This window comes from Ipomoea nil, unplaced genomic scaffold (genome assembly GCF_001879475.1).
Source record: "Ipomoea nil cultivar Tokyo-kokei standard unplaced genomic scaffold, Asagao_1.1 scaffold1936, whole genome shotgun sequence".
In the NCBI taxonomy this organism is placed as follows: Eukaryota; Viridiplantae; Streptophyta; class Magnoliopsida; order Solanales; family Convolvulaceae; genus Ipomoea; species Ipomoea nil.
In genome coordinates this window covers 1,200,300-1,272,177 of record NW_017618364.1, presented here as the reverse complement: position 1 = coordinate 1,272,177, position 71,878 = coordinate 1,200,300, and the positions used below count along the sequence as shown (strand labels likewise).

General features: G+C 36.1%; 5 protein-coding genes and 1 long non-coding RNA gene across 11 annotated transcripts; 2 read left to right on the top strand and 4 right to left on the bottom strand.

The window, feature by feature from the left end:
* The first annotated feature begins 10,630 nt into the window (after positions 1–10,630).
* On the top strand, positions 10,631–17,858 carry LOC109146677. Its single transcript, XM_019294328.1, has 5 exons — positions 10,631–10,943; positions 11,036–11,481; positions 11,583–12,482; positions 17,427–17,638; positions 17,756–17,858. The coding sequence occupies exons 1-5, from the start codon at positions 10,631–10,633 to the stop codon at positions 17,856–17,858; spliced, it is 1,974 nt and encodes a 657-aa protein (XP_019149873.1).
* Positions 17,859–33,152: 15,294 nt separating this feature from the next.
* Positions 33,153–33,750, bottom strand: LOC109146676 (uncharacterized mitochondrial protein AtMg00240-like). Its single transcript, XM_019294327.1, has 2 exons — positions 33,438–33,750; positions 33,153–33,292 (listed from the first exon to the last, which is right to left on the bottom strand). The coding sequence occupies exons 1-2, from the start codon at positions 33,748–33,750 to the stop codon at positions 33,153–33,155; spliced, it is 453 nt and encodes a 150-aa protein (XP_019149872.1).
* An 831-nt stretch (positions 33,751–34,581) lies between these two features.
* LOC109146731 lies at positions 34,582–37,651 on the bottom strand. Of its 4 annotated transcripts, none has more exons than XR_002048491.1 (8): positions 37,328–37,651; positions 36,379–36,421; positions 36,088–36,169; positions 35,845–35,908; positions 35,558–35,755; positions 35,406–35,473; positions 34,879–34,917; positions 34,582–34,761 (listed from the first exon to the last, which is right to left on the bottom strand). It is a non-coding gene; the product is annotated as an uncharacterized LOC109146731 (long non-coding RNA). The 4 variants fall into 4 exon arrangements; XR_002048492.1 differs by having other exon boundaries at positions 36,088–36,148; positions 37,328–37,612; XR_002048494.1 differs by lacking the exon at positions 36,088–36,169 and having other exon boundaries at positions 37,328–37,612.
* A 10,516-nt stretch (positions 37,652–48,167) lies between these two features.
* Positions 48,168–58,077, bottom strand: LOC109146767. Of its 3 annotated transcripts, none has more exons than XM_019294415.1 (3): positions 57,485–58,077; positions 49,046–49,098; positions 48,168–48,384 (listed from the first exon to the last, which is right to left on the bottom strand). In XM_019294415.1, the coding sequence occupies exons 1-2, from the start codon at positions 58,017–58,019 to the stop codon at positions 49,082–49,084; spliced, it is 552 nt and encodes a 183-aa protein (XP_019149960.1). In that variant the 5' UTR covers positions 58,020–58,077; the 3' UTR covers positions 48,168–48,384; positions 49,046–49,081. The 3 variants fall into 3 exon arrangements, with proteins under 3 accessions (XP_019149960.1, XP_019149959.1, XP_019149961.1); XM_019294414.1 differs by having other exon boundaries at positions 48,168–48,379; XM_019294416.1 differs by lacking the exon at positions 49,046–49,098 and having other exon boundaries at positions 48,168–48,379.
* Positions 58,078–62,553: 4,476 nt separating this feature from the next.
* LOC109146769 lies at positions 62,554–63,341 on the top strand. Its single transcript, XM_019294417.1, has 3 exons — positions 62,554–62,589; positions 62,693–62,857; positions 62,968–63,341. Exons 2-3 carry the CDS (start codon positions 62,801–62,803, stop codon positions 63,310–63,312), a joined length of 402 nt encoding a protein of 133 aa, XP_019149962.1. The 5' UTR covers positions 62,554–62,589; positions 62,693–62,800; the 3' UTR covers positions 63,313–63,341.
* Positions 63,342–68,639: 5,298 nt separating this feature from the next.
* On the bottom strand, positions 68,640–70,199 carry LOC109146675 (F-box/FBD/LRR-repeat protein At1g13570-like). The gene is made up of 3 exons (XM_019294326.1): positions 69,369–70,199; positions 69,100–69,270; positions 68,640–68,952 (listed from the first exon to the last, which is right to left on the bottom strand). Exons 1-3 carry the CDS (start codon positions 70,197–70,199, stop codon positions 68,662–68,664), a joined length of 1,293 nt encoding a protein of 430 aa, XP_019149871.1. The 3' UTR covers positions 68,640–68,661.
* Positions 70,200–71,878: the final 1,679 nt, after the last annotated feature.

The window sequence follows — 71,878 nt, the reverse complement described above, 5'->3', positions numbered from 1 at the left end:
CTTTTGTCTTCATAAAGTCTAAGAACCTCTTGAAATCATCTTGTGTGAAAGGCGTGCTTCTATCATTGGCAGGCTGTTGGTCAAATGTTACTTGGACTTGATTTGCAGAGGCTTGATTTCTTGGTCTTGGCATCCAACCAGGTGGATAGTTATGTTGTTTGTAGAACTTGTCTTGGGTGTGCCCTGTATAGCCACAGTAGGTGTACACAGGCTTTTTATTATTGAAAGTGCCCTTCTTGTTCCCTGACTGGAAACTTCCTTCTGATCTAGCCATTAGAGCAGTTGTTGAACTGGTTTCTCCTGCTTGATATAACTGGCTTTCAAAGCCTCCATTTACCATCCGAAACTGCCTTTCTTGATGTGCAACCATGGAATATGCTTCATTGACCTCAGGTAATTGTGACACCCCGAAATCCAAATTCAACTTAGGGATTAATTGAGTAATTAATCCTATTTCAATTTGTAATTTAATTCCTTAAATTCCTAAAATTTAATAGTTGGGGACTAGTAATTGACTAGTCAACCCCAAAGTCAAAGTTGTACATTGAGCTTTGTAAGGAGTTCGCTTGTTCCTTACACTTCCTTATGTTAGTAAGGGTATTCTTGACCTTTCACTTGTTGTTGGTATTGTAAACTAACCTAGTAGACCACCTTCATTCTCTCCTTACACTTTTCTAAAAATCTAGCTCCACCTTCTCTCTAAAAGGTGAGTATCTTTTCTTCCAAGCCAAGTTGGAACCTTGCCAAGACTTCAAGAGTTGCTTCCAAGATTCAACCTTTCTTATATTTGGGCATCTAGGAGGGTAAGATCTAAGTTTATCTTGTGTTTTTGGTTTTATCTAAGGTGTCTTTTCTTAAAGATAGGATCTTTATGATCTTTTGGTATGTTCTTGAAGTGGGTTTGGAAGGTGAGCCTAGTGAGGAGCTTGTTGAGGTGTAAAGTGAAGTCTTTAGTCTACAAGAGGTAACCCATGCTCTACAAAACCTATTTTGCTTACCTATGTGAATATTTCTTGGGTTCTACATGTGTTTTGCTATGAAATGTGAGTGTTGATGCATGATCTTGTGAAAATGCATATCTAGAGCTTGTGTTTAGGGTTCTTGTGTGCCATTGCTTGGCATTTCCTTTGATTCAAGTCATTTTGTTGTGTTTGGTGAGATTTGGCATGTTTTGGACTTGAATTTGAGTTGGAGATGAAAAATCCGCGAAGTTGGTGTTGTGGTACAGGACATGTACCCGCGGGCGGAACGGCGGGCGGGGCACCACCCGTCGCCCCACCCGCGGGGTACAAGCCTTGTGGGAATGTGTTCCCGCGGGCGGAACCACGGGCGGGGCACCACCCGTGGGTCCACCCGCGGGTACACAAGTGGTGTTGTTTGGGGGATTTGTTCCCCGTGATTCTTTTGACTCGGTATTTGGTCTTTTGACTTCCCGATGTTCTTTGGTGGAACTATTTGAGTGTCTTCTTGATGATTCGTATGTCTAGAACTATATGGTAGGATTCCATGTAGGTTTTGGTGTCTTGAATCGTGCTAAGTGTTCAACATTGTGTTTCGTTGAACCGTGATGTGTCTTGTGTGTTCTTCGGAACTACCTTTGGTTTACCCGTTTGATAAGCATGCTAGTTTGGTGTTTAAATGCTAGCATGTGTGTTGTTTGTACCTTCTTATTGGTTGATGATAACTTGTGTTATTCATCGTTGTTGTTGTTGGGTTGTGGCCCATTCCTTGATTGAGTATGGTTTCATATCTTCGTTGTGATCCGTTGATTGATTCCTGTTGTGGTGTGATGTGTGCGTGGCTTTACCTGGATTGCACGATTAGTGGTATGGGACACTAGTCACCAAGGTATTGCAGCGGTCCTCGTGGTGGCCGTGACGTGATTATGGAGTTGTGGCCTTTGTGTAAGGTTCACGTGATTCTTGGGTGGCATGTGTTGCCGTGTGTGTGTACGGTACTGATAAGCACAATTTATATGTTAAATTTAGATTAGTTTTTATAATATATTAATTCTATTTATTTAATAATATATTTGATTTAAACTTTATTTTATATTTTGAACTAATATAGTAATTAGTTGAATAATTAGGCTTAATATTCATATTAATAAGGGCTCAGTTAATGACTTGGGCTAAGTATTTTCTTTTTATTGTTTTAACTAGTGGCCTAAATAAAATAATTTAATTGTTTTAGTAGCCCAAAATCCTATCTAACTTATTTCCCTTTTCTTTTGATTTCAAGCTCTATACGTAATATGTACGTACAGTTCAGAGCAGCGCGCAGAAAGCGAAGAAGACTCCGTCCGCGACCTCTGCGATTAATTTCGTCCGCAATTTGATTCGATGAAGGAGTCCACGGTTGATCAATTTCTGCGGCAGCTGTAGACCACTTCATTGAGCTAAATCCACGAACCAGTTAATTGAATTAGAGGTTGGAGCAACAATAGCCTACCTTGCTAATTTTCTATGGTTAGAAAAAATAAAGTTTATTTATTTTTTAGGTTTTATGTGGTTCAAGAAATTGATTTAGTTTGTGGATGTTAGAGAAATTAGGGTTATGTTGGGTTGATTAGGGAGCCTGAACTAGTATAAATAAGGATGGATTTTTCAGTAGAGGGAATCAGTTTTCTTAGAATAATTTTATTTTACTGTAAACACTCCCTGCAATGTACTGCTGAGTTTTAATTTTCCAATTCAAGGATTATTGAAGTTTGATTCTACAAGACCATTGAGATTTATTTAGCTTAATTTTATTCTCTGCACTTTATTATTTATATATCTCCTGTTATATGAGTTTTAGTTATTGCTTGATTAATTGTTGCGAAAGGGCCCTTTGTTCAATTGTCAAGGTATTAAATTGCTATTTAGAACTTTGAATCCGTAATTGTTTAAGTGTTCTAAAGCTAGTAGCAAATAACATAGTTGACATGTGTAGTCACAAAGGCATGTGTTGCCTTGGCATGTGTTGCCGTTGGGTGAATCTTATTCCTTTGCGTTGTGCTTGTCGGGTTTTGATCTATTGAGTGATGATAGATCATGCATTGACTATTCTTGTGAGTCATGTTGTTCCTTGTGGTCTTGGGATGTGTTCCCGTGTTGTTGTGAGAGTGTTGAGTCTTGTGTTGACTATTAATCTTGGTTTTGTACTTATATACTTATGTATTCCGTTTCGAAAATGGCTTTAAAACTTATATCTTACTTATGTGTGTTATTTCACAAGTATTGGTGGGTTACCAGCATTATTCGCTGACCGGGCGTCGTCCCATGTTTTATTGTGTTCTTTCAGGTGATGTCTAGGCGAGTGCGCAGTCTAGTGCCTGTTTGCATAGCTTCTCCCGTTGGTTTTATAGCCCGTGTGCCGTTTTAGTTATAGACTTTGGTGACTTTTGGATTGTTGTAAACAATGCAGATTCTGCCGCAGCGTTCATCTTTGTTGGTGAACGTGGCATAACACCCCATGACTTGGATTTTTATTTATCCAGTTATCTTTTATTCTTCCGCTGTGTTTGTTGTTTAGTTGTGTTATCTGCATGTTTTAAGGTTTTAATTAGCATGTTTTAGGGGGTGTTACAGTTGGTATCAGAGCCTAGGTTTGAGCCTAGGAAGGAGTAAGTCTAGACTTTCTAAGTGGCTAAGTGTGGTTTGAGACCTTAAAGCGAACTTATGAATCTAAGTGTTAGGCTTAGGACTTTAGGACGCGCGGTGAGGTTGTGAGTTCTTGTGTCACTTTCTGTTGTGATTTTTGTGCTTTGTTTTCCTTTCGGCTTTGGTTCTCTTTAGTTAAGGCACCAGGTAAGGGTGCGGGCCCTAAGTTTCCTCCCGATATCGTGTTGTTGCTGTAGAAGTCGAGGATGGCACCATCGAGACGTCGTACAAGGTCTTCAGAAGCAGTCACCAGTGAACAGTTAGCTCAAAGCCTTCATCAACTGACGCAGATCACCCAGACGCTGAGCAAAGCCCTCCTCAACAACCACCCTCTTCAGAATGGGAATCGCGACGTAGTACGCCTAGTTGCAAGTCTCCATCCCCCGACCTTCGCCGGTGAAAAAGATCCCGCGGTGCTGGACGAGTGGATCCGGATGTTTGACAAAGATCCTCGAAGTTTTAGTATGCCTGGAGAATCGCAAGGTGGAGTTGGCTACGTTCTACCTTCGACAAGAAGCGGACTCGTGGTGGATGCTTGAAAGGCCAGCTTGTAGACAAGATCTGGAGTTCAGTTGGGAGGACTTGAAGGTTAAGCTACGTGAACGGTTCTATCCTGCTCGTGTCAAGGAGGCCTACCTTTGTGCAGCCGACCCCTACCGAGTTCAGCGAGTTCAAAAAGGAATCCGGAAGATAAAGGCTAAGTGAAGGCGCTCCGTTTGCAAGAAGTGTGGAAGTGACCACCCCGGCGTTGGCTGTCATGGTAAGCCGATAGAGTGCTTTGCTTGTGGCAAGAAAGGTCACCGGTCCTTTGAGTGCAGGGCTAAGAGGAAGGCTTCAACGGACTAAACAACAACCTCGGCAAGGCAAGATCAATAGTTGTGAGACAGATGCAAGTGAGAACCGTGGAAGTAAGTTTTGTACCCTTTTGTTGCACCTCCCTTCGTCTTGTGCCCTTCCTTGCGTGTTAGCTTCGAGCGTTAGCTTGTTTGAGAGTTATCCTTGACCCTCGTTAATCTTTTCTTTCCTTTAGACAAACCCTATCACCCTTTTTGCCAAGTAATCCTTTTCTTTCGAACCTTGTTCTTTACCAAACCATCTTGTGCAAGGCGGCGGTGTCATCAGCTTATGAAGAAATCTGACAAGGTCTAAGAGTAAGCCGTGTCTGAGTCGTGGTAGAGAGCCTTCAGTTCGACAAGCTTAGTGTTCAACGTTAAGCCGAAGTTTCGCCAGAAGTCGTGAACCCTTTTACCTCTTGAAACCGATCTTCATCCCTTGCCCCTTTCCGAGAAATCTTTCTTACCTCTTCGAGCGTCGTTCTCGTTTCCTTCTTAATTTGATTCTATACAAGATGACAACCTCGTTTTCCTAAGTTGTAATCTTGAAAATCTTGATTTCCTCCTTAACCTGCGTTATTCTTTAGCCTAAATCTAGTACCCTTCATTGGGAAATCCTTTCAATTCTTTCAAACCTCGTTCTTGTTCCTCTCTTGATTTGACTCTGTCCAAGGTTACGACCTCATCTTTCCTAAGGTGTGACTTTGAGAATCTTAATTCCCTTCCTAGTTATCACTATCCTAGAGTTTAAATCGGATATCCTCCGTGAGGAAATTCTTTTCAACTCCCTAAAACCCCATTTTGATTCCTTACTTCTTAAGTTGTAGTCTTGTTTACCTTTCTTCTCTTCTTAATCAACTTGGTCCTCGAATTGTTGAACCTAAACTCTCACCTTGATCTTCCCCTTTGAATCGAACCTCGTTCTTGTATTCCCCGCGACCCCGCTTCTAACGATTCTGTGCAAGGTGGCAACCTTATTTCCTAAGTTGCAACTTTGATGACTTTGATCCTACTCCTAAGTAACGTGGTCATTGTGTTTCTGAACCCAAACCTTTCACTCTAATCCTTTCCGTTGAACCGCATCTCTTCTTGTGAGCCTTCTTTCCCCTGAGTTACCTTTCTCCTTTGCTACCGTTCCTGATTTGGACCTTTCATCCGAGCTGAAGCTTTGAAGTTGTCAAGTGTTTCCTTGCCGCGAGTTGTGGGTTGTGTGCTAATGCAAGTGTTAAGTTGGCAGCCTGCATCAAGTTAGCCCAAGAACTGGAGAGAAGGACATCCTGCTCGTGTTTTGGATCTTGCCGTTGTAGCCTTCGTCGGAAGTGACGGATCAAGTTCAAGCAGATGCCGAGCTCAAGTTAAGTAGTGGGAGTACCTTGTTTCCTTGGGTTGAAGAAGTCAGCAGAGATCAGTTGAAGATGCAACCCTAGTTCCGTGATCCGAGTGATCTAGTTTAGAGATCTTGCGGTGTCAGTTTCTGTTTGTGGCTTGTTCCTTAGCTGAGACATCCCGTTTTGAGAAGATCGTTGGCTAGTTTTGAACAGGAGTTAGGCTCGGTGTGAAGTTAGCTTTCCTTTCCGGTAAATCTTTTATCTATCACCTTATCTTTCTTTCTTGTCTTACCTTTGTGAACCCTCAACCTATCTCTAAGTCTTGTCTCTCGTTTTGTTAACCAACAGTTTTGGTGTTGAACTTCGTTATAACCAAACCTATCTATCTCACCACTTTAATTTGAACCCTTGTTTCCTCTAACTTTGGTTAGTGGTGAACATCTTTGTTGCTTAAAACCCCGTTTGCAACCCATCTCTTAAGCTTTGTCATCCGTTTCGCAAGCCGACCGTTTCGTTGTGGAACCTTGTTGCGTCCCTTGCTTGTTTTGTTAGTAGGTTCGTTAGTAGTTGTTTGCTCAGTTGTGCGTTTAGTCGTTCTCTCTTGTTTGCCGTGGTTGTTAGCTTGTAGTTTGAGTAGTTGGTTTAGTTGCCTCGCTTTTATGAAGACGCCGTCCGTCGCAGTTAACCAGAGGTTGGACCAGCTTGAGGCCAGTTCTAGCCGAGGGAGAGCCGACGAAGAGATGATGAAGAATCCGAGGAGTCGGAGAGCGAGTCCTTCTAGTGTGAAGCTGTGGCTATCTTGTTCGCTTTTCCTTAGTAGTTATATCTTCTTAGCTATTGTTGCCGTTTGTTGGTTGTTTGTGGTTTGCTTTTATGCTTGTTTTGCTTGTTGCCTTGTTGTTTAGTTAGCTTTGCAGTGGTGTTTTGTGTTAGTCGTCTAGTTCCTAGTTGTTGGCTAGAAGTCGGTGTTTGGGTGGAGGCTAGAGTTCGTGGTGCTCAAAATATCCGTTTATTAAACTCTTGCCAATCCTTGAGTTGGAATTGCCTTCTCTCTTGCTTTGAAATTCTTGTGAATCCTTTTTGAGTTTTGACCAAAAGAGTTTGTTCTTGAACCTCTTGTCACAATGTTGTTTCCTTTCACCGTTTGCTTTTAATTCGTTGTACCCAAGCTTCGGGAACGAAGCTTCTTGGAAGGGGGAGAGGATGTGACACCCCGAAATCCAAATTCAACTTAGGGATTAATTGAGTAATTAATCCTATTTCAATTTGTAATTTAATTCCTTAAATTCCTGAAATTTAATAGTTGGGGACTAGTAATTGACTAGTCAACCCCAAAGTCAAAGTTGTACATTGAGCTTTGTAAGGAGTTCCCTTGTTCCTTACACTTCCTTATGTTAGTAAGGGTATTCTTGACCTTTCACTTGTTGTTGGTATTGTAACCTAACCTAGTAGACCACCTTCATTCTCTCCTTACACTTTTCTAAAAATCTAGCTCCACCTTCTCTCTAAAAGGTGAGTATCTTTTCTTCCAAGCCAAGTTGGAACCTTGCCAAGACTTCAAGAGTTGCTTCCAAGATTCAACCTTTCTTATATTTGGGCATCTAGGAGGGTAAGATCTAAGTTTATCTTGTTTTTTTGGTTTTATCTAAGGTGTCTTTTCTTAAAGATAGGATCTTTATGATCTTTTGGTATGTTCTTGAAGTGGGTTTGGAATGTGAGCCTAGTGAGGAGCTTGTTGAGGTGTAAAGTGAAGTCTTTAGTCTACAAAAGGTAACCCATGCTCTACAAAACCTATTTTGCTTACCTATGTGAATATTTCTTGGGTTCTACATGTGTTTTGCTATGAAATGTGAGTGTTGATGCATGATCTTGTGAAAATGCATATCTAGAGCTTGTGTTTAGGGTTCTTGTGTGCCATTGCTTGGCATTTCCTTTGATTCAAGTCATTTTGTTGTGTTTGGTGAGATTTGGCATGTTTTGGACTTGAATTTGAGTTGGAGATGAAAAATCCGCGAAGTTGGTGTTGTGGTACAGGACATGTACCCGCGGGCGGAACGGCGGGCGGGGCACCACCCGTCGCCCCACCCGCGGGGTACAAGCCTTGTGGGAATGTGTTCCCGCGGGCGGAACCACGGGCGGGGCACCACCCGTGGGTCCACCCGCGGGTACACAAGTGGTGTTGTTTGGGGGATTTGTTCCCCGTGATTCTTTTGACTCGGTATTTGGTCTTTTGACTTCCCGATGTTCTTTGGTGGAACTATTTGAGTGTCTTCTTGATGTTTCGTATGTCTAGAACTATATGGTAGGATTCCATGTAGGTTTTGGTGTCTTGAATCGTGCTAAGTGTTCAACATTGTGTTTCGTTGAACCGTGATGTGTCTTGTGTGTTCTTCGGAACTACCTTTGGTTTACCCGTTGATAAGCATGCTAGTTTGGTGTTTAAATGCTAGCATGTGTGTTGTTTGTACCTTCTTATTGGTTGATGATAACTTGTGTTATTCATCGTTGTTGTTGTTGGGCTGTGACCCATGCCTTGATTGAGTATGGTTTCATATCTTCGTTGTGATCCGTTGATTGATTCCTGTTGTGGTGTGATGTGTGCGTGGCTTTACCTGGATTGCACGATTAGTGGTATGGGACACTAGTCACCAAGGTATTGCAACGGTCCTCGTGGTGGCCGTGACGTGATTATGGAGTTGTGGCCTTTGTGTAAGGTTCACGTGATTCTTGGGTGGCATGTGTTGCCGTGTGTGTGTACGGTACTGATAAGCACAATTTATATGTTAAATTTAGATTAGTTTTTATAATATATTAATTCTATTTATTTAATAATATATTTGATTTAAACTTTATTTTATATTTTGAACTAATATAGTAATTAGTTGAATAATTAGGCTTAATATTCATATTAATAAGAATTGGGCTCAGTTAATGATTTGGGCTAAGTATTTTCTTTTTATTGTTTTAACTAGTGGCCTAAATAAAATAATTTAATTGTTTTAGTAGCCCAAAATCCTATCTAACTTATTTCCCTTTTCTTTTGATTTCAAGCTCTATACGTAATATGTACGTACAGTTCAGAGCAGCGCGCAGAAAGCGAAGAAGACTCCGTCCGCGACCTCTGCGACCTCTGCGATTAATTTCGTCCGCAATTTGATTCGATGAAGGAGTCCACGGTTGATCAATTTTTTGCAGCAGCTGCAGACCGCTTCATTGAGCTACATCCACGAACCAGTTAATTGAATTAGAGGTTGGAGCAACAATAGCCTACCTTGCTAATTTTCTATGGTTAGAAAAAATAAAGTTTATTTATTTTTTAGGTTTTATGTGGTTCAAGAAATTGATTTAGTTTGTGGATGTTAGATAAATTAGGGTTATGTTGGGTTGATTAGGGAGCCTGAACTAGTATAAATAAGGATGGATTTTTCAGTAGAGGGAATCAGTTTTCTTAGAATAATTTTATTTTACTGTAAACACTCCCTGCAATGTACTGCTGAGTTTTAATTTTCCAATTCAAGGATTATTGAAGTTTGATTCTACAAGACCAGTGAGATTTATTTAGCTTAATTTTATTCTCTGCACTTTATTATTTATATATCTCCTGTTATATGAGTTTTAATTATTGCTTGATTAATTGTTGCAAAAGGGCCCTTTGTTCAATTGTCAAGGTATTAAATTGCTATTTAGAACTTTGAATCCGTAATTGTTTAAGTGTTCTAAAGCTAGTAGCAAATAACATAGTTGACTATAAATTAGATTTTCAATCTTATGTTATGAAGATATATAGTCTAGCTTAAATGAACCATGCTTTTGAGTTTGTTGGCTAGAATTGGTAATCTTTCTAATTCTTTTAATGCTGTTAGTAAATTAAATCCTAAGAGCCTGTTTAGGATTGTTTATTAACTAGGGAAGTAATCAAAGAGCTTGTTTTGATTATCGACAAAGTAAGGAAAGATAGGTTATTAGAGCTTGTTAATAACCATAACCAATTTGGTAAAGAGTAAAGTAATTATTTCTTGGAAATCAATGATCTGTCTTGTTAGAATTCAATTGATATTATTCCTTGAGTTGGATACTAGTTGCTATTGATTATTTGATATTTGATATTGTTTGCATTTTTATTGTCGCTATTTAATTTTCAATTCTCGTCTCATTCTTTGTTAAGTCTTTTGGTATAAAATTTAATCGAACCAATCTCTGTGGATACGACCTTACTCATCACTATTGCAATTAATAAGAGTAAGTAATTTATTATTTGTTGGATTCGACACCCACCAAATTTTTGGCGCCGTTGCCGGGGATTGGTGTCAAATAGATTATTTTTATGCCACGTTCTTCTCGTACAGGTCAATTGCAATACGATCCTGAGATCGAGAAGACTGCTAAAAGGTTGAGAAAAGAAACTAAATTGCGCAAAAATCAAGCCTTGTCATCAACATCCCTTCAATCAAATACCACAACTGAATCAATTTCCTCTTGTTTCAATCCCGAAGTAGAGCAAGCAATGGCTTAAGAACAAAGGACCTTAGGAGAGCTTTCTGCACCAAATGTGAATCAACAACCGCTTTGTATTCAACATCCTGCATTAGAGGTTGGTTTTGAATTAAGGTCAGGTTTGATTCAATTACTTCCAACTTTTCGTGGACTTGAAAATGAAGATCCACATAAGCACCTAAAGGAGTTCCACGTGGTGTGTTCGAGCTTCAAACCACAAGGAGTGACGGAAGATCAAATCAAACTGCGTGCCTTCCCATTTTCATTAACCGAGAAAGCAAAGGATTGGTTATTTAACCTCCCTCCTAGCACAATAACCACATGGGCGGATATGGTAAGACTATTTCTTGAAAAGTTTTTTCCAGCTTCACGAGCAGCTAGCATTAGAAGAGAAATATGTGGCATTAAGCAAAGAGACGTAGAGACCCTCCACGAATACTGGGAACGCTTCAAGCAACTGTGTGCAAGTTGCCCCCAACATGGAGTTTCTGAACAACTCCTTATTCAATACTTCTATGAAGGATTGCTGCCCATGGAAAGAAATATGATGGATGCAGCTAGTGGGGGTGCTATAGTGAACAAAACTCCTCGTGATGCTAGAGATTTGATATCCATCATGGCTGCTAATTCACAACAATTTGGATGTAGACAAGACGCATCTCCAAGAAGAGTGAATGAGGTAAATATTTCTTCCCTTGACAATAAATTATCTCAATTAACTACTCTTGTGCAACAGTTAGTTGTAAGAATGTGCAACAAGTAAAAGCTTGTGGGATTTGTGCTGTTACTGGCCATCCAACTGACATGTGCCCGACGCTTCAATACAACTCTTGTGAGGATGTCAATGCAGTTGGAGGATTTCCGGGACAACCACAAAGAAATTATGATCCCTACTCAAATACATACAACCCCGGATGGAGGGATCATCCTAATTTTAGTTATAAAGCACGCCCACAATTTCAACAATTTCAACCTATTCCACAACAGTCATCTTCTAATTTAGGTACGTCATTGGAAGATATTGTTAAGTCACTTGCTACTAACACACAACAATTTCAGCAAGAAACAAGAACAAGTATTCAACATTTGGAAAGTCAGGTGAGCCAACTAGCATCTACCGTGAGTAGATTGGAGTCTCAAGGTAAATTGCCGTCACAAACTATTGTGAACCCAAAGCAAAATGTAAGTGCAATTACATTGAGAAGTGGAAAAGAGTTGAAAGAACATACTCAAGTAAGAAAAACACCCAACCAAGATGAGGAACTGAAAAAGAGGTCTCTCAGGCTCAAAATGATCCAAATCTTATTGGGGAGCTCCCGAAGTCTTTGGTAATTCCTCAACCTTTTCCTAGTAGATTGGCTAAATCCAAAAAGAATGAAGAAGAGAAAGAAATTCTTGAAACCTTCCGGAAAGTTGAGGTAAATATTCATTTACTTGATGCTATTAAACAAATTCCTCGGTATGCTAAATTTCTCAAAGAGTTGTGCACAAATAAAAGAAAGTTGAAAGGTAATGAAATGGTCAGCATGGGGGAAAATGTTTCAGCTATCCTTCAGAAAAAATTACCTCCCAAGTGTAAAGACCCAGGTATGTTTGCTATCCCTTGCAAGATTGGTAATATTAATATTGAAAGAGCAATGTTAGATCTTGAAGCTTCAATTAATGTCATGCCCTTGTCTGTTTATTCATCTTTGAATGTTGGTCCATTAAAAGAAAAGGGTATAATTCTTCAACTTGCTGATAGATCTAATGTGTATCCTAGAGGTGTTTTGGAAGATATTTTAGTACAAGTGCAAGGTTTAGTTTTTTCTGCTGATTTTTATGTAGTTGATATGGAAGAAGATAATAACTCTTATGATTCAAAACTAATATTGTTGGGGAGGCCATTTCTGAAAACAACTAAGTCAAAAATTGATGTGCATGATGGTACATTGACAATGGAGTTTGATGGTGAAATTGTTAAATTTGATATATTTAATACTTCTATGAAACATTTGAATGGCATATCATCTGTGTTTGTTGTGGATATTTTATTGCAGGAGGATAATTCTCATTTGATTGGTGATGAGGAAATGAATGTCGTGCTGAGCAGAAATTCCAACGATGAGGATTTGTTAGGAAGGCGACAGTGTCTAGCCAAAGACGTTAAAGAAAGGCGCTGCTTGGGAGGCAACCCAATGGGAGTTTATTCAATTCTTTCCTTTATTTGTTTTGCATTTTTATTAATTTTCCTCTTATCTTTACATTCTATTTAACATTTGGGACAATGTTAAGAATAAGTGTGGGGAGGGGATTTAACTATTATTCATTATTTGATTCTTATTCTTCCCTTTAAAAAATTCCTAATAATTTTTTCAAAAAATATAATATTTTTACTAAAATTCATAACATAATTGAATAATTGGTCTTGCATATTATGATTATTTAGTTTAGTGTTTTGTTTGATAGGGTAGTGGCTAAACTAAACAAGCATGAACCTGTGAGATTTTTGAGCCTTTGACTGACACTTCAGTCTAATTAATTTGTTCTTGTGTGATATCTTTCATAGATATGTATCTCTAGAACTTGTCTTGATTCTCTTTAAAGCTAATTTGATGCATGCATGATTTTAATATGATTAAGGCCATCTTTGATTTTTAGCCTCACTAGCCAAATAGCCTATTCATACCATGATTGATTTATCCTTTGTAGCCATTTTGAGCCTTTTTAACGGTATTTTATTTTTATGAAACCACATTATAAGCCTCATACCTGAAATTGATTTCCTTAACCTTGCCTAAAGGACTAGGGGAGCTTTGATTGGGTAAATTTATAAAGATTTGAGTGTGGGGAAAAATGTTGACAAAGTGTTTGAGTGAGAATAATGAATTTGTCATTGGAATTCTATGAGCTTTTTGGTTGGTATTTTCAAAAAGAAAAAATAGTATAAGAAAGAAATTGAGGAGTGGATGATGAAGAAATTGTTAGTTGGTGAAGCAGAAATCAAGAAGAAAGTATATATAATGATTCTTCAAAAATGAAAAAAGAATCAAAAGAAAATGAAAAGGAAAAAAAAAAGAAAAAAAAATACGAAAAGAAAGATGACAGAAAAAGAATACAAAACAAAACAGAAGAAAGGAAAAAGAATTATTATTATTTTTGTTATTATTATTATTATTTTTACTAAACTATGAATAGTTTCTTATGGGATGTGATAGTTAATTTGGTTGGAGTTAAACTGTCAAAATAAGAGAGATTTGGTTCACTTGGTCTTTATTTTATATTATTAGTTCATTCAATCATGCTCGTCTAAGTTTTTAAGGCTTTTTGAACTACTTTCCAAAATAATTCCTACCCTTTACCCTAGCCTCATTACAACCATGAAAAAGTCCTTATGATTTGATCATGCATGTTATCTTGTAGTAGAGAATGAGAAGATATGCAAGCCTATGGTAGAGCATTTCTATAGGAATTGATTTGAGTGAAATACACACACCCTTCAAACACTTGTGCGTTATGAGTGATATTCCCGTGAGAGCTTGGTTACTTAGTTCACTCTATTTTCAAATAAATTGCTAGCTAGTTATTTATAGTGTGTTGAGACCAATGTTCATGAAGTGAGTTTTTATATTTATATTTTTCTTAATAATGTCTTTGTTTGAGGACAAACAAATGATTAGTGTGAGGAATTTTGATAAGCACAATTTATATGTTAAATTTAGATTAGTTTTTATAATAAATTAATTCTATTTATTTAATAATATATTTGATTTAAACTTTATTTTATATTTTGAACTAATATAGTAATTAGTTGAATAATTAGGCTTAATATTCATATTAATAAGAATTGGGCTCAGTTAATTATTTGGGCTAAGTATTTTCTTTTTATTGTTTTAACTAGTGGCCCAAATAAAATAATTTAATTGTTTTAGTAGCCCAAAATCCTATCTAACTTATTTCCCTTTTCTTTTGATTTCAAGATACGTAATATGTACGTACAGTAGGGGTGTAAATGAGCCGAGCAGCTCGCGAGCCGCTTGCGAGCGGCTTGGTCAAAGCTCGGCTCGAGCTCGGTCAATATCGAGCTCGAGTCGAGCTCGAGCGGCTCGTTTAGTAATCGAGTTCGAGCCGAGCCTAGATATTCTAGGCTCGTGGCTCGTCGAGCCGCTCGCGAGCCATATAATATATAATATATATAATAATGATATAATATAATATAATAATAATAATAATAATAATAATAATAATAATATATGTAAATAACAATTAGAAATTAGAATTTTAAACTCAAAATCTCTAAAAGATTTCTATTATTTATGTAAGGATAAAACAAAGTAGTTTGAATTTTAAACCAAAAGTATTAAATATGTCAAAATCGAACTCGAACTCGAACAATCGAGCTGGCTCGAGCAGTCCGAAAATTACCGAGCTCGAGCTCGAGCATCAGTTCTCGAACTTGATCGAGCTCGAGCTCGAACTCGAGCCAAGCCTCCATTAACGAGCACGAGCTCAAGCCTACCCAGGCTCGAGCTCAGCTCGGCTCGTTTACACCCCCAACGTACAGTTCAGAGCAGCGCGCAGAAAGCGAAGAAGACTCCGTCCGCGACCTCTGCGATTAATTTCGTCCGCAATTTGATTCGATGAAGGAGTCCACGGTTGATCAATTTTTTGCAGCAGCTGCAGACCGCTTCATTGAGCTACATCCACGAACCAGTTAATTGAATTAGAGGTTGGAGCAACAATAGCCTACCTTGCTAATTTTCTATGGTTAGAAAAAATAAAGTTTATTTATTTTTTAGGTTTTATGTGGTTCAAGAAATTGATTTAGTTTGTGGATGTTAGATAAATTAGGGTTATGTTGGGTTGATTAGGGAGCCTGAACTAGTATAAATAAGGATGGATTTTTCAGTAGAGGGAATCAGTTTTCTTAGAATAATTTTATTTTACTGTAAACACTCCCTGCAATGTACTGCTGAGTTTTAATTTTCCAATTCAAGGATTATTGAAGTTTGATTCTACAAGACCAGTGAGATTTATTTAGCTTAATTTTATTCTCTGCACTTTATTATTTATATATCTCCTGTTATATGAGTTTTAATTATTGCTTGATTAATTGTTGCAAAAGGACCCTTTGTTCAATTGTCAAGGTATTAAATTGCTATTTAGAACTTTGAATCCGTAATTGTTTAAGTGTTCTAAAGCTAGTAGCAAATAACATAGTTGACTATAAATTAGATTTTCAATCTTATGTTATGAAGATATATAGTCTAGCTTAAATGAACCATGCTTTTGAGTTTGTTGGCTAGAATTGGTAATCTTTCTAATTCTTTTAATGCTGTTAGGAAATTAAATCCTAAGAGCCTGTTTAGGATTGTTTATTAACTAGGGAAGTAATCAAATAGCATGTTTTGATTATCGACAGAGTAAGGAAAGATAGGTTATTAGAGCTTGTTAATAACCATAACCAATTTGGTAAAAAGTAAAGTAATTATTTCTTGGAAATCAATGATCTGTCTTGTTAGAATTCAATTGATATTATTCCTTGAGTTGGATACTAGTTGCTATTGATTATTTGATATTTGATAGCTATTTAATTTTCAATTCTCGTCTCATTCTTTGTTAAGTCTTTTGGTATAAAATTTAATCGAACCAATCTCTGTGGATACGACATTACTCATCACTATTGCAATTAATAAGAGTAAGTAATTTATTATTTGTTGGATTCGACACCCACCAGGTACCCTCGTGTACTATGAAATTGGTGGTCTCGTTGGTGGTCGTTGGTGGGGGACGACGGTCCCAAGAGGGAAAATTTTGGACTAAGAAGTACATGGGTCCTGGAGGTAATGGTTGGGAAGAAGATACAAGGTTGGGGGTAGCCATAAGGTTGGAACCGGGCATAAGGAAGGCATATCAACTCGTGATGGGTGATGTCACGAGGGCTTGTGTAGCCATTGTGGTGAGTTCTTCTCTTGTGACGTGTGTAGTCACAAAGGCATGTGTTGCTTGTCTAAGCCGGCTGGATGGGGTACCTGGTGATAGAGTGCATGTGTTGCCGTTGGGTGAGTCTTATTCCTTTGCGTTGTGCTTGTCGGGTTTTGATCTATTGAGTGATGATAGATCATGCCTTGACTCTTCTTGTGAGTCATGTTGTTCCTTGTGGTCTTGGGATGTGTTCCCGTATTGTTGTGAGAGTGTTGAGTCTTGTGTTGACTATTAATCTTGGTTTTGTACTTATATACTTATGTATTCCGTTTCGAAAATGGCTTTACAACTTATATCTTACTTATGTTTGTTATTTCACAAGTATTGGTGGGTTACCAGCATTATTCGCTGACCGGGCGTCGTCCCATGTTTTATTGTGTTCTTTCAGGTGATGTCTAGGCGAGTGCGCAGTCTAGTGCCTGTTAGCATAGCTTCTCCCGTTGGTTTTATGGTCTGTGTGCCGTTTTAGTTATAGACTTTGGTGACTTTTGGATAGTTGTAAACAATGCAGATTCTGCCGTAGCGTTCATCTTTGTTGATGAACGTGGCATAACACCCCATGACTTGGATGTTTATTTATCCAGTTATCTTTTAGTCTTCCGCTGTGTTTGTTGTTTAGTTGTGTTATCTGCATGTTTTAAGGTTTTAATTAGCCTGTTTTAGGGGGTGTTACAGTAATGGCCTCATGAGCATTATCTGATTTCTAGCTCCTGTGTACCTTTCATGTAGGCCAATCAAGAAAATAGATAGCTTATCCAGTTCAGATTGTTCATTTAGACTATCAATTTTCTTCCCACACTCACATTTATCAACACAATCACAGTACAACTGGGGTCTTAGAATTGCAAGCTCATCCCACAATAATTTTTGTCTAGTAAAATATCCATTCAACATATTATCACCTTACTTGGTCTGATAAATCTCACAATTGATTTCAGCAATTCTAAATAGATCTTGTTTACTGACTCTTCTCTTTAAATCAGTCCATATACCATAAGCTGTATCGATCCACAATACGCTTCGACCAATTGCAGGGGTTAGGGTTCTAACAATCCAAGAAACAACCATATTGTTGCATTTTTCCCAAGCCATGAACCTTTCTATATTGTCTGCTGAAGGTTTCTTTATACTGCAGTTGATAAAGGCGATCTTGTTTTTGCAAGATAGAGCCATTGTCATGGCTCGAGCCCATGGATGGTAATTCGAACCATCCAAGGGAATGGACACCAGCTCTAGGGCTGGGTTTTCGTTCATATGCAGGAAATAATGATTCGATTGATTTTGGGGATCGAATCTTACCTCGGAGGAATTCCCTCTGGTTGCCGTTGTGGAAGAGGTCGGCGCTGTGTTTCCATTCACCGGTGCTTCGACTGAGGTATTAACCGGTGGTGGTGGGATGTTGAGCGGTGCCAAGCAGCCATGGACGCCATGAGAGCTCGATCGAAAAAGATTGGAACTCCTCTATTCTACTCGCCCTGATACCATGTTGCAGAGTGGAAAGAGAATCAAGAAAAGTGAAGAAGAGAATTGAAACTGAATTGAATTGCAAAGAGCTCAAGTCTAGATGTTTTGTACAGAGAGAATACTTTCACTAACTGCTTCTAACTACCATTGCATCTATTAACAAGAGACAGAACTAACAGAGGGGTAGGATTGTGCCACGTTTAAGCCACGTGTGAGCCATCCATACTCCTAAAACTTCCTGCAACCAATTTATACGAGCCTTCTGCTTCCAAAAAACTTGCTCTTGACGAAGAGCCTGAAGAAGCAAGGCATGTTCTTTACTAAGCAATTCCCAATTCGCCACTGTTGGATCGTCATCAAATTTGCGTTCAGCCTCGACAACTGAAAGCTCAAGGTCTTTCGCACATCAAAAATATTTCCAAAAACATCCTTATTCCAAACACGGAGAGATTGCTTTAGCCATTTAAGCTTGAATGCCATGACTCTCATGCCTCCCCCATCAATAGGCTGCAGCCAACTAGAAGAAACCAAATCTCTAAACTCATCCAGGGTGAGATAACCACGTATTTTGGAAACGGAAAAATCAGCCCTGTCTACCGTCAGAAGCACAGGCGAGTGGTCCGAAGTAGGTCTACTCCTTAACTCGGCTCTAACATCTGGGAAAAAATCCCAACACTTGTCACTCCCGACCAAGTATAGAAGCCTCCTATTGTTGCTATATCAAGAAGCAATTGATCAGCAATAAAAGCCGAGAAGTATGAGATTCCTCCCAAATCTGGAACTGCATTACCACGGTATTCCGCAATAGTGGAGATGGTGTTGAAATCACCCCCAATCAACAGCGGCCTCGGGTTGGAAATGAAATTGCTGAGTTGTGACCATAAGGCATATCGTTCGGCTCGGGTGTGTTTAGCATAAACGACCGCAATGAAGTCAAAATCAAAATTCCAAGGAATGTAAGAGACTTTACAAAGAATAAATTGATCAGCATCCGTCACAATGTTAACACTAAAAACGCCACACCTTACAAGTAGTAGAAGCAAAGAAGAATTGAAGATTTAATCTCCGTGCAAAATCCTCAATCTGATTAGGAGAAAGGAAAGGTTCAATCACTGCAACCAAACCGATACCCTCGCGTCTGATCATTCGTTTGAGCCTGTGCGGCACGAGGAGAGCAGACCCCGAATGTTCCAACTGAGCATTCCCCTTTCTGGGCCTTCGCTTTTTATGAGTGACGTGACTGCTACAAAATTGTTATGGCCTGAAGTACACATCTTTTCTGCAAATTTTCGACTAGCCTCTTTCCAAGATTCAAGAAGAGGTCGGGAAAACACTAACCCTTGAATCTCCTCACCATCTGAAAAATGCCCAGGCACTGTATCTTTACTACTTTCAACCTGAGCCCCTTGATCATCTATAAGCGCTAATCCAAGGTTGGAGTTACTGTCTGGTATCATAACTTCATGTACTGAAGAGTCAATGGTCTCGCGAGGAACGATCTTATGATTACTGAAATTTTCCTACTCCACGCGCGGTTGTTCTTCCTGTTCCACACACGGTTGTTCAGTTGCAACCTCTTCAACTGGACGCCATCTTTTCCTTGGCGGGACAAGTTGCGTATGTGTTGGCTGCATAGCAGGTTCTGCTGCCACCTGGGGTGGAGAGGGCAGAGAGTGGCCAAATTTATGACAACTCTTACAATATGGAGGAATATATTAGTATTCTATAATATTATTTTGCTCTCTATAAAAGTGAAACAAACGATACCTAGCCTTACAAGCAATTAGCAAATTCGCTACTAGCTAGACCCAATTGGCGATGGAAAGGAATGGCATTTTGTTACTATGTTATACTAATAATTTGAGTATATTTGCTTATTATAATCTATAAGCCTATGTTTCTTATCATACTAGACTTAAATAGTTTTTATATCACGTACGTATAAAGAAGGGATTTGAAGCAATACGATGTTACTAAAACTTTTCATGTACATATCTTTGCATTTTATTCTATTGCATTCTACACAATTCATGTAGGAGGAATGATGCCATTATGTCGATCATTATTGAAAATAAAAATTCTTATATTTTTATAAAGCACAACATTATAGCTTCATTCCCTTTGGCATATTTGTAGATAACTAGCTAGCAACCATAACATTAATTCAAAACCAAAAAAAAGGTCGTGTGCTAGAAGATTCAACTAGTAAGGATACTAGAGCCAACAATTAGTACATTACATAATATTTAACTTGTGAATTAAGGAGATGCATAAATTCAATTCAATAAAAATATAATAAGATAGCTTATATGTAAACTATTTTTGCTTTCTTTGATGCACGATGAAAATTTAAAAGATTTTGCATAATTTTAAACTCATTATTGGAGTCAAACTTTACTGAGCGAATAATGACAACCTTCTTAAGTGCCGAAAAGCAAGAAAGTAGCATCATGATGAATTCCAATTCAGGTCTCGACCCATTGAATGATTTAAGCTTGAAAGTGTGAAGCATTTTAACCATTTTAGCCGCATATTGAAGTCTCTCCCAAAGTATAGATTTAGAGATTTCTGCATAAAACTTCAAAAAAAAAAAAAAAAAAAAAAAGACTCAATCAATTCAACTTTTACACTAGTATAACCTTGTATTAAGTAATGCGAAACAATAATAGAACAACTAGCTAGAATTTCATTAGAAAATTTATGAATGAAAATGAAGCTAAGATTACCAATAAATTCTTTATATCGAGCATGTGTAATTTTGGGCATATCCGTAATGAATGAATAAATGAAGAAAAGTCATCATCATCGTGAAAGCCGACATATGATAACTCCAGGCATTGCAGATTTAGTTTAGGTCCCCGTCTAGTAAGTTGGCAGACAAAATTCTTGGAAATAAAAAGATATAAAAATGGATTAGTTCCTAAAATATATGTCAAAATAAATAATAGTCATAAAAAATGAAGAAGTGTTGGTGCTAATATACCTAGATATTAAAATCCAAGCTTTGGGACTCATTCTTGCAAAGGGAAGACAAAAAGGGCAAATTGGAAAGAACCATAGGCGAACTAACAATGTCATAATCCAAACAGGCAAAAGAAGTGACTGTTTAGCATACATATAGCACAAAAGAAAGAAAGGAAAGCTAGCTAATAAGTCTCACTAGGTGAACCCGCGGCTCGCTCTTCCTCAGCCGCTGCAGGGTTAAAGGCCTTGCCCGGGGCTGTCAAGTCGGGATTCTCAAGCTTGGCGGGGAGACCCCATGCTGCAGGGCTAAAGGCCTTGCCCGGGGCTGTCAGGTCGGGATTCTCAAGCTTGGCTGGGAGACCCCATGCTGCAGGGCTAAAGGCCTTGCCCGGGGCTGTCAGGTCGAGATTCTCAAGCTTGGCTGGGAAACCCCATGCTCCAGGGCTAAAGGCCTTGCCCGGGGCTGTCAGGTCGGGATTCTCAAGCTTGGCTGGGAGACCCCATGCTGTAGGGCTAAAGGCCTTGCCCGGGGCTGTCAGGTCGAGATTCTCAAGCTTGGCTGGGAGACCCCATGCTGCAAGGCTAAAGGCCTTGCCCGGGGCTGTCAGGTCGAGATTCTCAAGCTTGGCTGGGAAACCCCATGCTCCAGGGCTAAAGGCCTTGCCCGGGGCTGTCAGGTCGGGATTCTCAAGCTTGGCTGGGAGACCCCATGCTGCAGGGCTAAAGGCCTTGCCCGGGGCTGTCAGGTCGAGATTCTCAAGCTTGGCTGGGAAACCCCATGCTCCAGGGCTAAAGGCCTTGCCCGGGGCTGTCAGGTCGGGATTCTCAAGCTTGGCTGGGAGACCCCATGCTGCAGGGCTAAAGGCCTTGCTCGGGGCTGTCAGGTCGAGATTCTCAAGCTTGGCTGGGAGACCCCATGCTGCAGGGTTAAAGGCCTCGTCTCGACAATGGAGGACCGCATATATGTCGCGCTGCATCGCGACCCACATCATACATCAACACCCCCTCCGCTGCTATGCGCTCCCTACCAGCATTGGTGGCAATCCAACTAGTAACAAGCTCTTTTTTGAAGGCCTCGGAGATCCGGTAATGTGACACCGCAAAGGAAAGAACCTCCTCATGCTCCCTAGCCTCGCTGGTGCGCCGCGCCTGTAACTCTTTCTGCTTCGCCTCCAACGCCCTCAATTGGCTCTCCTGCATCGCCAAGCTTGTTTCCAGTTCAGATCGGGCCTTCCTCTCGACCTCTAAACGAGCCTGAGTAGCTTTCAAAGCGTTGTCCAGGGGACAACACGAACAAGACCCTGTGTGAAAAGTGGAATGGGAGACAAGTTAAACAATAACGGGGAGTGTAAGGAGAAAAATTTATACCTCAATCATGGAGCTGAAGGGGGAACCACCCTCGCACAGTTCTAAATCACGGGGAAGGAGAAAACTCTGTGCAAGTACATGAAATGGAATGTCGCCTCGTATGATTGATGCCGAAGGAGGAAGATCCACAGTCCATCTCAGCGAAGTGGTCGGAGTGGGAGGAATAGGAGCCTGAGCGCTCATCATGGGCTCAGCAACCCGAGTCGAGGGGTTGGCGGTGGTGGAGGCTGAGCTCGGCCTTGAGTCTAGTGACGCAGGAGGTGCCCGACTACTTTCGCCGGTCTTGTCTTTTGGAAGCAGGAGCACGAGACTTCAATCGGCGAACAATCTCCTCACAAGACATAGGGGGCTCGGCCATATCTGCGACAAATTGAAAATTGAGTACGAAATATATGCTTATAAGAGAAGGAACAAAGCAATCGAGCTAATGAAGATCAAACCCGGAAGCTCGGTGTCGGAAGTGACGAACTCGGCCGTGGCATGGTCGGGTGACACATACTCGGATACAATGGCGGGCTCATCCTCGACCTCATCTTCATCCCCGGAGGAGATTTCAGTTACTATGGGCCCGGGGGACAGGGGAGGACGGCAAATTATGCCCTGGAAATGTGTTCACCGTGAATGGTGAACACAAGCCCAAATGACGTCGTTTTTAGCCAAAAAAAAAATAAATTCGCGGATGTGGAGTTAACGGCGCGCGTTGATCAAATTATGAATTTTCTGTTATGAGATTATGAATTTTCATAAAATTCATAATCTCATAACAGAAAATTCATAATCGCATAACAGAAAATTCATAATCGCATAACAGAAAATTCATAATCTCATAACTGAAAATTCATAATCTTATAACAGAAAATTCATAACTGAAAATTCATAATCTCATGGTTCCAAAGTGAATGTGTAGGCATGGTTCCAAAGTGAATGTGCAGGCATGGATTCATAATTTATGAATGTCCGTGATTTCGGACGGAAATGTGTAGGCATGGTTCCAAAGTGAATGTGCAGGCATGAATTCATAATTTATGAATGTCCGAAATCATTGTTCACCTCAAATTAAAGTGAAACCGCAAAATGTGAAAATGAAGAAGAAAAATCACACAATTAATTAAGAAAAAAAAAAAAGATAACGGTGCACTAACACCGTTGGAACCGTGTTCACCATGAATGGTGAACACGGTTCCATGGCATAACGATTGGTAAGTTGTGTTAAATATTTTACATTTTCTTTTATCTATTTATTACAAGTTGATTTTCATTTTATATGTCTAGCAATGGACCATAGTGGAGGGGCCCATCCGAAGATATGGAGCTTGGATTTGTACAGGGTCCTCCCCGGCAAATTATATTATGCACCGTGGTGCATAATCGATTATGCACCGCGCGTCTTTTTTTTAAATGAAAATTAACAGTGTTTATTTCCGCCGTTTCGCACCCTTTTGCAAAAAGTAACTCTGTTATTCAGTGTCATTTTGTATGCACTGCAGTTTCAGTTGAACACAACTACAGTTTCATTTCGATATAACTATAGTTTCATTCGATATTTATAGACTCAAATATGTGAAAATGTTATTTAATTTTATTTTATATACACTATAGTTTTATTAAAACACAACTACATGATCATTTTGATATAATTACAGCTTCATTGTACAATATACACTCAAATATGTGAAATGTTACTCAGTTTCAGTTTATATACACTGCAGTTTCATTTCACTATAACTACAGTATCATTTTGATATAACTGCAGTGTCGGTTTGGATATATTGTAGTGTCAGTTAGTGTTTAATACACCAAACAAACGGACTCCGTTAACTCTAACGGCGGGCCGTTTCTTTACTTAAAGAAACGGCGCCGTATATGGGCCGCGGTGCATAATCGATTATGCACCGCGGTCTATAATATAACAACTGGTCCTCCCCGGAGCGTTATGCCATGGAACCGTGTTCACCATTCATGGTGAACACGGTTCCAACGGTGTTAGTACACCGTTATCTTTTTCTTTTTTTTTTCTTAATTAATTGTGTGACTTTTTTTCTTGATTTTCACATTTCGCGGTTTCACTTTAATTTGAGGTGAACAATGATTTCGGACATTCATAAATTATGAATTCATGCCTGCACATTCACTTTGGAACCATGCCTACACATTCTCGTCCGAAATCACGGACATTCATAAATTATGAATCCATGCCTGCACATTCACTTTGGAACCATGCCTACACATTCACTTTGGAACCATGAAATTATGAATTTTCTGTTATAAGATTATGAATTTTCAGTTATGAGATTATGAATTTTCTGTTATGAGATTATGAATTTACATTACATTCATAATCTCATAACAGAAAATTCATAATCTCACAACAGAAAATTCATAATCTCATAACAGAAAATTCATAATTTGATCAAACACGCGCCGTTAACAGCACATTAGCTAAATTTTTTTTTTTCGCATAAAAACGACGTCGTTTGGACTTGTGTTCACCATTCACGGTGAACACGTTTCCAGGGCATAATTTGCGCACAACTTACCATCACGGTTGAGAACACAAAGGTCCCGCCGCTCCCATTCTTTAAACATCTCATCATAATTTGCACGCTTTCTGCCAGTGTTGATGTTATACTTTGTGAAATCCTTACCCTTAGGCCCATGATGATGTTTGATGACATGCAAATTAATTTCATCGTGCAATGCAATTTCTCTCTCGACTGGAATGCCAAATTGCATTGAAGATAAATTAGGCTTGTGGTAAACATCAGTGTCGAAGCACATCAACACTGTCCTTGATATTGCATATTTCATCTGTCCTTCATAAGCATGTGGTATAAAATCAGCATCTAGACGCTTATAAGGCTGCCAATGAACCTACAATAAAACCAATTACTAAGGCCTTGTTTGGTTATTGGCGGATCCGCCAAAGGCGGATCCGTCATTTTCAGCGTTTTGACCATGTCAAAACGCTGAAAACTATGTTTGGTTAATGGCGATTTGGTGCAGCGGATTTGCTCCAAACCGCCAAAATCTGAAACGCTGCTATATGCAGCGTTTTAGAATGGCGTTTTGGGCCTTTGCCCAAAACACCCTAATTCTATATTTTTTTTTTAAACTTTTTTTTGTTTAACAATTTTAACAGAAGCCTGAGGCTTCTTTTTTCCTGCCCATCCGATGTGGGACATCGGATGGGCCGGAATGAATAAGGAGCGTTGAGCTCCCCTTTTAATGGGGAGCTCAACGCCTCCAATTCCTTAACATTTCGATGTGGGATCAAAGATCCCACATTAATTTTAGTTTTTTTTTTTTTTTTAGTAATTATTATTATTATTATTATTATTATTATTATTATTATTATTATTATTATTATTATTATTACATCAATTTATTTATTTATTATTATTATTATTATTATTACCCTTTTGGTCATTTTACATATTAACCGCTAATCTAAACAGCTAATTTTATCAAACGTTTTTTTACAAACCGCTAGTACAATTCGATGGTCAAACCCGCTAATACAATCCGCTATTTGATAACCGCTAATACAATCCGCTACCGCTAACCGCTGATAACCAAACAAGCCCTAAGTCATGAACAAAGAAACAAAATAAAACATAAAACATAAAACATTTTATCAATAAAAAAAAAAAACAAAAAACAAAAAAAAAAAAACAAAAAACAAAAAAACTTACATCATCTATTGTCAATCTACCAAGAATATCTAGGTATTATTTGGACTTCTTATCATAAGTGCCTCTAAGGATACGTTTATTGAGAATTTTGCTCCACTCGCACATAAGAGGAAAATTCATTGGGTTTGGTCACCCTCCGGAGGTGGTGCAGAATACAAAATTGCATTTCGTAATTGTGGAACATGCTCGATGAAGAAGAGCTGCAAGGAAAGTGGGGAGATATTAACATCAATAAAACATACAAACAAATAAATCAATTTCATAAGTAATGGAAAAAAGTAAATAAACTTACCATAAGGGGGTAAACCAAACCATACATTCTACTAGCCCTTTTTTTGGTCTTATAACTCTCAAGAGATGCATGGAGGTGGGCCAATGCAGCGGCTCCCCATGCATAATTTTTAATATCATTAACGTTTATTAGAATGGACAAGTAATCCGTGGTCACTAAATCTCCTGTGGACCCGGGTAAAATATAACAGCCTAAAAGATAGAGCATATAAGCTCTAAATGAGGCAAATAGTCTTCTGTATTTGGTGTTAAAGGTTTCGAGCTATAATTTTTCTTCAACCAAGTTAAGGAAATTTGTGTCATCTCCTTCCCGGGCATCATTTCCTCCGTAGGCTTCATACCAAAAGCCTCTTCAAATGCTATAGTTGGTTGTTTTGTTACTCCAGCAACTGCCTTGCCATTAATTGACAATCCTGTTAGATAGAAAATATCTTGCATACTGTACACTAACTTAATGTCATTTCCAAAAACAAAAGCCCTTTGTATATGGTCATAAGAGTCTATAACAGCAACAATGAGATTACGATCAATATTGACTTTATATGAAAGCAAATTAATATATTCTAAACCCATCCCACTTAAGACCCGAAGCAATTCAGGAGTAGGTGGCCACTGTTGTAGGTTGTTGATGCGCTTTGTGAAAGACTATGAAAAAGAAACAACATTTTTAGCAAAATATTTTAAACATATTTGAAAAAAAAAAAAAAAAAAAAAAAAAAAAAACAAAACAAAACAATTCACACACTTGTATGTTTATCTGATTTTTGCTCTCCATGCTGCAAAAAAAAAAAAAAAAAAAACACATTAGTGAATTCATATCAATCACAATAACTAGGATTCGCTTATCTAACCATAAAATAATCATTAAATGTTTTATGAAAATTGCACCAAAAAAACAAAAATCTAACTTTATAGTGACCATCTGTAATCTAGACAACACATCAATAGATAATTTATATCAAAGCCCCAACAATCACAAAAAACCAAACCCATTTCATGAGACATCATTTTCCTTATGCATTTGCACAACATTATTTATAGCAATAAAAAGGAGTAACAAAAAAGGAAAGAACGGAATTTTTGGTAGGGGGAGGGTAGAGGGAGAGACGGATAGTTCTTACCTATTTGCAATGGCTATCACGTGAGAGGAATTTTTGGCTATCACGTGAGAGGAATTTTTTTATTTTTTATTTTTATTTTTGCATCGTATCTTATTTAGTATGTATAAACGAATACTACATTGTACCAAACACACCCATATATTAAAAATATTTAATTCTCATTCTTATTCGTAATCACATGTTCGAACCAACCACCCATATATTAAAAATTAACATCTATCATTGGTCCACATCACAATGTAGAACATGATCTACAATATAATTTGCCCAAAACTATAGAGTAGATTGAATAGAATTACATGCACTAAAAATACTCCAAACAATTTTGTATGAAGAATACTTGCAATTAAATAACTTAAAACCAGCATTCAAAAAAAAAAATAACTTAAAACCAAAAAAAAAAAAAAAAAAAAAAAAAAAAAAAAAAAAAAAGACTTATGCCCGTACATTCAAAAACTGGAAAGGATTCTCACAAACCATTACACACTACTAAACTTAAGTATACACCAATCACTTTGATACCCATTTCTTAGAGTTAAACTTGTCAACCAAACGCACCTGGAATTGAAAAATGAAAGGCAGAAGAATGTATACATACACAGGGGAACGCAGCAAATTGGGTTTGAGAAGAAGCTGTGATCGGAACAGTGAAACGGAGAGAGGCGGCAATATCTAATGAAATCACTTTGTTCAATTTCAATAGCACTATATATGAACATCTATTCAACATTAGAGTCATAACCCCGAATGGGTGCAATATTTTTGGAGGACTCTGAAATGTCGCTGCATGGTTAGTGGATACCAACTAAGGAAAATCGTCTTTGGGGAGTGCATTTCTCTCTCACAAATAGTAATTCTCTCTCATAAATAGTGTCAACCAGGGCGTTTTTAATTCTCCGTATTTGGGTTGTGTTGACACTTAAATTTTGATAAATATTGATTATTTATCAATATTAGTATATTTAAATATATTTATGGATAATATTGATATTATCTAATTTGTTAATTAGATAATACCAAAAGAGTTTGAGTTTATCAAAACTCTTATATCCTACAGCTATAAATAGGACCTATTATTTCTATGTAATCACAGATATACTAGGAAAAATTCATAGAAATATCTTAAAGCTGAGAAGCTTATTCAGAGATCACAATAAAAATGTGATCATGAAAGTAAAAGCCCCTCCTCCATAATGATCATGCCTATGCCTATTGATCCAAACCTCCATTGAAGATCAAGCCATTTGAAACCCGGAGGCCCTTCAATGGTGGAGTGTTCAAGACATCAAATTGAAGAATCAGAGGACATCCAGAGATCTTGTACCCACACCGCATTGATACTTGACATATGTAACTAGAATTTTGAATATTAAATATATTTTATTCAATTTTCTTTGTTCACAAATTTAAATTTTGATAAATATTGATTATTTATCAATATTAGTATATTTGAATATATGTATGGATAATATTGATATTATCTAATTTGTTAATTAGATAATATCAAAAGAGTTTCAGTTTATCAAAACTCTTATATCCCACGGCTATAAATAGGACCTCTTATTTCTATGTATACAGAGATCCTAGGAAAAATGATGTAAACATCTTGAAAATATATTATTTAGGATCACAATAAAAATGTGATCCTGAAGTAAAAGCTCCTCCTCCATATTGAGGTATATGCTCTCAAGTGGCGTACAAGAAAGTCTTTATGTTGAAACGGCCTTATATCTTTATGTTGTAGTGTCGAGACTTCCTTGCACTACATAGTTTGGAGTGGTATATGCTCTCAAGTGGCGTACAAGAAAGTCTTAATTTGTGAACAAAGAAAATTGAATAAAATATATTGAATTCAAAATTCTGGTTACAGTAGTATATATCAATGGGTACAAGTCTCTAAATGGTCATCTGATTCTTCAATTTGATGCCTTGAACACTCCACCATTAAAGGGCCTCCGGGTTTCAAGTGGCTTGATCTTCAAAGAAGGGCTTATATATATAGTTTGTTCTTCTTGAAGGGCCTCCGGGTTCAAATGGCTTGATCTTCAATGGAGGTTTGGATAAATAGGCATGATCAATATGGAGGAGGGGCTTTTACTTCAGGATCACATTTTTATTATGATCCTAAATAATATTTTTAAAGATGTTTACATCATTTTTCCTAGGATCTGTGTTTACATAGAAATAAGAGGTCCTATTTATAGGTGTATGATAGAAGAGTTTTGATAAACTGAAACTCTTTTGATATTATCTAATTAACAAATTAGATAATATCAATATTATCCATACATATATTCAAATATACTAATATTGATAAATAATCAATATTTATCAAAATTTAAGTGTCAACAAATGCCCCCTCGAGACTTGCTTGTACACCACTTGAAAGCATATAACACTCGAAAGTATGTAGTGCAAGAAAGTCTCGACACTGCAACATAAAGAGTCGTTTCAACTCGTGTCAAGGAGCCTTGAAAGATATGAGGCCGTTTTTACTCGTGCCAAGGAGCATGAATATGAGGCCGTTTAAACTCGTGCCAAGGAGTATCATTTAGCTTCCTCCATTTCAAATTTCATATAGGGTTTGTCCCCATATCGGTTGTAAGTGCCTATGAAGAGATGAGAGGCAGAGCGGTCCCACTGGGCGTGCCAATTTGTGAACAAATAACCCGGAGGCCCTTCAATGGTGGAATGTTCAAGGCATTCAAATTGAAGAATCAGAGGACCATTCAGAGACTTGTATTCACCACCGCATTGATACTTGATATGTAAACCAGAATTTTGAGTTTCTAAATTTTATTCAATTTTCTTTGTTCACATGCTATATTTGGAATTATGTATTTCGGCTTCATTTAATATATTTACTCTTCGTATTTCTTCTCCCAGTCTTATTTATATTCGCTGAGTAGGAATGTCACCATTTTATCTTCAATAGGAGTCCGTGTCAAACTTTGTGTCATAGAATGTTTGACACGGACTTAGTAGGAATGTCACCATTCCGTCAACCTGTGCACCACCGTCCACTGCCGTCGAAAACCCAGCCGCAACCGAAAACACCGCCGGATTCCGTCAACAAGTACACCAACGCAGTCTGCCGTCGAAAACCCACCGGCAACCAAAACCACCACGCCAGATTCCGCCACCAAGAAGGCCACCACCATCGCCAAATGCTCCAGAAGCTTTCAAGAACCGCCGCTCAAAACTATTCACGCTCCAGGGACCACAAATCTTTGTTTTTGCTATTATTCTATTTTGGGTGGGACCATAGAAGTTTCTTTGAAGATTAAAAAAAAATGGGGTAGAAGGCGGAAGAAGAGTAAAAAATTCTGTGATGAGGGAGGAGTGATTTTAAGATGTAGGGTTTACTATTGTACAAATAAGGGATAAAATATTATTAAATATACAGAATACGTATTAAATAAATGCTATGCCAATACACACACCGTATGTTTGTAGTATTGGGAAGTCTTTTAATAAATGCTATGCCCTAGACCGACTTATCAGCTAAAATTATCCTAGAATCGGACTCTACCAACACGCTTTTCCTTGCTTCGAAACATATTTTCATGCATAAACTTTATCGTATTTACCTATCCTATTATGCACCCTCGGTAAAACCACCCTCAACATTAAACCTTACCGATTGAATCGGCTGGTGCGTTGTCTTGGTAAGTGAAATGAAAAGAATGAAATGACCAAGCAGCTCTTCCACTGTCCAATGCGTGGGGACTGCCCAATGCTTGGTCATTTCGTGCATGTACGTTGGCAGTGGATTTATTGTGTCCGCGAAATTTTTATTAATGTTTGAATTTTATTTTTGAGTAAAAGACATTTTTGGTCCTAAATTTATAGTGGCTTGGACAATTTTAGTCCTTTATAAAAAAATTTGCCATTTTATGGACAGAGTTATTGTGGTGAGGACATTTTTGGTCCTCCGTTTATATTTCTGTAGATAACTGTCTGAGAGAGGGGTAATTACGTCAATTTAGGCTATCTCCTTCTATCTATTATATCTATGTCTGTTTTGTTTTCTTCTCGGTTATAATTCGAAGTAGTCGGAGAGTCCAAGTTGCAGTTATATGAAGAAATTGCCGGAGAATCGAAGCCGCCAAACAGGTTACTAATCAAATAGATAGAAGGAGAATCGAAGCCGCAAAACACAAATAGATATAATAGATAGAAGGAGATAGCCTAAATTGACGCAATTGCCCCTCTCTCATACGGTTATCTAACAGAAATATAGACGGAGGACCAAAAATGTCCTCGCCACAATAACTCTGTCTATAAAATGGCAAATTTTTTTATAAAGGATTAAAATTGTCCAAGCCACTATAAGTCTAGAACCAAAAATGTCTTTTACTCTTTATTTTTTTAGAACAATTAATGTTTGAATTAATCTTTGAGACTTAGGCTGTATATTTTATTATTTTCAGCATAAAAAGTTAAAAACAATGCCCTTTTGGTGGTGTATCTATATACATTATTGAGAAAATAGCATATTTTCACCTGAGTTATATATACTTATAGCACTTTTCTCCCATAAATTATTTAATTGGTTGTTTTTTCTCGTAAAATGTTACATGGACATATTTATCCTTAAAATAAATATTTTATTTATTTTTTTCTCCAACAAATTATGATCACAATTTGGTTCAAATCAAACAGACACTATAACAACCAAACCGAAATATTCCAATTACAATTTAGAATTGAAACAAGATATTTAGAGTTTATTAAAATCGCGCACCGAAACAGCTGGTTCATGTTCCGAACTGAAAAAAATAAAATACATTTATTGTTGAATTTAGACTATTTTAAAATAAAAAATAAAATATTAAAATAAAGACTGTTTTTTTTTTTAAAAAAAAAAAACTTTTGAAGGAACTTAGTAGTGTGTCTCTAACACAAAAATAAAGAATCGTGTGGGCATGATTATAAGATTTCTTGTATTTGTAGTGCCAGGTCTATTTGTTCGTTCAAAGTGTTGGAACGCATGGAGTATTATAGCAGTGTTTTAATAAGAGTATTGTCCTATTGTATTAGGAATAGGAATATTAATGTAAAATTATAGTACGAATATGAAAGTAAGAAAGAATATATTCTATTAAGAATTTTATTACATTATTTTATTGTAGAATTCTAGTACGAATAGAAAAATAAGAAAAAATATATTCTATTAAGAATTGTAGGGAAATGGGTCAAATAAGCCCTTGAACTTTATACAAAAAGTCAATTAAGCCCATGAACATTTAAAAGTAGCAATTAAACACATTAACTTTTAATTTTTGTGCATTTAAACCCAAAAATTGGATGTTTACCTGTAAATGTAGATAACCTCTTATGTGGCATCATCTGAGCTTGCCACGTATGCAACTTTAAAAAAATATTTATTAAAATTAAAAATCAAAATAACTATTCTATTATAATAATAATAATAATAATAATAATAATAATAATAATAATAATAATAATAATAATAATAATAAAAACATTTTCTGTTTCCAGCCGCTCACTGTTGCTCCCGCCGGCCGGAGTAGCCAGAGAAGAAGAAGGCAGCCATGGCCATGGCTGCTGTCAACCTCCTCTCTCTCTCTCTCTCTCTCTCTTGTGTTTAATATCTTTCCCTTCAGGCTGTATCACAAAACAAAGATTTGAAGAAGGAAGAAGGTAGAAACTGTTTTATTCATCATCAACAAAATCAGCTTAGCAATGGAACAGTAGCCAGCTTTATATGTTCTATACAGAAGAGGAAAGGAAGGCTATAGCAAAAGCTAACTAACTAACTACTATTACAGCTAGATTAACAGATCACTAACTGCCACTAACTGTTGGATCGATCCTCTAATATCCCCCCGCAAGTTGGAGTGTACATGGAATGAAGCCCCGACTTGGATACAAACTTTTGAAATGGCATTGGTTGTAGAGGTTTGGTCAGAATGTCTGTTGTTTGGCTTTTTGTAGGAACATGTACTAATTTGATAACCCATTTCTAGACCTTTTCCCTTATTAGATGGCAATCTATTTCTATATGCATGGTCATCTCATGGAAAACTGGGTTCTCAGCCATAGCAATGTCAGATTTACTGTCAGAAAGCAACACTGCTGCTTCATTCAAATGAACTTCCAGAACTTCAAGAAGATAGAACAACCATTGTATTTCACATGTAGCAAAGGCAAGAGCTCTATACTCAGCTTCAAAGGATGACCTTGAAATTGTGCTTTGTTTTTTTTGATTTCCAGGTCACTAGGGCATTTCCCAAGAATACACAGAAACCTGCTACAGATCTCCTTGTGTCAGGGCAAACTGCCCATTTTGAATCAGCAAAGCCACTCATCTTCAAGTTGGAATTTGCAGGGAAGAATAGGCCTTGTCCAGGACAACTCTTGATGTACCTCAAAACTCTGTGGACTGCCTGCAAATGAATAATAGTAGGGTTGTCTAAGAACTGAGACAACTGCTGTGCAACAAAGCATATGTCGGGTCTGGTGATGGTTAAATACAGAAGTTTTCCCACCAGCCTCCTGTATTGAGTATTGTCCTCTAAGGCTGCACCATTATTTTTGGATAACTTGTTTGTTTGTACCATAGGGCATCTTGCAGGTTTGCTTTCAAGAAAGCATGCATCATGCAGCAAATCTAAGGCATACTTTCTCTGTGTCACAAAGATTCCTGTATAATTTCTGGCTTACTTCAAGTCCTAGGAAGAATCTGAGATTCCCAAGGTCCTTGCACTACTACACAGCAGGCTTTTAACGTCAGCTAAATAGACCTTTTAACGTCGGCTATGTACCGTAGTTGTTGCGCCCGTCGTTGTAAATATTATTTTTAACGTCAGCTATATAAATAGCCGACGTTATATCTTAATTAAAAAATAAATAAATAAATACTTACAACGTCGGCTATTAGCATTTAGCCGACGTTGTAAGTATTTTAAAAAAAATCAAAATACTTACAACGTCGGCTATTAGCATATAGCCGACGTTGTAAGTATTTAAAAAAAAATTAAAATACTTACAACGTCGGCTAAATTCTAATAGCCGACGTTGTAGGTGTTTTAATTTTTTATAAAAAACCTACAACGTCGGCTAATAGCATTTAGCCGACGTTGTAAGTATTTTAATTTTTTTTTTAAAATACTTACAACGTCGGCTAAATGCTAATAGCCGACGTTGTAAGTATTTATTTATTTATTTTTTAAATAAGATATAACGTCGGCTATTTATATAGCCGACGTTGTATGTTTTTTTTTTAATATACAATTTATTTGTCCATTTATACCCAAAAACCTGCTCAAATCTACTCACAACCACAACCACAACCTAAACCTGCTCAATTTCTCACAACCACAACCAAACCTGCTCAATTATTGCACCACAACCACAGCAAAATATGTAAAATCTAATATTTATAATGAAACAAGTAATAAATCTCACAATTTGATACTAATTAATAATACAAGTTAACATTATCAAAAGCTAATATCAATTTGTTCAATTTACATACTTAACCATACATCAACAAAGAAGTCGGCCCATACGTCTCTTACTTCATCAATTTCTTGTTGAGTGTAGCTCGATCTACCAACTCTCTCAACAATCTACAAAGTTGATAATTATTAAATAATTAGTAAGCTAGCATTTATAATAATGAGCGTAGCACACAAAATGACTAAGAGAACAAAAACAAAATCATAATATAGTCAAGATTGACATACCTTTCGGGCAAGCTTCTCCAGTTTCTCCTGCTCAGTTTTCTGCATCAGTAAAGGGAGTAGTGTAAGGAATTTAGAAATATAGAATAATAGAATAATTTGCCAAGTACCAAGCAACTTCTAAATCTTGTGAGGGGAGATCCATTTCTATATCTCTTCATTCAGTTCATTCAAGAACAAATGAATTTGTTGACAATTATGTGATGCGTGAATTTCAAAATGCTGAAACTGTTTTCTTCAATGCCATTTTCAACAGTGCCTGTAATAGCCTGTCTATCATTTACTAAGTCATATTTTTTAAAAATTCTTAATCAATTTAAAAAGGGACAAACACAGCACATTATAATCAAATGAGATGCAGCATCTACGTCAATGCATTTCAAGAACCATCAGAACTTTCCTGTTGAACGCTTTCATGCAAAGCATCAATAAGTAGTCCGTACATAGTATTATGAGTTATGTTAACAACTTAACATATACCAACAGACACTACCATGTACAAGAATACACCACTCAGATATAAGGCATACCAATCTACTGCTGTAACTTCTCCTTCATGACTATTCAGTATAATGGGATCTGCAAGAGGTTTCCTTATCTGCATTGAATGATCTAATGCTATTAACCATCACATTAACATTTAACAATCCCTTGATGGAATGTTTAGAATGAAGATAATTACCTGCCATATGTAAGCATTCCCATCACTAGAGCCGCTTAATATGTGAGCTGCATCAGGGCTTATTGATGACTGCAATTTGCATCAATCGGCATCAGTCTCTTTAGAATATATCAGGGCATCAATCGGCATCAATCGGCATCATCAGGGCTTATTGATGACTGCAAGATGCAGAACAGATGTGATGCTCATAGAAAAAGCCTGAAATAAATAGGGCTTACTTAGAATAAAATCATATTAGCAAATATAAGAACAAAGTGAATCATGTAAGAAAAGTTGTCAAGGCAAACCTTTCTACGTCTACCCCGCCTTTGACAAGGAGAAATGTGCGCCTCATGCACCATAGCAATTGATCTGAACAAAGATAGAATATTGATTCAATTCATTCAAATCCTCTGAAAGTGACTCAAGGCCATATAAAATATGTTATTCTTTCCTGAACTTGACTGTTCATTTGTAATGCAAAAAACTTTATGCATTGTGTTTATAACATTCTTGTACACCATTAGTATTCATAAGACTCAAGTACTTACTGTAGACAAAGTTTTTTGCCACTGCTGTCATTGCACCTCAAATCCCATAGAGCAAAGGACCCTAAATTGACAATGGGGATACCTAAATTGACAATAACAGAACCAACTTTGTATGGGCAAATGTGTACATAAATTTTTTAGATTTGATTAAAGCAGGCATTCAAGTATCCTTTAACATATCAATTATTACCAAATGACCTTAATGTAAAATGTCAACAGCCAAAAAGAGCCTCATTGTGAAACATGTTTTAAGATGACAAACAAAAACAAATTTATAGAAGAGTTACTCACACTTTGATCACCTCATGCTTTTCAATCTGCTCCAGACACAAACCTAAGAAATAGCAAAAGGAATGCAGATTTGAAAGAGAAGCATGTCAGCAGGAATTTCAGTAAATGGATCTGACAGACTGCCAAACAAAAGAATGGTGTTGTTAAACAAAAATATTACACAAAGAATAGCAAGAAGAAAAGCCAATGTCAAAGGTTCTCCTCTAGTGTACTTTATAGTACAAACATCCAGCCACCATCCACACATCAAAGGGAAGACCCCAAGTTCAATTACAAGAAGAAAAGCAACCTTGATCATAGTCATCAGATGTCTCATTGCTGCCACAAATTGCCTGAATAGGGAAGGAATAGTTTATGCAATGGATGCAATTCCATAAAATCTCCCCAATGTCAAATGTTCTCCTCTAGTGTACCGAATTAAAGCAACAACTCCAGGATAGAAAAAGACCATAAAAAATATAAACATATATCCAACAGCAAGAGTGGTAACATCAGAAAGTCGTGATGCCCCAATAGATGCCCCTTTCAAACTATCAGCTGAAACTACTGTACTGATCACCTGACACTTCATTTAATCCTGTGGCATTTGATTTCATCGTTTCTGCTACTTGGCCAAGTAAATTATTCTCCTGGTTGTGTTTGCAACAGGAGTCATAGCACTCTTTAAAGTGATATTAGCCAAAAAAAAAAAAAAAAAAAAAACAAATTCAAGTCCTACTTACCTACAACCAACATTTACAAAGTCAAAACTATAATTTACAAGCACAGAGCATTAAAATAATTTCAAATTTATAACCAATAACTTATAAAATTCAAAATATATACTAATAATTCCTAAAATTCGAAATACAATTACCAAATAAACTCAAATATATTTATTATAATTCAAATAAAAATTAGAAATTAGAAAATTTAAATAAATAATTAAAAAAAAAAAGAGGCGTCGAACCTCGGAGATTCGGGAAGGCATGCGGCGGTGTAGCGGTGCGGCGGAGATGCGCGGTGGCTGTGGTTGTGCGGTGGGTGGCTGTAGCTGTGCGGGTGAACCTCGAGGCGTCGAACAGAAGGCTTGGGCGGTGGGAGGTGTGGCGATGGCTGTGACGCTGGGCGGTGTCGCGGTGGCGGCGACGTCCGGTGTCTAGGAGAGCGGTGGCGACGTGTGGTAGTGGCGGTGAAGGGCGCTGCGGTGAAGGGCGACACAGTGGAGGCGGGGAAGATGAGTCGAGGTGGGGAAGATGAGTCGTAATATCCAAATAAATAAAATTTTGCGTTTGTTAGAAGGGTTTTAAAGAGCCTACGACATCGGCTATTAGTTAATAGCCGATGTCATAGGGTTAAATAAATTTAAAAAATAAAATAAAATAACTTATAACGTCGGCTATTAAAATAGCCGACGTTGTATTATACTTATTTTTTTATTTTTTTATTTGTAACATATAACGTCGGCTATTAACTAATAGCCGACGTTGTATATATTTTTTTTATAAAAAAAATTAGAAAAAACTTTTAACATCGGCTATATATATAGCCGACGTTAAAAGCCCGACGTTGTATGTGAATTTTGTAGTAGTGTTAATCTGGAAAACTGAATGTAGGTGTTCCTTGATTTGTTGTATTTGATCTCTGTCACTGCTAGCCAAAACTATATCATCAACATATACAAGAAGAGCAATAAAATCATTACCAGACCCTTTAGTGAATAGAGAGTTGTCACATATGGCTTGCTTGAACCCCATGCTAATTAATTTAGTGGTCAGTCTGGCATTCCACTGTCTACTTGCCTGCTTTAAACCATAGAGTGACCTCTTCAATTTGCACACTTGCCCAGCAGGCTGTTTTGGAACAAAACCTGGAGGGAGGGTCATATACACTTCTTCCTTAAGATCTCCATGTAAGAAGGCATTGTTGACATCAAGTTGATGCAACTGCCATCCTTTTGCAGCTGCCATAGCAATCAAGGTTCTGATGGTTGTGACCTTTGCTACTGGACTAAAAGTGTCCACATAATCTATCCCACAAGTTTGGGTGTACCCCTTTGCAACTAGCATGGCCTTGCACCTTTCCACTGTCCCATCAGCCTTGTGTTTTACCTTGTAAACCCATCTACACCCTATTGGTTGCTTGGAGGATGGTAGTGTGGTTAGTTCCCATGTGCTGTTAGCCTGCAATGCATCTATCTCTGCTTGCATAGCAGTCCTCCAACATTCATGTTGAATGGCTTCATTGTAGGATTTGGGCTCCTGGATGCCAAGGATATTTGTGGCAAAGATTTTGAAACTAGGAGATAACTTTTTGTAAGATAGGACTGCTGAGAGAGTGTGGGGAGAGGTCTTAGTAGCAGGTAAATTGCAATCATAATCCTTGAGGTATCCAGGTCTTCAAATTTGCCTACTGGATCTCCTACGTTGCATTGGAACTGAATCAGATTGTGGCAAATTGGACTGCTCCAAATCATTCTGGTTTTGCCCAAATTCAGGTATGTTATCATATTCTTCTGTAGAACTATTTTGAGAACAAACAAGCATGCTACCCTCTGGTCCTGTAGGACTATTTTGAGCAAAATCAGTCCCATTATCATTAGATTCTGCAAGATTATCACCACTGCTTATCTGTCTTTTCTGAGAGACCTTTGTCAGGGCATTGTCATTCACAATGATATCACCATTTGGCAAAATAAGATCCTGGGATGGTCCTAAATCACTTAAAAGACTTGTTGTCTTGTGGGGAAAGACATTTTCATAGAACACCACATCTCTTGATACAAACACCTCCCTGGAATTCAAATCATAAAGCTTATACCCTTTTACTCCATTAGGATATCCAAGAAACAAACACTTTCTGCCCCTAGGTGAAAACTTACTTTGGTGTCCTTTCTGCACAACAACATATGTTAGGCACCCAAAAACCCTGAGATGACAATATTGAGGAGATTTTTTGAACAAAATCTGATAAGGGATCTGACCTTGTAAAGCTGCTGAAGGTAACTTATTGATAATGTACACTGCATGCAATATACAATCTCCCTAAAAACTATCTGAAAGGTCTGCTTGGAACTTGAGGGCTCTTGCCACTGCCAAGATGTGACCATATTTTCTCTCTACTACACCATTCTGTTGTGGTGTATAAACACATGTTGATTGGTGAATGATTCCTTTCTCTTGATAAAAACTATCCATCTTGAACTCTTGTCCATTATCTGTTCTTATGCACTTAACCACTTTGCCAAATTGTGTCACAGTGAATGCACAAAAATTCTGAACCAGTGTTCTGACTTCACTTTTACTTCTCAGTAGATGAACTCATGTGGCCCTGCTATAGTCATCTACAATAGTTAGGAAATATTTGTGTCCATACATGGTATGTATATGATATGGCCCCCAGATATCAATGTGCACAAGATCAAAACAATCATTAGAGATAGTGGAACTAGTATGAAATGGTAATCTCTTTTGTTTGGCTAAATGACATATATTTCAAACTTCATCTTTATTCATTCTCATATCTACATCTGACAAAGGTAATTGCTTCAATTTTCCATATGAACAATGTCCTAATCTAGCATGCCAAATGCTACTAGATTTACAAGCATTAGCCCTAACTTGTTCCACTGTACTTTACTAGAAACAGAAAAAACAGGTCTCACAAGGTGGTATAACCCTTTCTGTAAGCTAGCCAAGCCAATCATCCTCCCAGAGTCCTGATCCTGTATAATGCACAAATCAGAATGTAGCAGCAGTTTGCACTTGGAAGTTTTAATCAACTCACTAACTGAAATCAGATTATAATGGAAGGCAGGTACACAGAATACTTTTTGCAAAATCAAACTGTCTGCATAAATGGACCCTATATGAGAGATCTCAGCCCTATCACCATTAGGTAGTTCTACAAACATACCTTCCACTTTCTTTGAATTGGTCAGCATAGCATGATGACAAACAACATGATGGGTAGCCCCACTATCTAGTATCCAACTAGCTTCATTTTTAAGAAAATGTTTACGATGAGTACCTTCAAGCTGTGAATTAGGGGTAAAATTGGCAGCAATCAGGTTGACTTGAGGTGTCATTCCTCCAGCTTCATTCAAGGGTGAGGAATTGTGAGCCATGCTGTCTCTTTGTAAGAATTGTTTGAGCAGTCTATATTCATCTTGACATAAGGTGACATAACCATTATTCTCAGTAAGGGGCTGATCATCAGGGGTGAACTGTACTTGATTGGCTGAGCAAATGCTTCTATTTCTTGGTTTCCACCCAGGTGGATAACCATGTTTTTATAACACTTCTCTATTGTGTGTCCAGTGAATCCACAATAAGAACAGACATGCTTCTTGTTGTTATTGTTGGAATAAAATTTCTTAGGTCCAGGAACATTCCCTTGGGTGAGAAGGACACTTCTTGCTTCTTCAATCTGCATTCCTGCTGTCCCATTATTAAGCCTCCTTTCTTGTTGTTGAACCATCATGAATGCCTCATCAACAGTAGGAAGGGGCTTGGTCATCATTATTTGGGATTGAACAGATGCATAGGTTTCATTAAGGCCTCTTAGAAATACAGAGAGGTTAACACTTTCTAGATGCTGCTGCAGAGTTTCTAATATCCCACAATCACACATCTTCTCACATTTACACATAGGTAATGGCCTGATAACTTGAAGTTCATCCCATAAAAATTTCAACTTGGCAAAGTAAGCACTTACAGTCAGGTCTCCTTGCCTTACCATGTTATTGCACCTCTTCCAGTAGGGGTACTTCACTTTTCCTGCACTTGGCACTGCAATCATACCATCGACAAACCCTAATTTATTCTTGGAGAGTAGCGACATCTCCATTACCCGTGCGCAAGGATGGTAGTTCCGACCATTGAGGATTGATGAGACCAAAACCAAGGAAGGGTTCTCACTAGGGTGTAGGAAGAAAAGACTGGCAGCGTCGTTTGGATCAAAATGTGCTCCAGCGGGGATCGGATTTTCCGGTGTTACACTAGGTGGTGTTCCAGCCACTGAAGGGGCTATTGTCGCAAGGGGTCTGTTCGTTGTGTTTTTCCACGCCATAGGCGCAACTCAGGCTCTGATACCATATCACAAAACAAAGATTTGAAGAAGGAAGAAGGTAGAAACTGTTTTATTCATCATCAACAAAATCAGCTTAGCAATGGAACAGTAGCCAGGTTTATATGTTCTGTACAGAAGAGGAAAGGAAGGCTATAACAAAAGCTAACTAACTAACTGCCATTACAGCTGGATTAACAGATCACTAACTGCCACAAACTGTTGGATTGATCCTCTAATAGGCTGAAAGGAATGATTTTTATTAAAAAAAAAAAAAAAAGTTGAAGCTTGAAGGCAGCCATGGCTGCCTTACTCTTGGTTCCTTCTTCGTCTCCAAATCTGGAGATGAAGAAGGGTCCTATTTCCTTTCTTCTTCTCCAGATCAGGAGACGAAGAAGGGAAATATTAAAAAAAAAAAAAAAAAAAAAGATTGATGGCAGCCATGGCGTACAGCCATAGCTGCCTTCTCCTTCTCTCCTTCTTCGTCTCCAAATCTGGAGACGAAGAAGGAAGAAATATTTTTTTTTAAAAAGAGAGAGAGAGAGAGTTAGAAGAGGTTGAAGGCAGCCATGGCCATGACTGCCTTCTTCTTATCTGGCAGCGTCGGTCGACCAACGACAAGCAGCGAAAAATTATTATTATTATTATTATTATTATTATTATTATTATTATTATTATTATTATTTATTTATTTATTTATTTATTTTGATTTTTAATTTTTTTTAATAAAAAATTATCTGCATTTACAGGTAAACATTCAGTTTTTGGGTATAAATGCACAAAAGTCAAAAGTTAATGTGTTTAGTTGCTACCTTTAAATGTTCAGGGGCCTAATTGACTTCTTATATAAAGTTCAGGGGCTTATTTGACCATTTTCCCAGAATTGTATTACATTATTTTACAATATTAGAATAGAAATTTTAATGTAGAATTATAATGCGAATAAGAAAGTAGAAAACAATATATTAAAATTTGAAGATTTTGGGCGGTAAGTTAAGTTGAGGATTTTGTTTTTATATATAGTATAGATTTAAAGTTAATAAAATATATTTAAAATTTATTATTTTTAAAAAATTCCAAATGACGCTTGCTAACCAGGTAGTAATGGATTTTACGTGGAAATTAAACTCACTTGCACAAATTGATTAATTTAGGCCCTGTTTGGTAAAATGGCTGTTAGCTGTTAGATGATTGTTTTAATTAGAAGGTATAAATAATTGATAACATTAGCTGATTGTAGAAAAGTGTTTGGTAAATTAGCTGTTAACTAATAGCTGTTTGGTATAATTTCTTTTCTCAAAAGGCTAATTTAAAAAGTTACTGGGAGTATCTTTTTGAATTTTAGCCTTTTGGAGTTGAAAAAGCTAATTAATCAAACATTTATATTGATATTTTAACTAAATCAAACAATTAATAGTGGTCAAATAAGGCAAAATTGGCCTATAGGCAATTTTTTACCAAACAAGGAGATTCAATTGCATTTTTGAAAAAATATAGTGATTCAATTATATTATTATGTATCGTTCAATAGCATATGGTGATATAAATGTTACCAAAAGAGTATTTTATGGAAAGACTAACAAGGCAAGTAGTATTGTTTAATAGTTCCGAGTACAAAGTATGCATTATATGTTTATTGTTGGCCACAATGTTTATTATTTATACTAATGTGTATAATTTCTCTTTGCTCAATGTAACAGACTCGATTGTAATGACAGAACCTATATTAAGTGTCTGGTCCCATCAACCAGATCATTCTGAGTACCAATCCCATCTAGACCAACTCACTCATCATCGTCAACCCCTAAAAAGTCCTATAACAACCAAAAAAATAAAAGCCTTTAACATATACAAACTGAGAAGGAAAACCAAACAACTAAAAAGAAAGTTGTATATACCTCAGAGTCATGACTCTCATTGACTTTGACTTGGGAACCCAACACCTGAGAAAACCTAGTCAATGGACTATCAGACATTAGAGCTGAACAATGTTGTGAAAGCACATCCTCATCCTTAGAAACACTAAGCACAGTAAATGGAGACGGCAGACTATGAAGTTGCTCATTTTTCCCAGCAACTCGAAACAACAAAGCCATTCCACTAAGACGTTGGAGTTCAACATGAACACAACCAGCTCCCTAAAAAAGCATAAATTATTCTGCAGAATAAATAATTTCAAACAAAATTAAAACATTAACATCAAAATGGAAGTTGTAAAAGAAAGTTCCAAGTGCATAAAAGTATATATAAAAGAAAAAACTACAATCTCAAATATAATGCACTTCAAGGCATATTGTACAAGAATACTACAATACCATAAGACAACATGGACATACTATTCATGCTTCTAAGATGTGTCTGATTAAGCTTCAAACTGAATAAAAAAAATACAAAATAAAAAATAATTAAAACAGAAGAACATTTAAAAAAAAAAACACACACACACACACACATTAATGTATTTATTCAAATTACCTGACTTTGAACCATAAGAATTCTTTAGAGTCATGGTTAAACCATATTTTGGTGGCATTATATGAGCTTCAAATTATGACTTGATCTAAACAATAAAATAATATAATGGGAGAAAATAATAATACAAAAAAAGTACATTTTTTTCACTGAAATAATAATAATAATAAATAAATAAATTAGTAGAATAACAGAAACTTACCTCATAGCCGTGAAAAAGACATTCTTGACTCTTGATGAGCTGCGAATTTCTGCCTTTAAGAACGTAACAACGTACGTTCTTATTAACCTTAATCTTATAGCCATTATTGTATAATTATATAATATGGGCATGTTTCTTTTCCTAAGATGAACATGTGAAACATTTTCAGGTTTTCCAAAACAGAGAAACAACAAAGACGCAGAGAGTTAATGGCGAACTGTTAAGTGTTTGTATATCAATTTATAGAAGATGTAGCCTGTTCAAACCCGACCCAATCCGCGTAACCCGCCCGATCCGATATCCGACAACATGCTATCCGACCCGCTCCGCATCCGGCTCTCCATATCCGATCCCCAGGCTAAATGACGTCGGATAAACCAAATTGGATAGGGTTTGGTTTTTTTCCATCCGACCCGTCCGAATATCCGAAGTTTAGTAGGGTTAGGGTTTTCCTATATACTACACGACATCGTTTAATGTTAGTATATATATATGTTGAACGCTGATGAGGTCCATTTGCGCAGTCGCTACTCTCTCTCTCTCTAAGACTTCTCTGAGTTATCTCTACTCCTCTCATCCTCCATTCCTCTGACCTCTCTCTACTCTCTAAGAGTCTGAGACTCTGAGTTCTCTCTACTCCTCAGTCTAGTCTGTTGTCTCTTCTTCTCCAATAGACAATAGTCTGAGAGACTGAGACTCTGACTTCTCCGATACTCCGATTGTCCGATTGTCTGATTGTCCGGTGGTCGGTGCCTGTTAGTGGTAGAAGCCCTTCTCGAGCTCTTTTGGGGAATATTGAGTAAAGACCCTTGTTCTCCGGGGAATATTAAGGGGAAACCAAGTAAAGCACAAACCCTAGTTTTTATTTTTATGATTTTTTGATTTTATTCACTGCATGTTCTTATATTTGTGTTATATTATGTTATGTTGTGATCTATGTTGTGATCTATTATGGTGGAAGCTGTTGTAATCACAAACCCTAGTTTTTATTTTTATGATTTGTTGATTTTATTCACTGCATGTTCTTATATTTGTGTTATATTATGTTATGTTGTGATCTATTATGGTGGAAGCTGTTGTAATCACAAACCCTAGTTTTTATTTTTATGATTTGTTCATTTTATTCACTGCATGTTCTTATATTTGTGTTAGATTATGTTATGTTGTGATCTATTATGGTGGAAGCTGTTGTAATCTCAAACCCTAGTTTTGCAGTTGTGATTTATTCACTATATTGTGATATATTCTGTAGGGCACTAGGGCTGTGTGCAAATCCGATCCAACCTGCTAATATTGCATTATTGTGATATATATGTTCTGAACTTCTGAGTTCTAATATATTTTGTGTTTCTGATATTCTGATTTTTTATATAATGGTGGAAGCAGTGTGATTTTGTGATATTATGCGATCTATTGTGATGTCCCTTTAAAAGCTAAAGGCTTGAATGTGAAATCATCAAGTTTCATACTTGAAATTTCCATTTATTGGTGGAAGCCATTAATTGAAATCCAGATAATGATGAACTGGATACAGTTCCTGAATCTGGATTTCTTTCATTCTTTGACTATGTTTATGGATGTATGACCCTTAACTGAATGTAAATATGTAAATATGTAATTCTGAAATTGTGAAATCTTGCTACATGATGACACAAACAAGTGTCTGAATCTTGATTTCTTTGTATGTTTATGTGATTGTTGTCTTTGCTGAGTACTTGAGTACTTGGATTTGTTAGACCTTTAACTGATGCCCATCATTTTAGATGGAGAGCATCAATGTTCCTGATTCTGGACCTCATCCCTCAACTCAAGAGGGACATGGAGGACAAGCCCAAGGCACTGAGAAACCTGCTCATAGCCTCAAGTGACTCCTGCTGTTCCTGCAAAAAAGAGAAAGGTGGTTGAGTCTAGATCAAAAGTCTGGGATCACTTTGAAAAGATCTATGACTCTGAGAATATAGTGGTTAAAGGCAAGTGCCTTTACTGCTTGAAAGTGTTTGTCTGTGAGTCTAAGAAACATGGCACATCATCTTTGAGAAATCATATGGTGGCCTGCCTTAAAAAATCCTCATTCAAAGGATACAAGGCAGTCCCTTCCCACATTCAATACTGTTTCAACTTCTGGAACAGAGGCTCTTGTGAAGGTTTTGGGGACATAGGTCTTTAATCAAGAGGCCATTAGGAGGACAGTGTGTGAGATGATCATCATAGATGAACTCCCTTTTAGGTTTGTTGAGGGTCGGGAGTTCAAGATCGAAGTTTATTCTTGTAGCTTGTCCTAGGTTTCAGAATCCTTCTAGGTGGACTATTTCTAGGGATATCTACCAAATTTTCCTAGATGAGAGGCTGAGTCTTAAGAAGGTGTTTAGAGTGGGCACCTAAAGGGTCAGTTTAACCACTGATACATGGATTTCTGCCCAGAGGATTAATTATATGTGCATTACTGCACAATTTATTGATGATCAGTGGAAGCTTCAGAAAAAAATTATTTCCTTTGTCCCTGTTTCTTCTCATAGGGGGGAGTATATTTCCAAAGCCTTAGAGACATGTCTGTTAGAGTGGGGGATTAAAAATGTGTTCACTGTGACAATATACAATGCTTCTTCTAATGATACAGCTTTGGGATTTTTTAAAAGCAAGTTGTTGTCTTGGGGTTGTTCTTCTGTTAGGGTGCAGTATATGCACATGGGGTGTATAGCACATATCCTAAACTTAGTGGTTCAAGATGGCTTGAGGTTTGCAGATGAGTCAGTAAAAAGGGTGAGGGATGCAGTGAGATGGGTTAGGAACTCACCTGCTAGGTTGAATAAGTTCAGAGAGCTTGCTGAACTCATTTGGGTAGAAGCCAAAGCAGCTTTGTAGCTTGATGTCCTTACAAGGTGGAACAACACCTACATTATGCTCAACACTGCAATTCAATATCAAAGGGTCTTTGATGCATATCATCAAAATGATCCATCTTTTTCTGCTGACTTGGGTTCTGCTCCTTCTTTCCTGGATTGGCAGACTGTTGAAAACTTAATGAAGCTTTTGAAAACTTTTTTATGAAATGACAGAATATCTGGTTCTCTTTATGTCACTTCTAACACATTTTTCTCTGAGATCTCTGATCTCAGTTGCATGCTAGAAGATATGATTAAAGCTGAGAATACTGAAAAGGTAAAACCCTTGTGTTTATTTGTTTAACTTGTAACTATTTTTAACTTTTTATTTGTGTTTATTTGTTAAATAGGCAATGAGGACAAATTTGATAAGTACTGGGGAGATCCAGAAAAAATGAACCATCTCATTTTCTTTGCCAATATCCTGGACCCAAGATATAAGGAGGATTACATGCCACACCAGTTTGTCCAGTTGTATGGAGATGTCAAAGGCAAAGCTTGTTTTGCCAAGGTCCAATTTGCAATGGTTGCATTGTATAATGACTATGCAACTACATACTCTAACAGTTCATCCTCTAACTAACCTGTCCAGTCTCAGGCTACTAGTTGTACAGTTGGTAGGCCTGTGTCAAGGATGAAGAGTGAACTTAAAAAAAAAAAAAAAAAAAAAAAAAAAAAGAGAGACTGGAGAGTGGTGGTGGAAGCAGTAAGCAGACAGAGCTACAAATTTACTTGAGTGAAAATCTGGTTGAGGATGATGAATCTGTGAGTTTTGATGTTTTAAAGTGGTGGAAGAGTCATAGTAAGAGATTTCCTATTCTCCCCAAAATTGCTAGAGATGTGCTTGCAGTTTCTATTTCCATAATTGCATCTGAGAGTGCATTTAGTACAAGTGGAAGAGTGCTTGATGCATTTTGGAGTTCCTTGACACCTAAAATAGCGGAAGCCCTACTTTGTACACAAGATTGGTTGACGTTACATAATTAGCCAATCACACTTGAGGAGAATTTAGATGAGGTTGAAAGATTGGAGAAAGGTAAAACCATCTGTATATGTCACGCCCCAAAAATGAGCGTAACCCGGCCGTATTATCACGACAAAAAAAAAATCGTTATAATACGAAGCTTGCTAAACAAATATCAATCACAAGATAACATAAACAACCTCTTGGTCTTAAAGTTCCTTATCCCAAAGATAGCTTAATTGGAAATATAATATACACATTTAAGCTTCTAGACATGGTCCAAAATTACAACTTGAAATCCAAGGTCCTACTATGGACTTTGATCTCCACAAAAAGACTAGAAGAAGTCCTCCTCTATCACAAAACACTATACTAATACCCCAGGGTCTTTAACTCCAAAATGTGACCTCCCTTGCCTTAACCTCGATCAACAATCTAATCTGAAAACATGAACACACAAGTGAGCTCAAAGCACGGTACATCATATAATACTTCTCTACCAAATCAAGTATAAAGAATAAAGAGGACCCCAAATAAATAAGGTAACATAAGACGTTTAATAAAAAGTATAATAAAAGCGTTAGTAGTCTTATACAATTTTATCGCATAAGAGTATCAATAATTCCAAAGTTTTCCCTTCAAGTCATGAATCATAGATCGGTGCTCAAATATCATAGAAATAAATAAATAAAGATATTACATACCTAACTCACCATTTTACTTTGAGAACTATAATATACTCATAGGATGAGCCAAGATCGATTAATAAAATTACACTAGTCAAGGGTAGCAAAGCTACCAATTAAAATCAAGGGAATGTTCCAAATCAAGGGTGGCGAGACCACCAGTTGGGAATCAAGGGAACATTCCAAGCCAAGACAAGGGTGGTTAGACCATCAATATGATTAATACCTTTGAAAATCTATATATAGCATAATCAACATTAAAACGCCTCAAATTCGCAAATTTTCACGAGATATGTACTAATTCTTTATCATACAAAACATGCCCATAATATTCAAGAATAGCTTCACTATTTTACAATCACTTAAGCTATGGCATATAAGTTACAATGAGTAAGTAAGTGCAAAGTTCCCTTACCTTAGTAAGCTTTAAGCATAGAAATTCCTTTATGCACTAACCTTCACGGTCACCTATCAAATATATACACCATTATAACTTACTAGCATTCCAAATATTTACAAATTCTTCTTGTAAATTTATAAACAACCATGTTTTCTCCACCCCAAGCAACAATCCAAAAATATAAATAAATGAGCCTAAGACCTCTATTACTCTTCTTGAAACAAGTACTGTCAAAATTTAACAAATAAGATGTAGTTCATTAGGGAGAAAAATCAGCCGCAACATGGGTAATAAATCATAGGTTTGCAAGGGAAATGAAATAATAAAATAGCACATAACCCTACTAAAGCTATCCCAAAACACCCACTTTAAACAACCCTTGGCAATTTCAATTCTTCACTAGAAATCCCATTCTTGAGCTTCAAATTACAGCAAAAATGAACCAGGAAGCTAAAGTGTATAATCTCTTCTTTTAACAACAAAACTAAATTAATTACCTTGTCCCCTTTTTTTATTTTATTTTTGAGCACAAAAGCAAAACCTCCTGCCTCCTTCCTCTTCCTACGCCAAAAGCTGAAAGTGTCCTCTTCTCCCCTCTTTCTTCTCTACTAAGATTCCAGAATAATCTCCTTCCCCCTAATGGACTTCTCAAGCTTAAGATATACAATTATTATTGGGCCCAAGAATAGACTAAGCCCAAATCAAAACTTAACCAACTAATTATTATTATTATTATTATTATTATTATTATTATTATTATTATTATTATTATTATTGTTGTTGTTGTTGTTGTTGTTGTTATTGTTATTGTTATTGTTATTGTTATTGTTATCATCAAAAAATGAAAATTTGTCATTACATACTCTACCCCTTAATGAATGTTTCGTCCTCGAAACTTACATACCTTCCTCAGTAAAGAGCTCAGGATAACATTCTCTCATGATCTCCTCTCGTTCCCAAGTAGCTTCTCTTGATGTGTGATTAGACCATTGTATCTTGACCCACATGATTTTACGTCTCCTTAAGGTTTGTTCCTTCTTGACAACTATACGAATAGGCACTTCTGTATAGGACAAGTTATCTTTGATATGCAGTGGCTCATAGTCCAATATGTGACTAGGATCTGAGATATATTTTCTTAACATAGATACATGGAAGACATTGTGGACACTAGATAACCCTGGTGGAAGTGCGACCCTATAGGCCAAATCACCAACTCTTTCAAGAACTTCAAATGGTCCCACATAGCGAGGACTTAACTTTCCACGCTTTCCAAATCTCATCACGCCCTTAGTAAGAGACACCCTCACATACACAAAATCTCCGTTATTAAATTCTAAGCCTTGTCTTTTCAAATCAGCCCAACTCTTCTGCCTATCTTGAGAAGTTTTGATCCTATCTCTTATTAATTGAATCTTCTCAACTGTAAGTTCTACCAATTCAGGACCCAATATCTTTCTTTCTCCAACTTCATCCCAACACAAAGGTGACCTACACTTCCTCCCATATAATGCTTCATACGGTGCCATTCCAATGCTTGATTGATAGCTATTATTATAAGCAAACTCAATTAATCAAGGGCAAATGTTTACTCCAACTTCCTTTAAAGTCAAGTACACAAGCTCTAAGCATATCCTCTAAGGTCTGAATTGTCCTTTCTGTTTGCCCATCAGTTTGAGGGTGAAAGGCTGTACTGAGTTTAAGTTCTGTACCCAAGGCTCTTTGCAAACTCTTCCAAAATTTTGATAAAAACCTTGAGTCCCTATCTGAAACAATGCTCACTGGAACTCCATGCAATCGAACAATCTCATCAATATAGAGTTGAGCCAAATCGTTCAATGGTGTAGTACGTCTAACTGGTAAAAAGTGTGCAGTCTTAGTGAGTCTATCAACAATCACCCAAATAGAATCATTTCCTCGAGTAGTCCTTGGTAGCCCACACACAAAATCCATTGAAATGTATTCCCACTTCCATTCTGGTATTTCTAAGGGCCTTAGTAATCCTGCAGGCCTTTGATGTTCTGCTTTGACTTGTTGACAAACCATGCATTTTGATACAAAGTCCGCTACGTCACGCTTCATGCCGCTCCACCAAAAGTTTCTTTTCAAATCTTTATACATCTTTGTGGCACCGGGGTGCATTGCAAAATAAGGCTTATGAGCTTCACTTAAGACTTCCCTCTTAATCACCTCATCATTTGGCACACACAACCTAGACTTGAAGCGCAATGAACCATCCCCCAAAATTAAAAAGTTTGTAGTCTCACCCTTCTCTAATCTTTCTTTTATTTTTTTCAACCCTGGATCATCAATTTGAGCAACCTTAATTCTATCCAATAATGCTGGTTGAGCAGTTAAAGTTGCCAAAACCTTACTAAACTTATCCTTAGTTATCACTTCTACCTCCATCCTTTCAAACTCTTTTAGTATATGAGGTTGCATAGTTAGAAAGTTTGCAAGTCCCATTGATGATTTTCAACTAAGTGCATCTGCAACCACATTAGCTTTTCCTGGGTGATAGTGAAATCTTATATCATAGTCTTTAATTAACTCTAGCCAACGTCTTTGCCTCATATTTAGATCTTTTTGTGTGAACAAGTATTTCAAACTTTTGTGATCAGTGAAAATCTCACAAGGTTCCCCATATAAATAATGTCTCCAAATTTTCAAAGCAAAAACCACCGCTGCAAGCTCTAAGTCATGAGTTGGGTAGTTCGCTTCATAAGGTTTTAGTTGGCGAGAAGCATAAGCCACCACTCTATCATTTTGCATCAACACACAACCCAACCCTTTCTTTGAGGCATCACTGTATATAAAAAATCCTCCCATGCTCGAGGGGAGTGCTAATATGGGTGCACTTACTAGACGGCTTTTCAAGTCCTCAAAACTTCTTTCACATTCTGCTGTCCACTCAAATTTCACAAGCTTCCGTGTCAAGTTAGTTAAGGAAGAAGCAAGTTGAGAAAATCCTTCCACAAACCTTCTATAATAGCCGGCCAGCCCTAGGAAACTCTTCACCTCAGTTACATTCGTAGGTCGTGGCCAATTAGACACTGCTTCTACTTTGGCTGGATCAACAGAAATTCCATTTTCTGATATTACATGACCAAGAAAAGATACTCTGTTAAGCCAAAACTCACACTTACTTAGTTTTGCATATAACTTCTTGTCTCTCAATGTTTGCAACACCATCCTTAAGTGTTCTACATGCTCTTCTTTGGTTTTAGAGCAAACCAAAATATCATCAATGAAGACTACAACAAATTTATCTAAGAATTGCTTGAATACCCTGTTCATCAAATCCATGAAAGCAGCAGGAGCATTCGTTAACCCGAAAGGCATAACCAAGAATTCATAATGGCCGTATCTAGTTCGAAACGCAGTCTTAGGTACATCTGCTGCCTTGATTTCAATTGGTGATAACCAAATCTCAAGTCAATCTTAGAGAAATACTTTGCTCCTTGCAATTGGTCAAATAAGTCGTCTATGCGGGGTAACAGATATTTGTTCCTTACAGTTACCTTATTCAACTCTCTATAATCGATGCAAATTCGAAAACTCCCATCCTTCTTTTTAACAAACAAAACAGGTGCACCCCAAGGTGAGACACTGGGGCGGATAAATTTCATGTCTAGTAACTCTTGCAATTGTACCTTTAATTCTCGCAACTCTGCTGGAGCCATCCTATATGGAATTTTGGACTTAGGAGTTGTTCCAGGGATCAAATCAATCTCAAACTCTATCTCTCTATCAGGGGGTACTCCTGTTAATTGCTCAGGAAAAACTTCAGGAAAATCACTAACTAGTGGAATGTCTTCTAATTTCACATCTTTGGTTTGTGCATGAATTGCATAAGCTATAAACCCTTGACATCCCTTCCTTAATGATTTTCTTGCACTCATGGTTGAGATGATATGTAGGGGTACCTTAGTGGCCAATACACCTCTCTCTTTGCAATTTTGAATGCAAAATTCTTGTTGCCCTGGAATCTGGAATATAACCTTTCCCTTAGAGCAATCAATATAAGTATGGTTCTTTGATAGCCAATCCATCCCAAGTATGACATCAAAATCATGCATATCCAGCAAAACTAGATTTGCCATCATTTCTCTCCCTCCAAGCAAAAGAATACAATTTTTGACCCACCTATCCGCAACTTCAATCTTCTTCATAGGGGTGCTAACAAACAAGGGTTCATCTAATTTTTCCGTTATTAGTAGGGGTGGGAATGGGCCAGGCCCCTACGTAGGGGCCTATGGCCTGGCCTATTTAAGGCCTGGCTTGGCTTGGCCTGTTTAATAAAAAGGCCAGGCTCAAGCCTATTTAAGAGCCTATTTAGTTAAATAGGCTCAGGCCTATATATAAAAGCCTGGCCTGCGAGCCTGCAGGCCTGGCCTGTTTATATAAAAATATATATAAAATATATATTATATATATCTAATTATTATATATATTACATATTATAACTATTATCTTTTTATATTTATAATATAGCCCACTATATAAACATAAGTATAGTTGTATAACCCTAGACCCTAGTCAAACACTTAGTCGAGACTCGAGACATCAGACATTTGTGAATTGCGATTTACCGGTTCTACAAAAACAGCGAGTCGGCGAGGCGATTTACGGTGCATCCCTGCATCCCGGCGACTCCGGCGAGGCGGCGAGGCGAGTTACTGCACATCCCGGCAAGTCGGCGAGGACAACGGACGTAGGTACGCAGCCACTCAGGCGAAACAGAAACGGCGACGCGACTCAGAATTTGCAGCGACTCCGGTGAGGTTAGTGATTTACTGCGACTCAGAATTGGCAGTGTCTTCTTCCTTCTTCCCTTATCCTTAACTAGTTGTTTATGTGTGTATTGATGGTTAAGAAGCCTTAGATTTCTCTGTGTTGGCAGTGATTTACTTTGTGTTGTTGGCAGTGATTTACTTTGTGTTGTTGGCTAAGAAGCCTAAGAAGCCTTAGATTTCTCTATTTTCTGAAAAAGATCTCTGCCAATTTGCCTAATTGTTCTTAGTTGTAATAATAATGCATACCAAGTAGTGTTATTTATTAATTTTGCAATAAGATTGTTCTATTCCGATCCAGAAAGTCACTGTCTTCACATGAATTAAACTATAATATAATATGTGTTGGGCCATTTACCTACGACATACTTTATTCCCATGAATTGTACTTTGAGTATGTGTTAAACTTATATTAGGAAATCATTTTTTTACTGTTCTTAGTTGCTAATTGCTAACTATACCAATAAGCTAATTAATACATTGATTATTATTCTTAGTTGCTAATTGCTATTAAGCTAAGCTTCCTATCTTAGTTGCTAATTGCTATTAAGCTAAGCTAATTAGGAAGCTAAGTAATAACAGTAAGGCAGTAAGCTAATTAGGAAGCTAATTAGGAATCTAAGCTAAGCTAATTACTGTTCTTATAATTGCTAATAAAATAAGCTAATTACAGTTGCTAAGCTAAGCTAATTACAGTTGCTGATTAGTGATTACAGTAATAAAATAAGAATGTATTAGTTTAGTTGTTTATTCCTTAACTAGTTGTTTATGTGTGTATTGTTGATGGTTAAATATTTATAAAATTATATAGGATGGCAAGTAACAATACAAATGAATCTACTCCTGAAGAAGTTAATGTGCAAGTTACAACTACAACTCCATCAATTTCTTCAAGTCAACCAATTGAAAGTAACAATTCTGAAGAAGTCAATAGGGTTGAGAATGATTCAATCTTAACAAAAAAGCGGAAAAAAACATCTCAGGTATGGAAGGATTTTGATGAAATTGTACTTGCTAATGGTACAAAGAAAGCAGTGTGTTTGTATTGTAAGGAAAAATACTCTACTGGTGGAAAGGGTGGAAGCACTAGCCATCTTAAGAGGCACTCAGAGATTTGCTTGCAGCGCAAGTTGCATATCTCTCGAGAAAATAAGCAAACAACGATACAATTTTGTCCGCCTAGTGAATCTGGTGGTAATCCTTTTATTGTTCCTAATGCTAAATACTCCAATGAAAAGATGAGAGAGATTATTGCTAGTGGAATCATGGTGCATGAGCGACCATTTAGCATCGTAGAGGATGACATGTTCATGTGGGGTTTTGAATATGCAAATCCAAATTTTAGAAGAGTCAGTCGTAAAACAGCAAGAAGTGATTGTTTGCAATTGTATGAAGCTGAAAAGAATACTTTGAAAAAGATTTTGAATAATGTGAGTAAGGTTAGCATTACAACAGACATGTGGAAGTCAAGTCACCAAGTAGTTGAGTACATGGTTGTGACAGGTCATTTTGTTGATGCAAGTTGGAACCTTCAGAAGAGAGTTTTGAATTTTGTCAAAGTGCCTCCTCCTCGACGGGGAACAGATATAGCAAATGCTATTTTCAAGTGTTTGAGAGGATGGGGCATTGAGAATAAAATATTCTCAGTAACTGTTGACAATGCATCTTACAATGACTCTTGTGTTAGAAGTTTGAAAGAAAACATGTCATTGAGCAGTAAGTTAGTACTTGGGGGGCAACTTTTTCATGTTAGGTGTTGTGCTCACATTCTGAATTTGTTGGTGCAAGATGGCCTTAACACTATTAAAGATATCATTCTCAATGTTCGTGAAAGTGTGAAATTTATAAATTCTTCAGATGCAAGGCTAAAGTCATTCCATGAAGTTGTTGAATTAAAAGGATTGAAAGAAAGGAAACTTATTCTTGATTGTCCAACAAGATGGAACTCCACATTCTTGATGTTGTCTACTGCAAGTAAATTTAAACATGCATTTTCAGATTACAATGAAAAAGAGCCACATTATAAGTATGCACCATCATTTGAGGATTGGGACAAGATTGAGAAGGTTTGTAAACTTTTGGAGGTTTTTAATGATGCCACTCATGTCATCTCAGGTAGTGATTACCCTACTTCTAACTTGTACCTAGCTGAAATTCAAAGGGTGAAAAAGGTTATTGATAATGCAGCTGAGTGTTTTGACATGTTTATGAGTGATATGGCAATACCTATGAAAGCAAAATTTGACAAATATTGGGGGGAGTGTAATTTGTTAATGTCTATTGCATGCGTTTTAGATCCAAGGATGAAATTGAATGGTATTAAGATAACTTTTCCCTTATTGTATAAAACACCAAGTGATGCTGAAAAGAATGTGGAGAAGGTGAAAAAGGCATTAGAAGATTTATATCTTGATTATGTGAACTTGTATAGTCAAGATGCTTCTTCTACTAGTGGACATAGTGAAGTCAATGTTGAAAGCAACACTTTGGTTGATGGTGGACAACAAATGGATAAAGGGATGCAAGAAATATTGAGTATGGTTTACCAAAGTCAATCAATTCCTCTTACGAAATCAGAGTTGGAGACTTATCTTGAGGAAAATCTTTTTATTCCTTCTTCTACTTCATCCTTTTGTGCCTTGGCGTGGTGGAAAAATAATAGCCCAAAGTTTAAAATTTTATCAAAGCTGGCTTGTGATATACTAGCTGTTCCTATTTCAAGTGTGGCATCTGAATCTACATTTAGTGCTGGGGGAAGAGTCATTGATGAATATCGTGCTAGCTTAAATGAGGAATCTATTGAAGCTCTTATTTGTGGTGGGGATTGGCTTCGTAACAAATATGGGCTGAAGAAAAAACAAAAGGTAAGAATCTACTTATTACTTTAATATTTTATATTATTTTATATTACTATTTGTTACTTTAATATTCTCAATTTTTTCATTGTGTAGGGGAATTCTGGACAAGAGGAGATTATGTTGAAGCCATGACTTGTTTAATTTTATGTTTGAATACTATTGTTGTTATTATGTTTAATGTTTCATGTATGTATTGTGGACTTATGATTTATGTTGTTGTTAAACTTGTGAATTTGTGGACTTTTGTATTATGGACTTGTAGACTTGAAGTTATCAAACTTGTATGATTTTGTATTATGAACCCCTACTTATTAAACTTGTGTTGTTGGACATTTTATTATAAAATATGAACTTGGTTTTGTAGTTTATGATTATTGGTTGATTGTAATTTAATAATATTATTATTTTTTACAGGTGTATATTAAAAGTCTTTAAAATGTAGGCTTTAAATAGGCTTTGAGCCTATTTAAATACTCTCAAAGCCTATTTAGAACCTACATTGAAGCCTTTTTAAAAGCCTATTTAGTAAATAGGCTTTTAAAAAGGCTTCAGGCCAGGCCAGGCCTACTGCAGGCCCAGGCTTGAGCCTAAAAAAAAGCCTACATACAGGCCCAGGCCCAGGCCTAGGCTTTACCTTTTCCTAACAGGCCCGGGCCTAATTTTTAAAAGCCTGGCTTGGCCTGGCCCATTTCCACCCCTAGTTATTAGGTTCAAAGACTTCACAAATCTCTTAGACACAAAGCAATGAGAGGAACCAGAGTCAAACAAGACATAAGCATTTATAGAGTTTATGGGCAATATACCTGAAACAACATTGTCGGCAACATCTGCATCTTGTTGAGTCATAGCGAATACGCGAGCATTAGTCCTGGGTTTTTGTTGAGTTGATCCTGCTGCAATATGCATTTTCCTTGGACAATCTTTCACTTTGTGTCCCAATTGACTGCATTCAAAACATGCCCCAAACTTACGGCGACACTCCCCAGTGTGATAAAGATGGCAAAAGTTGCACTCCTTGGTCTGCACAACATGTCCTTTACTTGTCTTCTTATTTGGTACATTTCCACTATCCCTTGGCTTTCCATATTGTTGTATGGATTCTCTTACCCTTTTTCTGTCAGACCACTGCTCCTTAGACTCATTCAACCTTGCTTCAACTTTTATGGCACTATCGAACACTTCTTGATAGCTATGATAAACATTAGATGACATATGATTGCAGATTGTAGACCTCAAACCATTTTCAAACCTATTGGTCTTTGTTTCCTCATTACTCATATAGATTGGAAAGAACTCTCCTAGTTCTATATATTTATGAGCATATTCCAAGACTGTCATATCACCTTGCACCAAATTTAGGAATTCATTTTCTAGCACCCTCCTTACACTATCAGGAAAACAGTTACAATAAAACACCCTCTTAAATTCTTGGGAATGATGCCCTTGTAACCCCCCACCAATGCTCTGCATTTCCTTGAAGCAATGGTATGGTTACACCCAATTTGATTTTCGGAGGGAACTGCATAGCTACGAACAATTTCTCCACCTCTTTGATCCATTTAATTGCTGCCAAGGGATTTGGACCACCATCGAAAGTCGGTGGGTTTACACGTCTAAACCTTTCAAAATAGGACGCTTGATTATTAGTTGCTTGTTGCTGCAAAAGGTTAGCTAACACTTGAAAGGTGCCCGCAATGTCAACTTGTGTAGTTGTTTGAGGCGCAGCTTGAGAGGTAACTTGAAGTTGAGGAATACCCGAAGATGGGACTTCATCAACCGGTACATCTCGAATCCCTTGAACTAGCCTAGCAATTCGACCACCTCTCGATTGCCTTGCATGCCTTCCTCTTCCGCCGCCCGAGGTTCCTCCACGACCTCTATCCATGAATTGACTAATTTGCTGAAAGACATACAAACAATGAAATATAACAAAAACAATACTAACAACCATTCACAACATCAAATACCTAAGATTTACAACTGACCCACACATTCCATATTAGAACATACATTTGTTTACAAGCCTAGATTTTTTTTCTTTTAAGGAGTTAACCTATGCTTGGATAAACAATCAATTCCAAACCTGGCTCTGATACCAACTCTGTCACGCCCCAAAAATGAGCGTAACCTGGCCGTATTATCATGACAAAAAAATCGTTATAATACGAAGCCTGCTAAACAAAATATCAATCACAAGATAACATAAACAACCTCTTGGTCTTAAAGTTCCTTCTCCCAAAGATAGCTTAATTGGAAATATAATATACACATTTAAGCTTCTAGACATGGTCCAAAATTACAACTTGAAATCCAAGGTCCTACTATAGACTTTGATCTCCACAAAAAGACTAGAAGTAATCCTCCTCTATCACAAAACACTATATTAATACCCCATGGTCTTTAACCCCAAAATGTGACCTCCCTTGTCTTAACCTCGATCAACACTCTAATCTGAAAACATGAACACACAAGTGAGCTCAAAGCACGGTACATCATATAATATTTCTCTACCAAATCAAGTATAAAGAATAAAGATGACCACAAATAAATAAGGTAACATAAGACGTTTAATAAAAAGTATAATAAAAGTGTTAGTATTCTTATACAATTTTATCACATAAGAGTATCAATAACTCCAGAGTTTTCCCTTCAAGTCATGAATCATAGATCGGTGCTCAAATATCATAGAAATAAATAAATAAAGATATTACATACCTAACTCACCATTTTACTTTGATAACTATATTATACTCATAGGATGAGCCAAGATCAATTAATAAAATTACCCTAGTCAAGGGTAGCAAAGCTACCGATTAAAATCAAGGGAATGTTCCAAATCAAGGGTGGCGAGACCACCAGTTGGGAATCAAGGGAACATTTCAAGTCAAGACAAGGGTGGTTAGACCACCAATATGATTAATACCTTTGAAAATCTATATATAGCATGATCAACATTAAAACGCATCAAATTCCCAAATTTTCACGAGATATGTACTAATTCTTTATCATACAAAGCATACCCATAATATTCAAGAATAGCTTCAATATTTTACAATCACTTAAGCTATGACATATAAGTTACAATGAGTAAGTAAGTGCAAAGTTCCCTTACCTTAGTAAGCTTTAAGCATAGAAATTCCTTTATGCACTAACCTTCACGGTCACCTATCAAATATATACACCATTATAACTTACTAGCATTCCAAATATTTACAAATTCTTCTTGTAAATTTATAAACAACCATGTTTTCTCCACACCAAGCAACAATCCAAAAATATAAATAAATGAGCCTAAGACCTCTATTACTCTTCTTGAAACAAGTACTGTCAAAATTTAACAAATAAGATGTAGTTCATTTGGGAGAAAAATCAGTCGCAACATGGGTAATAAATCATAGGTTTGCAAGGGAAATGAAATAATAAAATAGCACATAACCATACTGAAGCTATCCCAAAACACCCACTTTAAACAACCCTTGGCAATTTCAATTCTTCACTAGAAATCCCATTCTTGAGCTTCGAATTACAGCAAAAATGAACCAGGAAGCTAAAGTGTATAATCTTTTCTTTTAACAACAAAACTAAATTATTTACCTTGTCCCCTTTTTTATTTATTTATTTTTGAGCACAAAAGCAAAACCTCCTACCTCCTTCCTCTTCCTACGCCAAAAGCTGAAAGTGTCCTCTTCTCCCCTCTTTCTTCTCTACTAAGATTCTAAAATAATCTCCTTCCTCCCTAATGGACTTCTCAAGCTTAAGATATACAATTATTATTGAGCCCAAGAATAGACTAAGCCCAAATCAAAACTTAACCAACTAAATTATAATTTGGGCCTAGGTAGAATAAGACCTAAACTATTACTATTATTATTATTATTATTATTATTATTATTATTATTATTATTATTATTATTATTATCAAAAAAATGAAAATTTGTCATTATAGTATACCTTTATCATTCCCATTTCTTTTTTACTTTTGTAACTTGTAAGTTTTAACTAATTACTTATCCTTATCTATTTTGCAGAGTTGCCCACTGGAGCTGCATCTACTCTACCATCAATGCTGCCATCCATTCCTGTAATGTGTTTAACTAATTACTTATCTTTATCTGTTATGGTGTTGTATTGTTGTTTGTTGTTGGCCTTCACAAGATGAAACTCTAAGAGTCTAACTGTCTAATAAGAGGCTTGGCAAATTTCTATAATTCTATTATGGAAATGTTGTCGCACTTAGATCAGTTGAGTACTTGAGTTGAGCACTACTGTCTACTGAGTACTGATAACCTATTTCTTCCATTCTGGATTTCTGGTATTCCTCTAAATCTCTAATCCTCTGATAGTCTGATGATTGATGCTTCCACCTTTGTATTCCTTTAATGCATTATTATTTATTTGACTGGCTATGATGATGCTTCCACCTTTGTCTGAACAAATGGTAGGTATTGCTATGTTGCTCATGTGCTATTATAACACATTTGAGCAACTTGCCCCTATCATTACTTGAAATGGAAAATTGCAATATGAGCCTATAAGGCTATTAGCCTAATGCCCCTACAGCATAATATTGTTACTTAGTTAGCTGTTTACTTAATTGTTAATATGTTGCCTAATATTGTTTTAAGTTTTGATATTAACAGGAAGAAGTGTAGAAATGGTTATTGCTGTCAGCAGATTTGCTGTAAAGAACTAAGATGTTGATTGGAATGATTGCTGAACCCTGAAGTTTAAGTGATTAACTTTTTTTTTTTTTTTGGAAGTTAAACACTTAAACTTAGATTAATTTTGTACTTTTGTTTACTTTTGCAATTTTTGTTGTAAAATTAAATTATTATATGTTTGATGTTTCTGTTCTTTAGCTCTGAAAATTATTAAGTTGTTGCTTGTTTTATTCTTAAGGAATATTTTGCTTCAGTTATTCAATTATTAATTACTTTTTGAAATCCGAAATCCGAAATCCGATCCGTAAAATCCGACATCCGATTTATCATATCAGATATGTTTTTAAGTACAACAAATAACGAATTGGATTGTTAAAATGCAATCCGAAATCCGATCGGATGGACGGAATACATATCCAATCCGTTCGATGCACAGGCCTAAGAAGATGTATGTATGCTTTAGAGTTCCAAAATGTCTTAGCCATTATTGAAGCGAAATAATTAATTTGCATCAGATAGTTAAACGACCAAAAATGTGAAAGGGTGTGAGTAAAACAAAAAAAAAAAAGTGAAATCTTCTAATATCTTTTACTCCGTATCTTGTATTTTTTTATATCTTTTATATTTTAGATGTATATAATAATCAGGGCCGTTCATGTGCAATATCTTAATTTGGGCCCATTTTTTCATAGTAAATAAAACTGTGATCAACATTATCTAAACAACTATCAACATTCTTATTATTTTCATTGTCATAGTGATACCGATCATCATTGTGTACACTATCATTTAAATTTTTTCCAATCTCACAATCATCTTGATCTTCTATATGAAGATTAGCATCTAACAATTTTTCATGACATCATCTTTTTGCTCATCTATTTGAGTTTTTTTTTTGTAATAATTTTTTTCAAGAGCTCTCTTTTGAGATTGAGTTAGTTGCTCAATCCTTTTTTTTTTTTTTTTTTTTACGTTTCTCAGACCCAGATGGATATTTTATAGAAGACATAAAATCCTAAGAAAAAATAAAAATTTATTTAGAAACATTATCAATAAATAATTAATCAAAAACGAATTCTTGAATATATTATTCTGAAATCAGAATTATTAAGTCATGTAAATAAAATAATAAACAAGAATTATGAAATAATACATAATTTTAATTAACTGTCAAGAAAATTGAAGAACTTGAGAGTTTGTATGATAAAAAAATAAAGACACTTTGTTTGTCTGGCCTGTTGTTGTCGGTGAGAATCTGGACTTCATAGTATCTTAATGCAAAAGGATATGTATGTAATACCCACATCCATTATTTATAGACTGATTTAGTTGTTTATTATGTTTTTGAAGCGTAAACCTGTTGCAGCAGACGTTCCGACATTCCCAACTGCAGTAAATCTGCAAGTATTGAAGCTGTATGACTTAAGTTTTGGTTGTGGGAAGCAGCTCACTGTTGCTATGCAATTGATTCAAAAATGTCCCAACCTATGTGAACTGGGGATTAATGCAGAAAAGGTTTGAGTATATATTTGGCAATCATGCATATATGAATCTTCTGTATTTTTTTGTTCTTTTTCAAATTTCCTCAGAGTTGTGCGTGTTTTTCATTTCTTCTTGAGTTGTAGTCAAGTTGGAGGGATGACAAAGCTTCAAGACTAAGAGTTTTGGAGGATCCAGATGGTTGCTTTAATATTCAGGTCTTGGAGAAGCTTAACACAATCAAGTTTGAATGTCATAGTGGATCCACACTCGAAATGCTATTTTTGAAAGCACTGCTCTCAAAATCCCCTCAACTTGAGAAAGTATTTATTCAGAAGGGTTGTACTATGGAATCTGATATCTCAAGGGAGTTGTTGTGCTTCCCGCATGCATCTCCAAAAGCACAATTCGTCTTCAAGAAGGCCTGGTTGCCACATACCCTGATTGGTCACCCTGATCTTTACGCATTTAGTATGGCCGCGGATTGGTAGCTCCATGGGTTAGGATGCAATATATAGAAATGTAATCAATATAAAGAGCCGATGTTGTATGTGAATTCTGTAGTAGTGTATCCTAAGCTACTGTTCAGTAAGTATTATTTCGTAGGGCATTTTGAATCCTCCCTCAAGCAGTAGAGTCCAAGAATGACCCTGTTTTTTTGGTTAAGTTAATTGTAAACTTCAGGTGATGTGGGTGCTTAGCCAAGTGTTTCTTATGATTTCAATGCAATGATGTTTTAATTTGATTATATGTTTGTATACTTTGACTGCAGGAGCCCCAAGTCCCAACTGGTCTGGATGGCTTAGCTAGGCTTCTCACCCACTTATCCTTCTTTTGGATCTTTATTGGGTAAGTCAGCAAATGAGAATGATGATGGCATTTCATATAGTGCTTATGGAGTAAAATCATATTTTACTTTGTTTGGTTATAAGAGAATTATTCTCCTTCAAGTTTGAGAAAAATGAATTTATTGTTCTCTTTTTGATATTTTACTAGTATTGTCCCGTGCGATGCACGGTTAAGTATTGAAGATTTGTTTATAGCATTTCAATTAACCAAAATAAATTTATTTATTAGACACCCATCCATTACGTTAAAGGTATTTGACGAACAAAAAAAAAAAAAGAATAACAATTTAATGTTTAACAAAAAGTAATTGTCATTCTATATTATGTAAATAACAACATATTGCACATTATTAAACACTTTACGGTAAACAACGTTAGTAGTTGACATACTAACATTGTTCGAGTGAGTAATAAACGTTAGTGATATAAAATGAAAAATTATTCTAAATTACAAATTATTAAAGACCTCTTTGTAAATTACATTGGTGGTTGAATTACAACTATTGCGTGACTCATTACAAATCAAAATTTTGAGACCTTTGAGATTGCTCATTCAAAATTTTAAAACAAAAATATTGATTATAATTTGTTATCTGTCTACTATAAAAAGAACATACACAACAAATATAAAAAGCATAAAAATACCGTTACATCATTTTGTATGTAATAGTATAAAAAGACGACAGACAGACAGACACCCACACTCACAATCGATAATATATTTACATTTATATCGAAACTTTTTCATTTACAATTATTACTATTTTTAATTTTTTTTTCAATTAAATTGTTTTCAATCAGCATTCTTATATTAATTCTCATTATTACATATCTTTTTTTTTTTTTTTGTAAATAGAATGTGTGTTGATTCATTTTAACTTAAATTTGCCTATACTTCTATCTAGAAATTTAATTCTCACATTCTGTTTTATTTATTTAATATTTATTTATGTAAACAACATATGTGCTGCTCCAAATTTGCAGTAGAGGTCATTGTCACAGATTCAACACAGCTCCATGTAAAAGTGAAATCTGGTGTTTTCAATTCTAAGGCTCTTCCCACTTTAATTTTCAATTCCAAAGAGACAGCACTCCTGCCCTTAGAAATAAATGTATCCCAATGTAATAGACAAAGTAAGGCATGACAAAACTTAATAAAAATTGAATTAAAATTACAAATCATTAAATACTTCGTGATAAACAATATTAGTAATCGAAATACAACTCATTTCAATATAATAAAGAGCAATCATTATAATTATAATTTCTATAACAATTAATAATTAATAATAATAATAATAATAATAATAATAATAATAATTTTTTGAATATTTTATATTCATTAGTAAAAAAAATTCTTACATACCCCAAATGTTTAAATGAAAATCTTTTTTTTTTACATATCCTAAATGTTATGTAGATTGACTGTGTAAACTGAAATGTTTTACTCCTGAAAACCGATGGAAAACAAGTTGTACATAGGAGCCTATACATACAGGCTAATAGCAGGATTCAGTCACTCATTTGAATTTCAAAATGAGTAGCTGAGAGTCATTTGCTAACAACCTTCTAACATGTTACAACTTAGCTTGTCATTCCAAGTATTGCAATTAAACCATAATCAAAATTTAACCTTAACCTCTTTTTAAAATAAATAAATAAATCTTAACCTGCTATGTGAGAATATCAGAAACTGCAAAGATACTCAAATTAACAAGTATACATCACTTAAATGTATATAGAAGGTATGGAATCAAGACACAAAATCAATTGAACACAAGTACAATAAGATTCTTAGCCAATAATAACTATTTTCACTTTTGTAGAGGCATAAGAAAAATGTATAAGCTCCTCCATGTATTTTTCAAAGTCCTCATCATTGTAGCACATTGGTGACCGAGTGATGACAACCTCCTCAAGTGCTGGAAACCAAGCAAGTAGCTGCTTGATGAAAACAATACAATCCTCAAATGCTACAAATTCAATCAGCTTCAAATACTGTAGCATTTTAAGACTTTGAGCTACAGTACGCAATTCGTTGCTGTTTGGAAAAACATCAAAAATCTTCATAAAAGCAAAAAAAAAAAAAGTTAAAACATTTACACAACAAAATTGCATAAAGGAATGCAAAATAATAATAACAAAAACAAAAACAGTAATAACAATAATAATTAAAACAACTAGAATCAAGAAAATTACCGATAAATTTAAATCAAGTTAACATAATTTTGGGCATATTCGAAGCAAATGAATGAATTCTGAAGAAACGTCACTAGTCAAATAAGTGCTTTCTGATACTTCCAACATGTCCCCTTCTAGTACAAGTGGTTGTGGTTGCAGTTGGGGTTCTAGTACATCCTTTAACAAAATCCTTTGAAACCAAATAGAAATGAAGTTAGATTAGTTCCTAACAAATACAATTAAACAAAATAGAGGCTGGCTAAGATATTGACATACCGTGAGAGAATAATTATCCAAATCAAGAGTACAAACAGAACTCAAATCCAAGCTAATAGGGAGTTGGAAAATATGACAATCGTTGATTGTTAAACTATCGAGTTTTTGAGCAGTAATGTTCACATTGGACATGTTATCACATCTCATAAATGAGAGATTCTTCAGCATTGGAAAATCAACCGGAACCGAAGATCAACACCTTCAAAGTCAACATAATCAAAACAAAGTGATGTGAAATTTGGTAATGTGCAATGGCCATTTATTGATTCAACAGAGATTCCATTATTAAGATGCAATCTCCTTAATGTTAGGCAAGAGAATATGCAATTTGGAAGCCTGTATTCATCTTCATCCGTAAGACTAAGGTAAATTTCTTCAGCACCTTTTCGTGTCACCAAAAATAACCACTCGTCTAAGTAAAATGACCGAGGCCTAAGCGTATTCCTACTATAATAGGCATCGTGAAAATCAATGACAAATTTGCGGATAAGACCATTGTGCTGGTTGAGGACTTTGTTGATTACATACATAGCCGCATACGCTTTCTTCCCATAATCCATATAACTTTAATATATACAAATTAATGAACAAATAAATTAAAATTGAAACAAAACCTTAGGACGGGTGAAATCGACAATAGTAAATTGGTAATTATAAATTGCAAGCCTCAGTTGTATGCAAGGAAGATACTAATTTTGAAAGATGTAAAATTAAAGGGACTTATCCTAACCCACTGAAGCCATTATGAGCTTTATGCTATAGAAAGCATGAAGCATGATTAAAGTAGATTAGTACACCCAAACATTTCAAAAATCAATACCAAAAGCCAATATTGTACGGTGAAACTCGGCCAGTTAATCGAAAAGATGGAACATATCAACATAGAAATCATTGGTTTTTCAAAGTGGCTAGTACATTAAAGATGGTGAATCTGCAATAAATAAATGCATTTTTTTTTACAATAACACCGATAGTGGTTTTTGTTATTTTTTTGGTTTCAACCGGTTTAATTGGTTTAAGACTTTACTAAAACCAGTTGAAAAATATTATTACTAAAAAAACAGATGTTACATAAAGTTATAACCCAATTAAACCGGTTGAAATATGAAAAATAATAAAAGAAAAATATGAAGAGACAAAAATGCCCTTACTAAAAATAGAAAAAGTGATGAGAAGGACTAAAAGTATCCAAAAAAAATATTAGTCTAGGGATGTTAAATGACAAAAATAATAGTCTGGGACGAAATTTGGAATTGACACCAAAGAGAAGGGACCTCCGGTGGAATTAACTGTATAAATAATAAGTATTAATAAAAATCATTGAAAATTGGTAATGGTTATAGTTTTTGTTAGGAATATAGCGGAATAATGCGGAAGCGAAGAATCGAAAATTGAGAATTATAGAAGTTAAATACTAGGGAAAGTATATAGAATGAGAAAAGAATTAATAAAGTGGGAAAATATATAAAATATATACATTAACTCTAAATATAGAGTACAGTACAAAAGCAAAGATATATATACATGTTATCTACGTGAGAAAGAAAGAAGTAGAAAATGAATTCAAATTGATGCATTATTACAAATGAAAGCAAAAGCTATTTATAGCCTAAGAAAATGAGATAAATGCATAGGATTAGCGCATGTAATGGAGAATGCATTGCTACGTGCGTGGAGGAAATGATGCATGGTGAGTGGTGGTCTTCATGCAATTTGAGCCACATTCTAACAGTTTTATTCTGTATCAACTCGGAATAAGAAAGCTTCAAGAAAGTTCTGCACAACACCGATCCAAGCGGTCATGGAACCGCTGTACTCGGCGGAGAGATCAACTCGGACAATTTGGAACGCAGCACTAAGAAGACGAAGCATGGCGATTTGCCACCTCCGGCGAAACAGCCATCTCCGATAGCAGACATTGTGCTTGAAACACCAATGGACAACGATGCTGGGTTTCTGACTCCTCAATCCGGTGCATCAACACCGGCTACCTTCGAACGAACGCCACGGGATGCAAACATTCCAATGACGGAAGATGTGGATTCTGACAAAGACATAGCCTCAGACGATGACACAATGGGGGAAGACACGGAAGATGAAGACTGCCCGATGATACTAGTCACAAAGGAGGAGAAAAAAAAAAAGGCTATAGAAAATAATTAAAAATCTATAGATGTATAAAATAAACATATTATACTATTCAATATACATATCTCTAGGGCTAATATGTCAATTTAATGAAGAGCAATAATTATAATTATAATTACTATAGCTATTTAATAATAATAATAATAATAATAATAATAATAATAATAATAATAATAATAATAATAATTTTTGAATATTATATATTCATTGATGAAAATCGTTTCCTACGTACCCCAAGTGAGACAACTTAGCTTGTCATTTCAAGTATTGCAATTAAATGTAATGACAATAACCAAAATTTAATTGGATTAATCTTATCCAGCTATATGAGTATATATTAGTATAACTTGCAAGAAAACTCAATTCAATATCAGTACAATAATATCCTTAGCCAATAATAAATATTTTAGCTTTTGTGGAGGCACAAGGAAAATGCAAAAGCTCCTCTTCGTAATTTTCAAAGTCCTCATAATCGTCAGAGTCCTCATCGTAATCGCACACTTCTGAACGTGTAATAACAACCTTCTCAAGTGCAGGAAAGAAAGCAAGTAGCCCCTTGATGAAAACAATATCCTCCTCGTGCGCCAAAAAATCTATCAGATTCAAATTGTGAAGCTTTTCAAGTCCTTGAGCTACAGTATTAAATTCCTCGGAAAGTGTTCCCAAAACATCAATTAACTTCATAGAAGAAAAAAAAACATTTACACAACAAAATTGTATTAAGGAATGCAATAATAATAATAATAATAATAATGAAGATGATGATGATGATGGTGGTGGTGGAAACCACTAAAACCAACTAAAGAATTAATGCACGGAAATTACCAATAAACTTATATCAAGTTGGCATAATTTTGGGCACATTCGAAGCAAATGAATGAATGCAGAAGAAATGTCATCCCTTAAAAACGTGTGCTCTGATACTCTCAAGCATTCCACATTTAGTGCAAGTGGTTGTGGTTGTACTCCCCTTCTATTACATCGTTTAACAAATTCCTTTAGAACCAAATAGAATCAAGTTAGATCAGTTCCTAAGTCCTCACAAATACTTTAAATAAATAATAATCCAAACTAAAAAAGTCTGGCTAAGATACCTTGAGAGCATAATTATCCAAATCAAGAGTACGGATAGACCTCAAGTCTGAGTTAATAGAGAGTTGGAAAGCATGGCACTCATTGATTGTTAAACTTTCGAGTTTTTGAGCAATAATGTTCAAATTGGACAGGTTATCACAATTTATATATGAGAGATTCTCGAGCATAGGAAAATCAACTGGAACTAGAAGATCAACACCATCAAAATCAACATTCTCAAAACAAAGTGAAATGACATTTGGTAATGTCCAGTGGGCATTTATTGAGTCAACAGAGACTCCATTAAGATGCAATCCCCTTAGTGTTGGGCAAGAAAATATGCAATTTGGCATCCTGTATCTATATTCATTCATAAGAGTAATAAGATCGATTTCTTCAACACCTTTTCGTGTGACAAAAAGGAACCACTGGTCCAAGTCAAACGATCGGGACCTAAGCAATTTCCTACTATAATAGGCATCGTGAAAGTCAATGACAAATTTGCGGATAAGACCATTGTGCTGGTTGAGCACTTTGTTGATTACATACATAGTCGCAGACATCCAAATATCATTGTTTTTCTTTTGTTGCTCTTGTGTGGTTTGGGTCCTGATATCGATGAGAGCATGGGAATATTTTATGGTAATGTGGGAAAGAAACATAGAGTCAAAGTTGAGCTGTGTAAGTTTGAACCACATATCTCTCCAAAAGGTAGACAAAACAGCCATTCTAGCAGCTTGTTTAATCGGTAAGAACCCCAAAATCTTGTCAACTATATCTACAGGGAGTTCACTGATTCTATCCCTCCGCTGTAGCCTCCGTTGCAGCCTCCGCTGACATTTTCTCCCCATAATCCAGATAACTTTAATATATGCAAATTAAAGAATAAATAAATTAAAATTGAAACATAACCTTAAGATGGGTGAAATCGAAAAATAATAAATTAGTAATTATAAATTGCAAGTAGACAGAAAGATACTAATTTTGAAAGATGCAAGATGCAAAATTTAATGCTAACCCACTGAAGTCATTTTGAGCTTTATGTTATAGAAAGCATGAAGTTTCATCATATCTTTGATCATAGCATCAAGTTTCATCTTAAACGCACGACAAACAATATTGAGTCTATCCTCTGTTTTAAGCCCACGTTGTGCAACATACCACTCAATCTCAGTCCACTTCGGGTTGCATGTGAATGTTATGAACATATGAGGATAACCGATGTGCCTGCATATTCCATTTCATCTTGATGGTTTTGAATCATATACCTAGCTCCGCATGTGAATGATGATGGCAGTATAATTCTTTTCACCCTGAGTTGAATGATGATGGTAGTACAATATTTTCAAGGAATTTTTCCATTTATTACGCAGAATTTGTTTTAATTATTCTCACAATTATAATGGTTTAATTATTCACAAAATTTGTTAACTATTTTTCATTTTAAGTACATATTGACTTTAATTTGGGGTAACAATTCATTAGATATTAGTTAATTTCCATATAAAATTTTGTTACCAATTAAGCTTTATTATTTTTTTTACGAATTAATTAATATTTTTTATTAGTTTGGGTGGAAATTTAAAGAGGATAATTTGTATTTTATTAATAGTATAGATTGTTGTAAATAATAATTAATAAATTATTATTTTCTTATAAAATTACGCAAAATTTTAAAAGAATTTTCTCATTTATTACGCAGAATTTGTTTCCATTATTCTCACAATTATAATGGTTACTTATTCTTAGAATTTGGTAACCATTTTCCATTTTTAAGTACATATTCTGGGATGGCAACGGGGCGAGGCGGGCGGGGAGTATACTCCCCGTCCCCGTCCCTGTCGCTGCGACCACGTTCCCATCCCCATCCCGTCCCCGTCCCCCGCGGGGAATTGAAAATATTCCTCATTCCCGTCCTAGCGGAGAATTAGGCGGGGCGGGGATTCTCCATTCCCCGTCAACTCCTAGTCAAAATATTAAATAATTTAAAATTTTAATAATAAACAAATTTTAAAATAATATAAAATATTAATTATTATTTTATATTTGAGCAAAAAAATATAAAATATTTAAGTATATGATAATAAGAGCGTAAACTACATTTATTTATATATTTAATTAATTTCTATTAAACATTTGCTTACCAAAAAGGACTACATGAATATATAAATTTTATAATTAATTAAATTTTAGTCAATTAAACTTCACACGGAATAAATTTTATAAATTAATTAATTAATTATCATAATATTCTTTCCATAACTAATTAGTCACATATGGAATATTTTTGAAATATATATAGACTACTTATATATACACGGATATGGATATATAATTTTTATAATTAATTAAATTTTAGTCAACTAAACTTCACACGGAATAAATTTTATAAATTAATTAATTAATTAATTACCATAATATTCTTTCCATAAGTACTTAGTCACATACGGAATATTTATGAATTACATATAGACTAATTATATATACACAGATACAGAAATGCCCGTAAATTTTGGGGGGCGGAAAAATT

Coding starts and splice junctions, on each gene's coding strand:
- LOC109146677 (XM_019294328.1), top strand. CDS start 10,631: ATGGTAAGACTATTTCTTGAAAAGTTTTTTCCAGCTTCACGAGCAGCT. Junction 10,944..11,035: donor TAATTCACAACAATTTGGAT/GTAGACAAGACG, acceptor CTTGTGCAACAG/TTAGTTGTAAGAATGTGCAA. Junction 11,482..11,582: donor TTGTGAACCCAAAGCAAAAT/GTAAGTGCAATT, acceptor GAGGTCTCTCAG/GCTCAAAATGATCCAAATCT.
- LOC109146676 (XM_019294327.1), bottom strand. CDS start 33,750: ATGGTACAAACAAACAAGTTATCCAAAAATAATGGTGCAGCCTTAGAG. Junction 33,293..33,437: donor CACAAGGAGATCTGTAGCAG/GTTTCTGTGTAT, acceptor ATCTTCTTGAAG/TTCTGGAAGTTCATTTGAAT.
- LOC109146767 (XM_019294415.1), bottom strand. CDS start 58,019: ATGACAGTCTTGGAATATGCTCATAAATATATAGAACTAGGAGAGTTC.
- LOC109146769 (XM_019294417.1), top strand. CDS start 62,801: ATGCAATTGATTCAAAAATGTCCCAACCTATGTGAACTGGGGATTAAT. Junction 62,858..62,967: donor TGGGGATTAATGCAGAAAAG/GTTTGAGTATAT, acceptor CTTGAGTTGTAG/TCAAGTTGGAGGGATGACAA.
- LOC109146675 (XM_019294326.1), bottom strand. CDS start 70,199: ATGGGGAGAAAATGTCAGCGGAGGCTGCAACGGAGGCTACAGCGGAGG. Junction 69,271..69,368: donor TGGATAATTATGCTCTCAAG/GTATCTTAGCCA, acceptor TTGGTTCTAAAG/GAATTTGTTAAACGATGTAA. Junction 68,953..69,099: donor AACTTGATATAAGTTTATTG/GTAATTTCCGTG, acceptor TCTTCTATGAAG/TTAATTGATGTTTTGGGAAC.